This window comes from Vipera ursinii, assembly GCF_947247035.1.
Source record: "Vipera ursinii genome assembly, chromosome: 1".
Classification (NCBI taxonomy): domain Eukaryota; kingdom Metazoa; phylum Chordata; class Lepidosauria; order Squamata; family Viperidae; genus Vipera; species Vipera ursinii.
Genome location: NC_139512.1, coordinates 39,575,959 through 39,648,047, shown reverse-complemented (window position 1 = coordinate 39,648,047; position 72,089 = coordinate 39,575,959). Strand labels below are relative to the sequence as shown.

At 38.1% G+C, this 72,089-nt stretch overlaps 1 protein-coding gene across 1 annotated transcript; it reads left to right on the top strand.

The window, feature by feature from the left end:
• Window positions 1-18,681: 18,681 nt before the first annotated feature.
• TUNAR (transmembrane neural differentiation associated intracellular calcium regulator) lies at window positions 18,682-53,708 on the top strand (the record flags this gene model as incomplete). Its single annotated transcript, XM_083348627.1, has 2 exons — window positions 18,682-18,717; window positions 53,523-53,708. 2 exons carry the CDS (start codon window positions 18,682-18,684, stop codon window positions 53,706-53,708), a joined length of 222 nt encoding a protein of 73 aa, XP_083204753.1.
• Window positions 53,709-72,089: the final 18,381 nt, after the last annotated feature.

Sequence of the window (72,089 nt, the reverse complement as noted above, 5' to 3'; positions counted from 1 at the left end):
AATATTCTGTATTCTATAAGATTCAGAACTCAAGATTCATCTTGTGGCTTTTCTACAAATTCCACAGATATTTGGCATGAAGAAAAATATCCAAATTTACATTATGAGTTAAGTTTTTAAAAAATCAAATTCATCATATTGTGGATATTTGGATTTTATCTCCTGAAATTATGACATTGTTAATATTACAAACTTCTTTTCTTTTAGCTTTCTGCAGGATTGTGGTTTTAATAAAGACTTAAATTCACACTTAAAAACTTAATAGGGTGTAATCCTGAGTGGAGATTCACACTGCAATGTGGCTTCGGCCTATAGTGGACAATATTGTAGTCTTCTCCAAGAATGCCAGTACTGGTAGTTCTTGATTTATGACCAGAATTGAGCTCAGGATTTTGATCGTAAGTCAAAAGGGTTGACTTAATGTATTCCATAGGGATGGCTCAAATATGTTTACATATATACTGAACTTCAGTGCTTATATTTTCTTAAATTATCTAGAATAGCAAATTCTTAAATTGATAGGCAAAGCTGCATCAAAGGAATGCTCAAGTTCTAGTTATCAAGGCTATTGAACCTATTGCTCAGGAGAGCCAATTATCTGAAACACTTTATTTGGAAAAGAGATTGATATCAACATTGGAATTGTCCAAGATAGAAGCAATGTTGTGCCAAGAACAAGACATCCTGCACACAGTTAGGAACACATTAAAGTATTTAGAAGAATTTTATTTTTAGTCATTAATAACGAGAATCTATTCTTGAATTCAAATACTCAATTACTGTAGTTCTACTAGCTCTAGGAAAAATCCAAGGAATGTAGGTCCTCTAATAACATGTTGATAGTCAGAAGACTGAGGACAATTTTAAACCATCTATCTCTAAAGAGGTTTCCCCAGGTACATCAGAAATCACCTGCAGTTCAGCTCATGCAGTTGCTCACGTTTCCATAAGGATGTTTCATTAAGAAGAGATTGGAATTGCCTTTACATGAATGTGCACGTCCTCATTTGACTAGACACCCAAATGTCAGGATTCACATTAAATCACAACAACACTGAGAAGGGAGCTGACAGATCTGTCATTTTAGAAGAAAAAAAGTTAGGTGCTGCTCAACTAGGTCTGCAGCTCCTCTGTACAATATTCTATATTCTACAGCAAGAACTGAGCCATTCCTTTGTTATCAATATCTCTTTGGTGTGCAGGCATCCCAAATTGCTCTTCCATGTTCATTTCAGTGTGCAGAAACATGAATGAAATGTTAATCACTTCGGCTTCTCCTCCATTATAGACAGAAATGTGATAAATCCTTGAAAAACTTAATTAAGTAAATTCTGTGTTAGTTGTGCTTTTAGCTCACAAAGTAGCAATCTAAAAAGTAATTGGGACCATTATAAGTGTAGCAGGTTAAGTAGGAGTTAGAGTAACCCATTGACACAGAACTTGTATATCAAAATTATTACAGTGAATGGGCAGGAGCCAGAAAATTGACTTAATGCCATGTTTACTTAAGTTAACCAATTCACTATTTTACCACACTGCAGAAAACCTGGCCAGGAAGATGTCACCAGTAGATTGGGCCTTGGAGTAGAACATCATATAAAATAAGCTAAAATCATCATTACTTTTAGGAGACTACATCTAACAAAAAGGCTGGATCAGTTTCAGATTGTGACATGCTGGGAACACGCTATTTGGAGGGGTACATCCCACTTAATTTCTAGACTGTAGTCAAACATGGTTTGTAACTTCTAATCAGAAAGTAATTAGAAGCATTTAATGCCTTCTTGAGATAAGGCACGCTATCGGATTTCTTTTTAAGGAGCCTATATTGGATTTTTCTGAGATGGGCAGAATTAGGACAGTATATAAACTTCAGTGGTCAGACAAAGTGACCGGGAGATATTATTTCTAAATTTCAGGCAATCCTGAAAAAAAGCAAATAATGACATCAAGGATGAACACTATATGGGAATTAGTAGATTAAGTCTGACTCTGCTGTTCTTTCTGTACCCTTCAGCAACCATAAGAACTGAAGGTTTAGAATGGTTCTGTTCCTCTCTTTCAGGAATATGTCAGACCATGTCATTTGAAAGCAGCTGCTTCTCAAAACAGGATGAATTATGTAGTGCTCCTCACAGTCCCATTGTTTTTCCAGTGTTTTTCAATATCTAATGATAGTCACATAAAACATCCATAAAACTGTAGCATTTGTAGGGAAACTAGGAGCTCTTCCAGGTAATGTGGGGGAAAAACTACAGCATCCCCAAAAGATGCCCAAAAGATGCCCATTTAGTTAGTTAAGTACTTCCAAGGGACTTACTCATCACCCCCTCTCATTTTCTATCATAAAATTGCTCTAATTGTTAGCATGGAATCTGACATTTAGTATTCTGCAATTTATACCACTGGTTTTAACTCTGCTGACTTCAAGACAAAATCAAAACAGGCTTCCTCTTTTACAAAAGCAATGGTACAACTCATTTATGTTTGCAACTACAGGTAATGCTCAACTTACAATAATTTGTTTAGCAACCCTTGAAAGTTATGACCATACAGAAAAATGTGACTTATGACTGGTCCTCACACTTTACATTGGGACATCTCTGTTTAGCTTGTATTTCAGACAGCAAAGGGGCAATTTTGTAGTCTGATGTTTTCAGACTGCTAACATGAAGGTATGTAGAATTTCTTGATCAACTTCAGTCTACATCGATATTTTATTATTTATGGAACAGATAAGGCTGTATAATATAGTTTTCCATTCATGGATTCATGTACGCAGATAAAAATTATCTCTCCTGATAATTTTGTTAATTGTACCAGACAAAAATTACAAGAAAATTGTCACCTTTGAGATGTGTTTGAATATTAGTAGCTCGGTTTGATAGTTAGGCTGTTGGTTTGATCTCCAAGCTTGGCAATTTGGCTGCAAATATTTCATCTCCATTCAGGGGGGCATCTTCAGTATGCTTTGAATTGTGCTTTTCTGTCAGAGCACTGGCCTTTAAATACCTTTTTCTGTGATGTAAATTGGCATGGATGTTACTTGTCCAAATGTTTCTGAGTCATAGTCTGTTTTCAGGCTGTTTGATTAGCTGGTTGTTGTTGCTGGGCCATAGTCTTTGATGTTTAAGTATCATCTGTGTGATGCAAATGGTGTTTGTTCATTTGGTTGCCTCTGAGTCATGCTCTGGTTTTGGGTTGTTTGGCTGGCTGGCTGGCTGGTTGTTGTTGAGATATGGTCTGATTTCTTCTGGACGGATTGTGATTTTTGTTGCTGTGTGGTGGGGTGCCTATTTGTTCATTTTAAATGCTGTCTTCAAGATTGTGGTTGAAGTAGTACTTTTGTTCTCAGCGGTTGGTAGATTAGGTCGATGTCAATGTATCTGTTTATTGACTTATTAGTGGAGAACCAAACTTCAAGGAATTCTCCTTCTCCCCTTGATTTTGCTTGGGTTACAACTGTAGTCTTGGTTAGATCAAGCTTGTGTCCTTCTGAGTTTTTGTGGATGAACATGAGGGATAATGCGTCATGTCTTTTTATAGCCAGGAAATGGTTGTGCAGTCTGATAGATAGTTTTCTTCCTGTTTGGTCCATCTTTAAGTGTTTAAGAAAGAATCTTTTCAGCTGTTTTCATTGCTTTTGTAACACACCTTATAATATGTTGAAGTTCTGTTTGAATAGTATAATCATTTTCGTAGATCTGTTAGAAAACTGTAGTTTTGTAGCATTGATCAGTAGAATCCCATTAAAGCTGTTTCTGCAGAAGACTTTGTAGTGTTTGATGAGAATTGGGTTACATTCCTCCTCCTCCTCCTCCTCCTCCTCCTCCTCCTCCTCCTCCTCCTCCTCCTCCTCCTCCTCCTCCTCCTCCTCCTCCTCTCTCTATACAGAATGAAATAGTAGCCTTAGGTAAATGAACCAAAAGGATGGGAGGGGAAAATCTCTACAATTTTCTCTCCAGACCCCTGTTCAATTCAATTTTGATGAATCTGGCCTCTCCCCCCTACTACCCTCTGATATTGCAGAGGCCAATATTGAAGTAAGATTTAGAAACCAGTTTGATTGCAGTACCTCTTCCAGGTCAGCCCTGTGGCCAGAAAGGTTGTTAGCTCTAAAAAGAGAGAGAGAATGAACCATATCATTTTATCAGAAATCATAGAATGTTAATTATCTTTTGATATTTCAAAAGATCTTCTCATGAATTTGAACTGTGATGTTTACTAGTCTAATTATTTTAATGATTTCATCTCAGGATAACCCCTGTAGATCTCTCTCTCTCTCTCTCTCTCTCTCTCTCTCTCTCTCTCTCTCTCTCTGTGTGTGTGTGTGTGTGTGTGTGTGTGTGTGTGTGTATAACTCAGAGATGAATCTAGTTCTTTTTCAGTACAACTGTGAGGCTTAAACATCAGCAAAATAAAAACATATGTTGTATAAATGTGGTAGAACAATTTAGCTCATCTAATGGATTTTTTTCCCAAGACAGTTTTGCTGTATTTGAACAGGGTTTTTTTTTAAAAAAATTCCCCCCTCCCCAAAGAGTGTAATTCAAGGCAATCACAAGATGCTCAACCTCTCCTGCTGTTTCTTCTGCTGCTACTTGTTCCTTTTGCTTGTTATTCTGAAATGAATCTCCACACAGCCATGTGTATCTTTGCCTGCTTTCCTTAGTTATTCGAACCCAGGGGCTGCCTTCCAGTTTGATGAATACAAACTGTTTGATTTGGGAAATGCCCACGCCTGTGAGAGCATTTTGCATCTCTGAAGAGTTCAGATTCATTTGCTGCCTTCCTTCTCTTTCCAGGCAGCCAAGGCAGAAGCTGTATAAATAGCCAAGTCTGTGCTACCTCCAGTTTGAGATAATCCAAGCATCTCAGAAGAGAGACATACAGCAGGAAGAACATCGAGCAGCTTCCAAAATGAAAGATGATGTATATTTCAGACTCAATCTCTTGAGCAATCTTGGGAAGCTTGGATGGATTACAATAATACTTCAGCAAGGCTGCTGATATCCATAAAGAGCTGTCACTAACCAAGCGGGATAAGAGCTGGAGAGAATGTTATTCTTTCCACATCAGATTAATTTAAAGAGCTGATATCCTGGAAAAGATAAGACCTGAAAATGCTGATGGATTAAACTTTTAAAACGTTTTGTTAGTGGAATAGGTGAGTCTTAAGTCTTCTTTTAATCTGCAAGAGGAAAATGGTATGATACTAATTCTTAACAATCCACTATTATAACACTCTGGCAATTGCCAGAGTGGCACTTTTTTTGCTATTGTATCTTAGCCATGCTTAAAATCATCTATGCAAGCAAAGGTATTATTAAGCTGGATAAGTTTGGATGCTAGGATATTAGACTCTTCTCTTCTGAAATAAATCTTACTGATGTTGTACCTGTTTTTAGGTAAAAAAACATGGGATTGGTCTGCATGATTCCAAAATGCATATTTTCATTTTCTTTCTCAACCTTTGCTATACCAAAGCTTTGACGTCACTGGGTTTTCACACAAACCAGAATTCCATTCATTTTACCATTCCATTATTTTGAACGGGAATAGAAGGGGAATAGAAGCCTTAGATTAAAATGAAGTTTGTGAATAGGGTTTATAGTTAATCTGTGCTACTTGATTCATCTCTGAAACTACTGAAAGACTGAGAGTCCATACTTTAAGGGTTCACATTTTAAAACAAAAAGATCATTAGATTTTTTTTGTTAATGAAGAAATATTGCATTTGCAAGAACAACACATATTGCTTTTTAAAAGGTAGGTTGTATATACGTTGTAGTTTTGATTATGAGAGTTATTTTCAATTAAAAAAAAGAATATTTGTATTTTAATTCAATTTTCATTCAGTACCTTTTGTCATAAAATTATTATAAAACAAAGTTACAATAGGCTTACAATACCATTTTAAGACTGACTTCAGAGGAATGGCTAATAAGAGGCAATATTGAAGATAAATATTAATTGTATCTTTGTAAAACAGGAAAAAAGTATATCTGCTTATAAGAAGCAATACTTTTAAAATTAGTTTATATTTTAGTTATGAAATCTTATGAAATCTGAACACCAGCCTACCAACAGAGGAAAATTATAACTGAATTGTATGATTAGCTGTATGCTTAATTAACAGCAGACACTATTACATTTTCTCCGTTGGATGATATTTTAGCACCTTTCCTCATGCATGTTTACAATTCAAAACTAACTCATGAGCAGTCAAAGAAAGGAGGTGAGCTATTAACACATAAAGATTTAAAAGAACTTAGAACGATAGAGAGAAATAAGAATCTTGAAGTGAAAGTGTGTGTTTTTGTAAAGAACAAATAAACAAGAAATCTATAATATTGCTCTTTATCAGTAAAAAAAACCCCTACAATATGAGAATTCTGCAGGAATTTATTTGATATTAGTTCCTTTTCCTAATAGATTCTGTTGGACTCTGAGCAAAACTAATAGCATAACTAATTAAGTAAAAAAAAATCTGAATATGAAATTTGTTTAGTCCTCTCAATTTTCTAATGTATGTTTAACTGCATTTCCCTGGAAGTAAGTTCAGACACAACCAGTGGAACATACTTATTTGTTTTCAAGAGATGGTGCTTGAAGGAGTTGCATCACAGATCTGAGCATGTTTACTCTGGCATACTTAGTGTGCTTTGGCTTAAAACTTCAGCATCCTTTCTGCAAACATTATTAAGTGAATTCATACGTGTGTGTTTATTAAAAATAGGGTTGAAAATTTAATTGAAAGTGAAAAGAGCTGCATAGAAAAGACAAACCATTTAATATTATTAATGAGAGTGACTTCTTTAAAAGTAATCTTTAAAATTCAGTTTTCCACTCCTACTTTTAAAGTTCAGTCAAATAATTTCAAATATTGACAATATCTGCATTTCGAGCATTGGAAGTCTAAGTAAGATTATTTAGTATTACAAAGAGGGATCCAAAATATTTATCTCACAGTCTCAGTTTTTACAATAAATTCTGATTTTGGATGGGTGGAGGGGCACTATACAGACTGATTTCTCAATTTAAAGCACAATTTTCTTTTATTTTCTTGGAGTGATTCAATGCAGGAAAAAAATAGCCCCAATTCTTTATTGGGGATTATTGTTTCTGTCACGAGCTTCAGAAAGAGAGAAAATACAACTGTCAAATTTAGAGATAATTTGATCCACTTTGGATGTTTTTACATGGCAATCCTGCAAATTTAAGTAGATTATTCCTGCAGTTTTATATGTCTTTTTTATATAAATAAATGGATGGTGGTGGTGGTGGTGATGATGATGATGATAATGATGATGATGATACCATTTGACTGAACACTGTGATTCCATTTCAGCCCTATAACATAGTCGTTTCCTCTGCCCATTAGTAGAGGAAAGTTCTGTGCATGTAGCAGGAAAGAGGGGATATAGCAGAAGACTTGGACACCTCTAATGGCATTCAAGGAAATGGACATTTTAAAATCAAACTGATGAAAATATTACTTTTGTTTCGTTTTGCCTGTGAGAGGCTGCTATATAAAATCTAAAAAGAGCCACCCATCACTTCTGCAAGGTGTTTTGGGGCACCTTTTTGTTTTGGATGCTGCTTTAGGTAGCTGATTGCAAATGTGCCATAGCTTTTAGCTAGGCAGATTAAGAACATCATTAGTTTAGGACAAATTCCTCCACTCTGAAACCTCATCTGCAAATTTTAGGATATGATCTGAACCCCGCTTCCTGCCAATGTTGTAGGAGATCTGATAGCAGAAGTTATCTGCTTCTCTTGACTGTTATGGAATTGTCCAAGAACAGCTATCCAGTAAAAATTAAATACAGCTATATGTATATAAGGCCTGAAGTTGATTGTTTGTGATGCCAGATGAATGGGATTAATCTATTTCCCCATGTAGCTGTTCTAATATATTACACTATTGTGACACTAAAAATTGATATTTATTGCTTGAAAGGAAACTAGAGGCATCATGTTAATTTTTAATGACTTTTCCCATTTTAGGTAAATAGAAACTGTTTTTTAAGAATGAATTGGATCTGGCCATGGAAAACTAGTTTTACCAATAAACAAGTGGAGACAATCAGCTTGTGTTTATAAAAAAGAAAGAACTGCATGCCATTCAGCTTTCCTTGTGTCCTCTAGATACAAAGATGTTGCCTTATTAGGATAGTGAAGATATCTGGGATAATATTGAACCAAGATTCAACTGTCAGTCAAATCAGTTTTGTACACAGAATGGAAGAGATAGCTCCATTTTGCTACTCACATTGGAAGCATGTCTTACATTAGCCATGAATCCATACAACATTAATCTTTGTCAGTTTAATCTACTCATCTGTCAATTGCAGTAAAACATATATAATTATTTGCTTTTTTCATAGTTTATATTACATAATATTTCATAGTTTATGTAACAGTAGAACAGATGGCTTGAGAGTGGAATTTCACAAATGATACTATATATCAGTAACTTTCCTCAAAAACTGCTGGTGTATCCAAGTTCTCTCCAGAGCCAATCTCCTTCTTTCTCCTTATAGTTTTGGGAAACTGAGGTAAACTTTTTTTTTCAATAAAGCAGCCATTGAACTGTGCAGGACATTACAACATTAACTTGCTGGGAAGTACATAAATACATTTCTTACAGACAGTTATTTTTAAACTATGGGGTAATTTTCTAGTTTCTTGGAAAGTTATGCTGTCCAGAGTTGTTAGTTGGTTTGATTTTAATTAGAAAATTATAAAAGAGTTAAAATGTATAGTCTAGTTTAAATTTTTGCCATTTCTCAGAAGTTTTCTTTTTCTTTGAAAAACTCCTTTTGGGTGTTTTTTTTAATCATATTTCAAAGCACGTGAGAAATTCTTTTTCTTTTATTTATTATTTATTTATTTATTTATTTATTTATTTAATTTATATACCGCCCTTCTCCCGAAGGACTCAGGGCGGTGAACAGGGCAATACATAAAAAACAAGATACAAAAATTAAAAATTATTAAAAAGTAATTAAACAGTGCCCATAATAAATTAATACAGATTAAAAATTAAAATCCGTTTATAAAAATCCCACCCCGTCCCATCAGGCCAGGCCAGCTTGTTCAAAGAGATGGGTTTTAAGATCGCGCCGGAAGGAGCGGAGATCGGGCGCCATCCAGAGCTCGACCGGAAGATGGTTCCATAAATCTGGTGCACCCACAGAGAACGCCCTCCCCCTGGGGGCCACCAGTCGGCATTCTTTGACCGGTGGCACCCTGAGGAGGCCCTCTCTGTGGGAGCGTACTGGGCGGAGGGAAGTTGATGCCAGCCGCAGGTGCTCCCCAAGGTATTCCGGACCCATGCCATGTAGGGCTTTGTAGGTCATTACTAACATCTTGAACCTCACCCGGAAGACAGTATTTTTACCAGTATTTTTAGTTTATTTTACCATGCTATTGCTGTTCCACATTTTTCTGCTACCGTATAGTTTCTCTGACTGTCCTCAGTACTCAGTCTGGAAAATAATTCCAGGAGGAATTCCTTTAGGAAATATTTATTTAAGATTTCATTGAATTGGGAGAAGGCAGAGAGGCGTGAGCAGTAGGCGTGAGCTTAAATGGACTCCAGCAGATGGTAGAGGACAGGAAGGCCTGGAGGAACGTTGTCCATAGGGTCACAATGGGTCGGACATGACTTCGCAGCTAACAACAACAACACAGAGGATGCAAATTGCTGGAGAGATTATTATATAATTAACGACACACCATTCATATACACCCATGAGTCACCAATCATTGAAGTAAGTCCAAGATCACACTCCACTGTGAAAATTTCACAAAGAAAATTTCAAGAGCAAAGGCCTTTTAATCAGACTTAGTGAGATCTGATAGGGGAAAATGCAGCATATTTTTTTCTGCCTAGTACTAGTGAAGTCTCTTTCTACTGTAAATTTCTTTGCTTTCTCTCCTTTTTCTGGAATCCTTTCTCAGCTTTTTCCTCTTCAGACTGGCATTTGATTTTCTTCTCATAAATCTGTTCTACTGAAGTAGCACCCACTTTATATGTTTATATATACTTATCAATGTGAAGTATTCTGTAACAAATACTTTTTTGAAAATATGCAAGAATGCTCATCAGAGAAGAGGTTTCAATGCAGACTTCAGCTGAATATATACGTGGTGGCAAATCTGGTTTCATTGATATATCATCAATAAAGAACAAATATGATTCTCTCATCTCATTTTAATTTTAAAAATATATTATTTCCAAGACCTCAGATTTATCATTGTGAGGTATTTTTTCTCATTAACTGCAATATTTCTCTATATTTCTCTTCCTTCATTCATCTAGCTCAGGGGTGTCAAACTGCTGGCCCGCGGGCCGGATGCATCATAGCAAAACCGCTCCCACCCCATTGCCGGCAGTGGAAAAAAAGTCGTGATACGTCATGACACGTCATGTGATGTTGAGAGTTTGACACCCCTGATCTAGCTGATTTTCTTCTTAACTTTTTTTTAAGTATTACTTGAGAGCAATTCTCAGTTACAATAATATCAATCATCATTTCATTTTTGGAAAAAGCTTTGTGCTTGTTCTATAAAGATCAGTTAAGAATGAATCTTAGTTAAGTTTAATATTTTGAAAAATTGGCCTATGTTTTGATGGTTTGCTGTTACCAATTCTAGGAGGCATGAACATAATGAAGAATCTTATAATGGGACATAATCATATAATCCTATAAGTTGCCAAATTCAATCCTTTATCCAATAAAACAATCTACTAAATCATCCCCAGCCCCCATTTGGAAACCTCTAAATAGGGTATCCATCACGTAACACAATGAATGTCAGGAGATTCTTTTTAATGTTCAACCTCTCTTTTAATTTTAATTTATTGATTCTTTCCCCTAGAAAAACAGTTTTCCCCTTTTCCAGAGCAATAATTTAGGTTGACAAACTGAAGACATCTCCCTCTATAGTCTCCTTTTTTGCCAAATATGCACAATTCTATTGACGATTCTTCATAGGACTTCTCCTCTGATTATCCTAGCAGTAATCCTCTAAACCTGTTCCGGCTTTTTCCTTTTAAACTGTGCTCCCAAGAACTGAACACAATATTCCAAGTGCAACTAAGGTACCAAATTCTTGCTCATATCCTGCTCATGGTCTACTGGGATGTCTATATTCTTCTAAACTTGAACCTGTGTGTTTGATTTTCCCAACCTTGATATAGCTCTTTATATCTGTTATAGTTAAACATTATCCTGTTGTATTTGAACTGTCTATCAAGGTCATTTTGAATTATACTTTCATTATCTAAGATGTTAGAAAATCTCTTTACAGTAGTTTAGTGCCAATTTAACATGAATTTCTCTCCATTCAGTAAGGCATTTATAAAAATCAGAAATGATTTAACTGCACAAAATAATTTCTTAAAAGAAGGCATCAGACATTTTGATTGAAATATGATTACAAGGCTAAGACCTAAACAACACAATCTAGAGGGTGGGAAAATGGCTAATTGAACTGATTAGAATTAAAGGCTGGCTGAATAGTTGCCTAAAAGGGAAATTTAGAAGATGATTTTTGACATGCGCTTAGTTCTGGATGATTCTCTATCTTCTCCTGAAGTATCTGATTCACAATCTGAAGATAAAGATTGATCTGATTTTAAAAGTCTAAGAGATGCCATGGTATAAAACCACTTCCATTTTTTGAGACTGGCTCTTCGGTTATAACCACACTCCAAAACAGAGATAGCCTGGGGACATTTATTCTGCGCAGTGATGATAATTCAGTTCTTTGTGCAATATTAGATAATTCCTGTACACTGTATTTAGGTTTATTTTTGAAGGCTATGTTAAAACACAGCAATGTCTTCCAAGAGATTTTATGTGATTCTGAAAAATGATGCTCTTGTGTCAAAACATTGCAAAAGGGCTACATTTGTACCTTCTGTGCTTCAAAACACCATTTGGGGGGCATGAATCTGAAGCACCTTAGAAATTGCATTGATTGTTTTCATTTATATCCTGTTCTTTTCTATAAGAACCCAATATTTCCTAAAGAGACTTTCCTTTCATTTTATCTTCACTGTTTCAACCTCAAGAAATGCTTTGATTTATTAGAGACAGATTACAGCTCTATTTTTGAATTTAAAAAACGGACACATTTGTGAGAAGGCATTTAGATGCTCTTTTATATATTGCAGAGTGTGATATTTTTACAAACACAGATTCTGAGTCAGGGATACCGTGTAGGGGTAAGCTGAGAAGTTATTTTTGTAAAGAACTGCAAAGTAGGCAGTCAAATTCAATAAAGGAAAAAAGAAACATCTTGAATTGAAATTAAGACTGCAATATGTGGATGAAAACAAAACTGGATTCCTCCCCAGTCTCTCCCTCCCCCCATACCATATTTAAGATTCCTGCTAAAACAGAATGGCAGAAGTGTAGAAAATGCAGAAAGCATTTTGCTGAAACATCAGTTATAAGAGGAAGGCTAGAGGATGCTTGGTGTCAGTGTTTCCCAATAGAGCTGGCTCCAGTTTTTCAGTGAGGGCCCTGGACAAAATGCCTTCTTTAATTGGTTCCTAAAATTGTGGGGCCTGTTGGCTTGCCTGCCAGCCAGAGTACTAAAAAAAAACCTATCACGAAGTAGCACTGCAGCCTGTCCTGGGAAGCCTGCAGGTGCCATTTCAATTACCTTCCAAAATGGCAGGTTATGGCAATGCTTCAAAGCACTGTGGGAAACTAAACAGTCCTCCCCCAATGATTCATTGAGGGAAAATAATTAAAGTGGTGACTTAAAGTTGTTTGGGGCAAAGGAAGCGCTAGCTGATTAATTATTATAAATAAATAAAACTATTTTTCAGGGTTCTAGGCAGTGCTTTTTTTGTAAAAGAAAAAGGTGCCGGAACTCACACATGTTATACAACCCACCTTGCCTACCCTACAAGGTTCCATCCAAAAAAGGTGCCGGAACTCCGTTCTGAGCATTCAATGAGAAAAAAAGCCCTGGTTCTAGGAATTGTCACCTTTACAATGTTGGAGCTTGAAGTATTCTGCAACATGAGAATGTTCCTGAAAGTATGGGAATATGATATCATCAATAATTAGTGAGGCAGGATTTATAACAAGTCATTTATTTTAGGGAACACATTATAGGGATACAATCCTCAAAATGACAGAATGATCTCAGTTCGAATCCAAGGCAAACCATTCAATATCACAGTAGTCCAAGTCTATGCCCCAACCACCGGTGCTGAAGAGGATGAAATTGACCGGTTCTATGAAGCCCTACAGCACCTTATAGAACTAACACCAAAAAATGATGTCCTTATCATCATGGGGGATTGGAATGCTAAAGTAGGAAACCAAAAGATAACCGGAATAACAGGCAAGTTTGGCCTTGGAGTACAAAATGAAGCAGGGCACAGGCTGATAGAATTTTGTCAAGAGAATACGATGGTCATAGCAAACACTCTTTTCCAACAACCCAAGAGACGGCTCTACACATGGACATCACCCGACGGTCAACACAGAAATCAGATTGACTATATGCTCTGCAGCCAAAGATGGAGAAGCTCTATACAGTCAGTAAAAACAAGACCAGGAGCTGACTGTGGCTCAGACCATGAGCTTCTCATTGCAAAGTTTAGGCTTAAACTGAAGAAAGTAGGGAAAAGCACCAGGCCAGTCAGGTATGAATTAAATCATATCCCCGTTGAATATACAGTAGAGGTGACAAATAGATTTAAGGAATTAGATCTGATAGACAGAGTGCCTGAAGAACTATGGACAGAGGTTCGCAACATTGTACAAGAGGTAGCAACCAAAACCATCCCGAAGAAAAAGAAATGCAAGAAAGCAAAATGGCTGTCTGAGGAAGCTTTGCAAATAGCTGAGGAAAGGAGGGAAGCAAAAGGCAAGGGAGAAAAAGAAAGATATGCCCAATTGAATGCAGAATTCCAGAGAATAGCTAGAAGAGATAAGAATGCCTTCTTAAATGAACAGTGCAAAGAAATAGAAGAAAACAATAGAATAGGGAGGACCAGAGATCTTTTCAAGAAAATTGGAGAGATGAAGGGAACGTTCAATGCAAAAATGGGCATGATAAAGGATCAAAATGGCAGGGACCTAACAGAGGCAGAAGAGATTAAGAAGAGATGGCAAAATTACACAGAAGAACTGTACAAGAATGAGCTTAACGTCCCTGATAATCACAATGAGGTGGTCACTGACCTCGAGCCAGACATCCTAGAATGTGAAGTGAAGTGGGCCTTAGAAAAGCTGAGCAACAACAAAGCTAGTGGAGGTGACAGTATTCCAGCTGAGCTATTCAAAATCTTAAAAGACAATGCAGTAAAAGTGCTACACTCAATTTGCCAGCAAATTTGGAAAACTCAACAGTGGCCACAGGATTGGAAAAGATCAGTTTATATTCCAATTCCAAAGAAAGGCAGTGCCAAAGAATGTTCAAACTATCGCACCATTGCACTCATTTCTCATGCTAGTAAAGTTATGCTTAAAATCCTACAAGCTAGACTCCAGCAGTATGTCGATCGAGAACTACCAGAAGTACAGGCAGGATTTCGAAGAGGCAGAGGAACTAGAGATCAAATAGCCAACATACGCTGGATCATGGAGAAAGCTAGAGAGTTCCAGAAAAACATCTACTTCTGCTTCATTGACTATGCTAAAGCCTTTGATTGTGTGGATCATAACAAACTGTGGCAAGTTCTTAAAGAGATGGGAGTACCAGAACATCTTATTTGTCTCTTGAGAAACCTATATGCGGGCCAAGAAGCAACAGTGAGAACTGGACACGGAACCACTGATTGGTTCCAAATTGGGAAAGGAGTCCGGCAAGGCTGTATACTGTCGCCCTGCCTGTTTAACTTATATGCAGAGCACAACATGAGACAGGCAGGGCTAGATGAATCAAAAGTTGGAATTAAGATTGCCGGAAGAAATATCAACAACCTAAGATATGCAGATGATACCACTCTAATGGCAGAAAGTGAAGAGGAACTGAAGAGTCTCTTGTTGCGAGTGAAGATGGAGAGTGCAAAAGTTGGGTTGAAACTAAACATTAAGAAAACCAAGATCATGGCATCCGGCCCTCTCAATTCCTGGCAAATAGATGGGGAAGAAATGGAGGTAGTGACAGATTTTATTTTCCTGGGCTCCAAGATCACTGCAGATGGGGACTGTAGTCAAGAAATTAAAAGACGCTTGCTCCTCGGGAGGAAAGCCATGGCAAATCTAGACAGCACACTAAAAAGCAGAGACATCACCCTGTCAACAAAAGTGCGTATAGTCAAGGCTATGGTCTTCCCAGTTGCAATGTATGGCAGTGAAAGTTGGACCATAAGAAAGGCTGAGCGCAGAAGAATTGAAGCCTTTGAACTCTGGTGCTGGAGAAGACTCCTGCGAGTCCCTTGGACTGCAAGGCGATCAAACCGGTCAGTCCTAGAGGAGATCAACCCTGACTGCTCTTTAGAAGGCCAGATCCTGAAGCTAAAACTCAAATACTTTGGCCACCTAATGAGGAGGAAGGGCTCACTGGAGAAGAGCCTAATGCTGGGAAAGATTGAGGGCAATAGAAGAAGGGGACGACAGAGAATGAGGTGGCTGGATGGAGTCACTGAAGCAGTAGGCGTGAGTTTAGATGGACTCCAGAAGATGGTAGAGGACAGGAAAGCCTGGAGGAACATTGTCCATAGGGTCGCGATGGGTCGGACACGACTTCGCAACTAACAACAACAACAACAACAATTATAGGCAAAGTCTAGAGCCTAGGTAACTACATCCTATCAGGAGGAAAATCCAACCGTGTACTCCATTTGCTTAGGAAGTAAGGTAAAAAGAAGTAACTATGGATTAGCAATTGGCTAGACAAAGAACAGACAGCAATAAAAGGAACAAATACTTAATTCTGAATGTTTTTTCTACTGCCCCTTTGTATTTAGAAGGCTATGCCTCCATCATATCCAAGGTTTCCCTAGATTACACAATTTAGTTTCCATAAATCCCAGAGAGTCGTTATTTTAAGTTCATAGCAAGGCACAGGACATTCTAAATTCATATGTAATTGAGGGAGATGTGTACTGTAACAAATGCTAATTACTGAGCTTTTCAGCTTAGTCTATCATACAAAAACAGCACAAGAGTCCAAATACACCAGATGAAGGTATGGTTAAACAGAAAAAAGGGCAATTGCAGGCAGAAAGCAATCTAAAGGTCACCTGTCAGTGAATTATACAGACTATGAGAAAGGGAAAAGAAAATGAGGACAAAATCCTACACATCCCCAGCTAAAGGCTTTATACCAGAGATTCTAGAGAACCACACTAATGTTAGGCAGTACTCATTGAGATAAAGCATGGGTCCTGTTATATCTAAAAGTAAGTTTTTATATTGATTTTATCAAGGAAGTGGCTACATAATGGAATATGAACCTCAATTAAAAAGTTTCAGATGAACTATATCCAACCTAATACTAATATTAGTAGTTTTTCTTTACTTTTTTAAGAGAAGGACATTTCTCAACATTTTAAATGATCCATTTCTGCAGAGAACAGGAGGCTCCATTTTTAATGACAGGAACAATTTAATCATTAGAGGTTGAGAACTTCCCTCTGTAATTGTAATCCATACTCAGTTAAACATTTAAATAATGGGTCGCTATTGACAAATGCTGTGGTGAGTTAAAAGGGGAGTTCACATTTCTATGCCTAAAATGCACACTATGTCTTTGCCCGTGCAAATATTATATTGTGTTTCCCCTCTCTCACCTATCCTTCTGCACATGTTTTCTGAAATTCTTGTGTTGCTGGCTAATTTAGGATTTGCAGGATGGATACTAAGGCAGGAAAACATTAAAGTGAGTACCAGGATTGAAACAAACAGCTTCATGTTTATTTAAATTGTCCTCACCCGCTTACAGCACCAGGGGATCTTTCCCAATCTCCCATAATGAGCCCAAGTGGTGGGCCTCAGTATTTGACTGATGAAGGGGTTGATTTCACTGGGCAAGTTTTATAACCCTGCAACCTCTTTCTCCCCCTCCCCCTTAGTTGCTTAGTTTAGATCGGGGTCCCCAACCCCCAGCCCTCGGACAGGCACCAGTCTGTGACATTCCAATAACAGGGCTGTGCAAACAAGGGAAGCTCATCCACGGGATGCAGCCAGCATGCTAAACCATGCCCCCTCCAGTCCTCAGAAAAATCACAAACCCGGTCCCTGGTACCCAAAAGGTTGGGGACCACTGATTTAGACATCAGCAAGAGAAGGCTATATATTAATGAAGATTAAGTGTCTAGTTGGTATTGGGCACTTGGTACAATAAAAGAGGGAACTGGTTACAGGATCTAATTGGGACTGGAACAAAATAAATGTTATTTCACAACTTGAGAGAATAAATAGGAAGAACTAGCTTTTCTAAGCCGCCTCAAGATTCAGGTTAATCACAGGATACCACACCTATGACTCTGATGGGGTTCTAACTGTAAAATTAGAATCAACCTTATGGAAACTGATGAATACTGAAGAACTCTAGTTGAATGGCAGCAGCCTTATTATTTGCCTAACCTCACAAGGGTTTCTTAGCTGTGCCTACTGCAGGAATAATTAGATGCAAGGGATTGTGTGTGTATGTATTAAATTATGTGAATGTCAACATTCTTTCATTCTTAAGACAGGCACAGATATATACAGACACCAGGCAGAAAAGAGATTAACATTAACACATCTTTACAGTTGAAGATAGAGAAAGAAACCTCTCATATACACTTGGCATCTTCCTCTTCTTGGTGATATTCTGGCTGTGCTGGAATTAACTGCTTAGCAACCACAGTCAGCTAACAAATTCTGCAGAAAGATCTGGGAAACTCAAAGTTATTAGTAATGGGAAGAGAGCAGCTCAAAAAAGCCACCCATTTCCAGATGTCCTTCCCCCACTCCTATTTTTCACACCTAACCCTTTTGGAAATCAGAATTAGAACCTCATCCCGGGGCGGTTGAGACACGTAACTGTGGCCTTTTTTCTCTTGATAGGAAGATTTTACTGAATATTATGCCTGTTTTCCCCAAGTGCTCTCCAATGCCAATATACAATTTTGTCTGCCTAAGCTAACATGAGTTATGAAAGGTGAATAAGGGCAAGTGTAGAGATATCTTTCCTTTTCCTTGTTGATGGCTGGGAGAATATTCATTAATGATACAAAATTGATTTGTATTTGCAGAATGTGTGCCAACTGGGAATTGTGAATGTTTGTTCATTACAAAATAATTGCCTCTCTGCAGGTAAAATGGATAAAAGTGGATTGCTCGGAGTATGAAAATAGAATGCCTCTTTCCTTTTCAGAGAGCTGCCTCAATATACATTACTAAGATCTTTCTCTCTCTCTCTCTCTTACCTTTTCTCCCCCTCTCCCTATCTTTAACTGTTTCTCTTGGAGTCTCTCTGATGCCAGCAGAGGAATGAAGAACTTCTCCAGGCTGATGAGAAATTGCATTGCAAAGCTGGAGGAAATATTCCTCTCAGTGACTGAAGTAGGATGCACGCTAAGGCTTTGACTACTGGTGAAAGATTGAAGCCTAGAGAAAACCTGCCCACTTGGCAGAAAAAGATGAGCTGGATAATCTTCACACCTTCCAAAGGGAATTTAGATTCTACACTGAGTTTAATTGCTGTGGCATGCTGGCAGATTTTCTCCTCCTGATGCACTGCATGGTAAGGCCAGTTCTTTCCACACAAAGAATGTTATTTGTGGTGCACCAATTGTTGTCGTGGTTGTTGTTTCCATTTTAATTCTAAAACGTGTAAAAATGCTCTTCCTTCCATTATTCTTCTGATGAGTATCAGTGCTTAGCTTTATCAATCAAATATTTATTACACTGATTTTAAAGTAGTATCAGTGTGGTGTATTGTAGTAGTTTGAGATTTTGGGTGATGAGTTAGTGACCCTACTGTGCATATATTTATGAGTTGTTCATTGATTTCAATTACGTCTATAAATGAAAAAATGGAGCAAAGAATGTTTTTTTTAATTCTCCTGTGAGTCTAGCTTGGTACTTTCAAATAGTCTTCTGCAGTCTCACTCTTCTGCATATAATAAATGATAAGCCCACAAAATGCCCTGTGAATATAAAAATATAGATAACAAGATAAAAACTGGTCTAAAACTATAATACCTGTAAAGTTACTTCTATTTAGAAAGCACGATATAAAGAAATGTTTGACTCCGTAGGTGTGGAGAAAGAGAGGATGATTGTATTTTTTAATTCAAGACTGATTAACCACCATTGCCTCTCATTTTCTGTACATGATATCATGCATACCAATGACCACACAACAAAAGAATCCCAAAGATGCTTTTTCGCGAGGCAACTGGACTTTCTTGTTTTTCTTTGAAAACTTTTTGCTTCTCATCCAAGAAGCTTCTTCAGCTCTTGGATGAGAAGTGAAACATCTTCAAAGCAAAACAAGAGAGTCCAGTTGTCTCATGAAAAAGCATCTTTGGGATAACTATGACCTGCATGGCTGAGAATCCCCATAGACAATGAAGGAATGTGTGAGCCATCAATCATACAGATGCTGTTTTCCAGCAATTTCCACAATTGCAGCTGTAGTTTCTTATAACAGAAATCACCACAAAGCATCTTCAAGAGTTTCTGGAAAAGCCATATTTTCACCACATGTTCCGTTGTTTAGAATGGTGCATGTTAAAAAAAAAGTCACAATGAAGCAAAAGTAACTGTGGCCTGTTCTGTAGGTAAAATATGAACTTTACACTTTTTCCTCACAGCTGAGAAAAGTATAAGATTTTTCTTATCTCATACTAGAATGTTAAGCAAACCTACAGAGAGGCTAAATCCCACTGAAGTTAGATAAATTTGTTTGGAATCAAACGGAAGGTTTCCTTTTGATAAAGAAATATATCTTATGCTGTGGTAGATGACTTTGGGTCTTTGTATATTTTTGAATTAGCAAACATTGGTGACTAGATTAGTCAGATAAAAGGATGGCCAGAATATAACTTTATATAAGAAATGTGTGAATCATTCTTTAATTAAAAAGTCCTAAGTGAAGGATTTCATATTTGTAAACATATTTCCTTGATAACACTAAAGGACAGATGTTGAAAGGCATTTCATTTCTGCCACTTTTTAAAGGAATTTCAAATTTCATCCTAAGCTTAATTGAGAGGATCCATGTTAGTCAGTATAACTGATTGATTGATTGATTGATTGATTATGCACCATCAACTTGTTTTCAACTCCAACCAACCACACAGATAGATTTTCTTTTCTAATCTGGTCTTTCAAAAGTGCATTCATCATCACTGTAACAGAGTCCATCCACCTTGTTGTTGAGGGCCTTCTTCCTCTGTTTCCTTCTACTTTTCCCAGTGTTAGAGCCTTTTCAAGAGACTTTGTCTTCAGATAATGTAGGATAAATTAATCCTGGTCATTTGTCTAAAATGGTATAGGATTTCCTGCCTGAGCAGAGGGTTGGACTGGAAGACCTCCAAGGTTCCTTTCCAACTCTGTTATTCTGTTCTGTTCTGTATTATTTACTATTAATGAGGAACTACAATGTAGGCACAAGAGAGAAAGGCGCTAAATTAAAACCACAGAGTCCTCGATGCTCTCTAAGTTCAGTCGTTTTCTCACAGACATTTCATTACCAAACTAGCACTGATGTTATCCAACTGGGTAATGAAACATCTGCAAGACAACAAGCAAGCCCAGAGAGCACCAAAAGCCCCCAAAAGCTCAGTTCAACCTTGAGCTACAAGTATTTTCTTCTCTTGGTAAGTTGAAACCCTTTGAAAACCCTGAGCTTTATTCTAAGTTGAAACCCTGAAAAGGTAAGTATGAGAACAAGGTCAGAAAAGAAAACAATTCTGGATTGTTCAAAGGATGGAGGGGGAAAAAAACCTGAACAGATGACATTGAATGAGAGATTTGAACATTATAGACTTATATAAGAGACAAATTGGGAAGACATAAAACTTCAGTCAGCAAGTAGAGTCTGGGTTAACACATCACAGTGGTTGTACTTTTGCGAAATGGTCGTTAAAAATGCCACATGGTGGCCTGGTGTGCATAGCATACTAAGACAATGGCTGGATTTCCCACAACGCATACAACCACAAGCTAACCCAACCTATATTTTTTTCCAGGAAAGACAGTCCTTGTACCAGATTTCATAACAGTACTGTAAAATATTTTTGTTCTAGAAAAGCAGCACTGAGTCCATGCTCAGGACTTCAAAAGGAAGTCAAAAAGTGAAGAAAAAAAATCTTCTACATATTCCTACACACATACATACATTCTGACTGCCTTCCTTCCAGCGATGCCCTTTCTCCCCCAGTGTCCATCATACATTATCTTCCCAGCATCACTTGACAGAAGGGAGAAGATTCCCTCCCAACTCCCACCATTTGGTCAATCTTCACAAATTGGCTCCCCAGAAGAAAATTGCACCCAAGTTCCTTGCAGGAAAAGCAAGCCTTTTAATGAAGAAGACAAATAGCTGCAGAAAAGACAGACTTCCCTTTCCGTAATAAACCCCTCATAAGGTGCCAAGAAGGTAGAAAAAAGGAACACAGGCACGAGCATTTTCCTTGCACATTGAGAGAGCTGGCAAGGACTGTAAAACAAGACAGCTGACACCAGGGATGCAAACAGTGCTCCCAAATAGGAACAACAATGTTTGTTGTAGTGTCTGTCAGTATATTCAGAGCTCAGATGCAAGAAGTTCTGCCAAGACGTTTTGTTGTTTTTTTTCTCTTTTACAGTCATTTTTTGTTATAAGCACTTGCAGGAGGACTGACTTCAAGCCTAGTATGATTTAGTTGCCCCTGCAGCCAATCAGGGTTAGAAGGAAGCCGCGTTCAGTGTCTACCAGGACTGTGGCAATGAGGTCTATAACTGAGAGCCTGGCTTTTCCTATTGCTGTTTCTCTCTAATTCGTTTCTGGGCAGGCAGGCAGGCAGAGCAGGTGGTGTAAGGCAAATGTGTTATTTGCACAGGGCTATCATATGGTATTTATGCAACATGGCTGATCTGCTGAAGGTTTAGCCCAATATAAATTTGTAGCTACTTAAAGTTAAATCTTTCCCTCCCTAATTTCAGAGCCGAATGGTTTAGACATATGTCTGACGTAATCTTACCTACCTGCATGTTTTATATGAACATATCAAGTAGGTCAATGCACTAAGTGTCCTCCAGCAAAATCTTCTGGCATAACCAGCAAGAAGCAGAACAACTAGGGAAGAGACCCCAAAATTCCAGTCCACAACAGAAGTCATAAGGATATCACTCTCAGCTCCCTAGTAAAGCAAAATGATGATCTGACTCCACAAGAAAGAAAAGGGCACTTAAGGCTGATAATATCAAGTACCCAGTCTATTTCAATAATGTCTCATTTAGTCAGCTCCACAGTCTTCTGATCACCAACTCCATCTGGTTAAAATACTAAGCTCAGCCTGTGTTCCACTACATGCTGATGCCAGGAACCAGCTGGGGTAGATCTATAATTAATTACTGTAGGCAGGAAATTCTTTGCCAGCTCTGACAAGGCAACCTCAGTGTGTGAACACTGAAATCCCCCAGGCGAAGATGGGTCATTTATACCATGCCTGAGATTAATCTAACTAGCTCAGGAGACAGCTAGACAGCAGGGAGGACAATGGGGATAACTATATACCTTCTCTATCCTGGGAATTTCCTGGACAATAGCATGCACTCAAAATTTTGGAATCTATTGATTAGAGCATCTAGTTAGTGGAATTTTATGTGCCAGGACTCGCATCCCTCCTTGCCTTCCAGTTCTAAAATTCTGCACCTCAAAGTAGCCCAGAGAAGACAGTTGGGAAGAAATAAACTCCTCTCACCTCCACTTCCTCTAGTCAGATGTCTCTGATACACACCAGGATAGAATTCTCATCCAGGATGAAGTCTGAAATAAAAGATAGCAATAGTAATAGCAATTAGAATTATATACCACTTCACGGTGCTTTACAGCCCTCTCTAAACATTTCACAAAGTCAGGATATCCACCCCACCCCCAACAATCTGAATCCTCATTTTACTGACTTTGGAAGGATAGAAGGCTGAGTCAACCTTGAGCCAGTCAGAATCGAACTACTGGCAGCTGGCAGAATTAGGCTGCAATACTGTATTCTAAGGGATGCAGTGGCTCAGTGGGTTAGGTTGCTGAGCTTGTTGATCAGAAGGTCTGCAGTTTGGCGGGTCGAATCCCAAGTGCCGCGTAACAGAGTGAGCGCCTGTTACTCGTCCCAGCTTCTGCCAACCTAGCAGTTTGGAAGCACGTAATAATGCAAGTAGAAAAATAGGGACCACTACGGTGGGAAGGTAACAGCGTTCCGTGCGCCTTTGGTGTCTAGTCATGCCGGCCACATGACCACGGAGATGTCCTCGGACAAGCGCTGGCTCTTTGGCTTTGAAACGGAGATAAGCACTGGCCCCTAGAGTTGGAAACGACTAGCACACATGTGCGGGGAACCTTTACCTTTACCTTTAATGTATTCTAAGCATCGTGTCACCACAGCTCAGTCAATGGTTTATGGTTTGTCGGCAGTGGATCTGGCATTGAATTGGTTGGAAGAGCCATTTTGGTTGTCATCTTAACTCCCTTGGTTAGAAAGGAAGTAAGACTAGACAGCTTTCTGTCCTGCTTTCTCTGCAATGACTGGTTGCATCCTCCTATCATATCTCCCCCTATCCAGGAAGTTCAACACTCTTTCCCAGACATTTTTCCATACCTTACTCTCCCTTAACTTCTGACATTTCTCTTAATAGCAGGTTCCAATGAAAGCAGCAGTCCAATTTCCTCCATCAAAAACTGCACCTATTGTGATAAAGGCCAGAAGATGCAGAAATAGAATACAAAGAGTGCTTTAAGAACTAAGGCCTCCCTAAGGAGCCCTTGAAAAGTAACACACACACCCTTTGATGTCATTCAGGGCAACATTCTTTAAAATCAAAGCTCCATAAGATTGCCTAGACAACCCATGTCTCACTGAGTCATTATTAAAGAGGTAAAGGTAAAGGTTCCCCCGCACATGCGTGCTAGTCGTTTCTGACTCTAGGGGCCAGTGCTCATCTCCGTTTCAAAGCCGAAGAGACAGCGCTTGTCCGAGGACGTCTCCGTGGTCATGTGGCCGGCATGACTAGATGCCAAAGGCGCACAGAACGCTGTTACCTTCCCACCGTAGTGGTCCCTATTTTTCTACTTGCATTTTTACGTGCTTTCGAACTGCTAGGTTGGCAGAAGCTGGGACAAGTAACAGGTGCTCACTCTGTTACGTGGCACTCATAATTCGACCCGCCGACCTTCTGATCGACAAGCTCAGCGTCCTAACCCACTGAGCCACCGCGTCCCTTCATTAAAGAGTTATTTCCCTACTTAAATAGAGGGACAGAACGACCACGTGTGGGCAAAAAAAGCAGTGAGAATGGGCACCATTTCTGACTTCCTGCCAGGTTCTCCATTGGGTTTCCTTGTGGAAATCAGAAATCTTCCTTCCTTCTTCCCTTCCCTCCCTCCCATCCTTCCTTTTTTCATTCTTCCCTTCATTTTGTCCTCCCTGGTCGTCCCTCTTCCTTCCTTTTCCCCTCCCTTTCTTTTCCATCTCTGATCTATCTCTCTTCCCTTTCCACCTTCTTCCCTTCCTTTCCTCCCTCACTCCTCCTTCCTTCCCTGCCTCCTTCAGTCCTTCACACTGTCTCTCCCTCCACCTTCATTCATTCTTTCCTTTCTCCCTCTCTCCCTATTGTTCTGTCTTTTTCTTCCTCCCTCCCTCTCCCTCCCTAAAAGTCCTGCCAGCTTCTCCATTCACATTAATTGTGGGAAGCTTGCTGGGAGAAAACCAGTGGGGAAGCCAGCAAAAAAGCATCCGGTTCAAGTCCAGAAGGCTAGTAAGTATCTGCTGCTGGCTGGGGAAATAAGAAAGGAGTGTTTTTTTCAGGGGTGTGTGTATATAGATTAGGAAAGAGTATGTGAAGCTGTGTGATAGGTACCATAAGTGTTGGAAAGGAAGTTTAGATTGAACAGGTCAAGGAGGGCTTTCAGGTAAGCACAGGTTGGGAAAAATACCTGGAGCTGCTTGGGATTGCACAAGAGATGCTGTGCAGGTCAGGGACAGCGGTGTGTGTGTGTGTGTGTGTGTGTGTGTGTGTGTGACAGCCTACATTGAGAAAGGTGTATGGGGGTGCCTATACGTGGGTCATGAAAGACACAAAGGAAGGGGTGGGTTGTGGAGAGAGTGTGTGGGAGTGCACATGGCATGCTGCATGGGTAAGGGGAGATGCAGGTGTATGATGCAGGTCAGGGGAGCACACAGGGGGCAGCATTGGCTGAGAAGGATATGTGGGGCTTCCTCCCTCCCCACTAGACTTCCTCTCTGCCTTCCACCCTTCAGATTCCTTCCTCCATTCTATATTGCTTCCCCCCCTTCCCTTCCTTCCCTTCCCATCAGGCAGGTAAATTGTTATTGCTGGGGGGAGGGGGAGAAAGCAAGAGATTGCGAGAATGGCTAGGAAATGCAATATTTGAAATGAGCATCATGTGGCAGCAGCAGCAACAGCAAGCCAAGTGCAGCAGAGCTAATAGCACTAAAACAGCCACCACATCCCCAAATTTCATTCCCTTAGACGTCAAGGGTCCTGGATTTGGAACACATTGTGTAAGTTAGCCTATCTGAGGTACTTTGGTTCAAAATTTGTTGCCCTGTGATGCATTGTTTTTAACCCACTTAAAGATCATAACAATCAGAGTTTTGGTAGCATATGGATGAAGTTTTGAGCCACATCAAAGGAGAAGATAGTGCTCTGTGGAACACAGGAGTGTATTTTGAGACTACATGCAAACATTCAGATGTGCAATATTCTATTCCTCACACCCTACCCATGAAATGGCTCTCTTCTTTTCAGCCTCTGTGGAGTCTAGTGGGGATGAAATCAAGAACGGGCTTGGGCTTTGTACAGCTCTAGTCAATGACCTAAGAAGGTTTAGTACAGTAGGTTAGGCTGCTTCACAACAGAGATCCTTCCCCTCCAACAGTAAACAATATTGTATATTTTAGGTCACACAGAAACATAACTATGATTGCTTCTTTCCTTGAGTAGTTTCCATCCATTGTTTATTGTCTTGCCTTCTGGTGCTTTGGAAAATAAGTTTGTGGCAGCCCCTCAAATACTGGAACACTGCTACCATGTCACCCCAGTCCTTCTTTTCTCTAGATTGGCCTCACCCAATCCCTGCAACTTTTCTTCATATGTTTTTGTCTCCAGGCCCCTAATCATCATAGTTGTTCTTTGCACTTTTTCCAAAGTCTCAAAATCTTTTTTGTAATATGGTGACCAAAACTGGATGCAGTATTCCAGGTGTGGTCTTACTGAGGATTTATAAAGCAGTACTAATAATTCATGTGATTTTGATTCTGTGCCTCTGTTTATACAACCAAAGATTGTATTAGCTTTTTTGGCTGCTGTCACACACTGCTGGCTTATGTTTAAGTGATTGTCCACTAGGACTCCAAGGTCCCTCTCACAGTTACTGTTTTTGAGACAGGTTTCGCCTAATCTGTACTTATACCTTTGGTTTTTCCTGCCTAGGTGTAAAACCTTGCTTTTCTCCAAATTAATTTTCATATTGTTGGATAGGCCTAGTGTTCAAGTCTGCCAAGTTCTTTTTGGATCCTGAGCTTGTCTTCTGGAGTGTTGGCTATTCCTGTCAGCTTAGTGTCATCTGCAAATTTGATGAGTTCCCCTTCTATTCCCTCACCTAAATCATTTATGAAGATATTGAAGAATACTGGGCCTAAGATGGAACCTTGTGGTACCCATTTCTTACTTCCCTCCATGTAGATGTAGTACCATTAAGGACTACTCATTGAGTACAGGCAGTTATAAATCTTTCTGGTGATGATGCTGTCTATCACACATTTTTCTAGTTTACCAAGAAGTAAGTTGTGGTCTACTTTGTCGAATGCCTTGCTGAAGTCTAAGTATATTACGTCCACAGCGACTAATTGAGCCATTTTTGTCAAAGAATGAAATAAGGTTGGTTTGGCATGATCTGTTTTTAATAAACCCTGGCTGGCTACTACTTATAACTTCATTTGTTTCTATGTGTTCACATATCTGTTTTTTGATTATTTTTTCCAGTATCTTCCCAGGTATTGATGTTAGGCTGATTGGTCTGTAGTTTCCTGGGTCTGTTTTCCTTTTTTGAAGATGGGAACCACATCAGCTCTTTTCCAATCCTCTGAAGTTCCCTGCAGCTCCAGGATTTTTTAAAGATATGGTACGATGGTTCTGAGATAACATCTGCCAGCTCCTTCCGAACTCTGGGATGTAATCCATCAGGTCCCAGTGATTTATATTCATCAAGATCAGACAAATGTTCTCTTATCATTTTCTTGCTTATTTTAATTTTTATTTCTAGTCTGTCTTCTATAGATATTTTTGGTAGGTTGGGCTATAGTTTCTTTTTGTGTGAAGACTGATGCAAAGAATGAGTTAAACAGCTCTGCTTTCTCTCTACTGCCTGTTACTTCCATGCCATCTTGTCTCTTTAGTGGACCAGCTTTTTCCTTGACTTTTTTTCTTGTTATTTATATGTTGAAAGAAACTTTTTATTATCTTTGACTTTTGTTGCAAGTCTTTGTTCATTCTGAGCCTTTGGTTTCCTGACTTTATGTCAGGAAATTTCAGCCACTCATCTCTTTCCCCGTACACTGAAGAATTTATGGTCCCACAAATATATTTAGTTATTTAGTTCAAAAATCTTAGCAAAACCCCTAATATTCCAAATTCTTCTGGTCCCTTAATTTGCTTAAAATGTTTTTGAATTAAATTCATATTTAGCTTCTGGCTATTTATTCTTAAATTCTTTAAGCTATTAAGTTTTCTTCTGTATGGGATGATTTTTTTTCACCAGGTAGTTTTCAGAGTTTGTTCTTGGAAGACCTCTTTTAATGTATAATTATTTTAACTATAAATTCAAAAGTGTTTAGAAAGTGATGTTGGATGAACCCAGAGTCCTTAAATGCTCTGACATTGGTGAGAGTTTAGTGGCTTCCCTTGTCTTCCACCAACCAACCAATGTCCTGCAGTCTCCTTATGAAGAGTAGCAGTCTGAAGCACAAGTGGACAATCTCTTATCCTCTCCTTATATGGAGATGTTCCCTTGGACCAAGCTGGACACTTAGCTCAGTGACAGAGGATAATATTTGTAGCTCAAGCCTGAAATGAGGGCTTATTGGTGCTTTCAGAGCTTGGTTGTTTTCTTGAAGATGTTTCATTACCCAACTAGGTAACATCATCATCAACATCATGATAATGTTATCTAGTTTGGGTAATGAAATGTATGAAGAAAAACAACCAAGCTCAAAGAACACCAAGGACCCCTCATTTACTTCAGTCTTAGCTGTGCTGTCATCTTCACTTTTCCAGAGACACCTTAGCTCACTATGCCTCACTCAGATCTTGCCATCATTGATGGAACTATGAATTCTGAATTGTACCAGCAAATTCTACAAAAAGAAGTTTGGATGACTGTCTGTGAACTAAAACACAAAAGAAAGTGAGTCAAGAGGCAAGATAATGCAAAAAAGCAGCCAAAGAAGGGTTAAAGTAGTAGAAAGTTGATGCTTTGGAATTCTATAGAAATATTGTGGAAGAACAGTTCATGTGAGGAAGCCCACCAACATTCCTCAGCTGAAGCTGTTCTGTAAGGAGGAATGTGCTAAAATTCCTTCAAGCCAATGTGCATGACTGCTGAACAGTTAACAGAAATGTGTAGCTGTAGTTATTGCTGCCCAAGGGGCCACAACAGTTTTGCCATATACAAATATGTAGCTTTTGATAATTTCCCCCAATAAATCAACAAACAAGTATGTTTTAATTAATTGATTTAACCAGATTCTCTTTATCTATGACTTTATCTTTACTTATGACTTGTGGACAGAACAGACTACATTTTGGGTCATTTTTATGCAGAAATATTGAAAAGTAAAAAAAAGGCTCACAAACTTTTAAGCACCACTGTAGGATATGTGATCTCATAACATTTTTGTCATATACAACATATGTATTCTTCCTTCTACCTTTTTTAAATGAAATTCTTGTTGACTGACCTTAACATTGAGGCACAGTGATTTATGGCACCTATTCAAAAGAGATGAGAAGAGAAGCTAAGAAGCGAATAAAAACAACTCATGTGGATAAAAGTTTTGTCAAATCAAGCTCTTTGATTGTCATGGCAGCAGAGTTATTAAAGCTTGGGGCATAATTCTGTTTCCTCTCTCCCAAAGTAGTTCACTTTAATAACATTATTTTTGCTCATATAAATCTTATTTATTATATGATTACAATAAGCAAACTAGGTCAGTAATGGATATCTCAGTATTTTTAAGCTTCTGTAAAAAGCATTTTTAGCAGTAGTCAATTTTTATACTGAAGAGTTTGCTGTTATCACAGGATCAATGGCATATGAAAATAAATGTGTGTCAATCATAATAATTTGTATAAATGTTAATAATTCATACATCTTCAAAATAAATATATAATGACACAAAAGAAGAGGATCTAAGCTGGAATAGATTACTGTTCATTTCCCAAACTCAAAATTATCATTGCAGATCACTGTTTAATTACAGAAGAATGTTAGAAGTGTCTTGTGATTTTGTAGTGAAGCTGCTTTGCTAAGTAGAGGACTGAGCTGAGGACTCAGCAGACTTTCCAAAAGCTCCGTTCTTTCGAACATTTTGCTTGTATTATGTTATAATTTATTGTTTAGCTCTCAGTTTATTTTTTTAGGTTTTTTTAACTTTGTTTATTGTTAGATGTCTTAATTGCCCTTCTTTTGGTGCAAAAGTAAAATCTAAATTTCATTCAAAAAGAAAAAAATGTGACTTTCATTATCTTTAATATCTACTGAATGCTTCCGATGATTTTACTTCCCTTGTGCTCTCAAAATGTAATGCAGAGGGTTGAGAATTTACCTAAATCAGTGTTTCTCAACCTTGCCAACTTTAAGACGTGTGGACTTCAAGTGGCTGGCTTGGGAACTCTGGGAGCTGAAGTCCACACATCTTAAAGTTGGCAAGGTTGAGAAACAGTGTTCTAAAGGCAGGCGTAAGAAGTTGGAGATAAAGAAATAGAGGAGAAAACCCCACTGCACATGAAGTGCTAATGTGATAATGGATTTTCCCCGTACTGTGTGCAATTGTAATCATTTATTAGAATTGTCTAATCACTATTAGACAAAGTTTCTCTCCTTTTCCTCCTTTCCTCATGGTGCCAATCCTAGAAGAAGAAAAACTGATTAAAATTCTACAATGATTTAGGGAACAGGCCTTTACCAACTGCTCGTATTTTATAGATATATTTATGAGGGAAGAACTTCCCAGCTCCTGCTGGAGAAGCATCTCAGTTCCACTAGAACAAGGGTCCCAACTTGTGGGCTGTTGCCCATTACTGGGCCATGGCCTATTGGCCACCAGGCCACATGAATAGCTGGCTGGTGTGTGCGGGCTCACTTGCGGGAGCAATGCAGGCGTCCATGGCCCCACTTGTGCAAGTGTCGCCATGGGCATTCGCATGTGAGCTTCATCACGAGCAATATGGGCATTTGTGACCCCACTCGTGTGAGTGTTGCAGGTATTCATGGCCCCACTTGTGCAAGCAATGGGTGTTTGTGCACGGGCACACCCATGGGCATACATTCAGTCCCAGACACAAAACCATCCCTTCTTCACCCCCTCGCCTCACTCCAGGCTGCCAATCCTGAAAGGTTGGGGAACTCTGCACTAGAAGATTAAACCCACCTATTTTGGATGTATTATGCAATGGATTCTGCAATGGATTCTGCAATTGCCACTTTAAAAATAATGAATCTTTTTTACTTCTTTCTAACCTTCCTCCCTCCTCAAAGCTGATGTCAGATTAGTTGTAGTAAGCAGTCTTTGGCATTAATATAAATACATATCTGTTACTGATATGTATATAAATACATACTGTTACTGTTACATTGGTGCTATAAGTTTGAAGTGGATTTTTAGGAGCTTTATAGCAGGGGTCCCCAACCTGTGGGCCACGGCCGCTACTAAGCCATGGGTTATTGGCCACCAGGCCATGTGAGTGGCTGGCTGGCACATGTGGGTGTACATGCATGCATGCATCGCCCCACTCACACAAGCATCAGCACAAGCAGCCCAGGCATTCCCAGCCTCACGTGTTGGCATAAGCGCCATGGGTGTTCATGGTGAGAGCATCACAAGCTTTTGCGGCCCCACTCATGCGCGCACTCATGGCTCCACTTGCATGAGCAACGGGTGTTCATGCATGTTCACCCTCCCCCCCAAACCATCCCTTTTTCCCCCTCCCCCTACTCCAGGCTGCCAACACCAAAAGGTTGAGGAACTCTACTTTATAGCATACAAAATGAGCTTGTTTTTATTTTTTCTCATCTATTTTTCTTTTTTGCCTTATTAATTTAGGTAGGAATAGCTGAATGCAATAGATAAGGTATAAAATCATAAAATTATAGATTGTTTAGATGAAAGGACCATCTAGGTTAAGGCTCTGCTTCCTGCAGGTGATTTATGAATTCTAACAGATGGGTATCTTGCTCTCATTTGAAAATACAGGGAGGGGGTGGGGGTGGGGAAAGGAAAGGGGTAGGGAATCCAGCCAGACTTTCAGTTATTAATATAAATTCAATAAATTCTTCCTGATTCAGCGTGAATCTCCTTTCGTCACTTTATCTTGCTCTCAGTTTTAACACATATCAGAAGTATTCTCTCTTGCATGTGACTGCCTTTTAGCCATTTATTGACTGCTGTCATATTTCCCATAGTCTTCCCTTTAGCAAAACCAAACATGCCCAGATTATTTAACTGTTCCTCATAGGTCTTGGTTCCCAGTCTCCCCAGCAACTTGATAGATGTTCTCTGAAACCATCTCCTACTCTACGTCTATATGGGATCATCAGCACAAGCATAACGGAACTATTGTCTCCTGTGATAGGGATACCGTGTTAATGAAGCTCAAAATGCACCAGCCCTTCAAGATGTTGCATGACATAGCTTTCTTATGTTCAGATGGCATTCCACTAAACTCCTAGATTCTTCTCAATCACTCCCACCAAACTATCTCTCTCTGTATCTGTAATGATCAGCATCCCATTGCATTTGCCCCATTGATAAAACTGGATAGGTTATTCTGAATAAAGATTTTATTGCATAAAGTGCTGGTGAATCTGGGTGTCATCTGCAAGTCTGATAAGAATGTCTTGTAAGCACCTCCTTCTATAGAGTCTCTAGGAGATGAGCTAAATAATTTTGAATTTGACTTCCGGTGGCTCCGCGGCGCCGGAGACAGCCTTCCCGGGCTGCCCGCGGCTCAGCTGTGTGATTTTTCGCCCGAAACAGCGCCGATCAGCTGTTCGGGCGAATTTGAAGCCCCCTCCTCGGGAGAAGAGGAGGGGGTGAGCCCCCAGGTAGGGGTCGAGTTCTCCGGGGCCGCCTGAGCTTGGAGCTTGGGCGGCTGAAGGATTGAACTCCCCCGTAGCCTGGGCTGCTCCCAGCTGGCTAGCGTCTCTGCTCCGGACTTTATGGAGCAGAGCCAGGCGTCTGCGACCATCCCTGCTTGAAGGAGAGACTATGAAAGGAAAAGAGCAGGCAGAGCAGTACAAGAGGGAAAGATGAAGAGATGAAGAGGATTATTTTATTTTACTCTCAAGCTTGATGGACTTTGCTTAAAACTTAAAGTGAAAGTGCGTCACAATTGTAAGTAAAAGATGGCGGCTAAACCTCCCCCTAGAACTTTTCGGAGTGCTGGAAATTCTCCGGTGCAACAACAATCATTACTGCAGGCGTTGCATTCTCCTGATGTATTGACATCAAAGGATCTTGAAAAACATACCCAGTTAATTTTGGAGTCAATGGGTGTTAAATTTGTACAGATGGAGGAGAAATTGGAGAAATTGGAGCAGAGAATGGAAGAAAGGATGGAGCAGAAACTTAGAGAGATGAAGGTAGACATTTTGTCCTCAGTGCATAAAGTAGCTAAATGTGTGGAGGTGCTGGATGACCAAGTGGAAGACTTGACTCAAAAGAATGCTATATTAGAAGCAAAAGTATTGGAAATTGAAGATTTAAAAGACAAAATGGATAGCGAACAGAGTCTGGCTCAATTTTACCAGATGCAGTTTGCTGTTAGAATTAGAGGCCTAAAAGAGAATATTAAAGAAGATTTAAAGCAGCTGGTTTCTGAGGCTTTTGAGGGGGTATTGAACCATCCAGCATCTGAAATAAAACAAGGCATGGACAAAGTGTTTCGTGTGAATTCGTGGATTGCTAAGCAGAGAAAGTTGCCTAGAGATGTGGTGGTTTATTTTGTAAAAAGGGAAATTAGAGATGAAGTTATACAAGCTGCCTATGATACTAAAGTTGTGATTGCTGGTCAAGAAGTTTTGGTTCTAAAAGAAATTCCTCCAAAGATTTTAAAGAGAAGGAAGGACTTTATATTTCTTGTGCAAGAGCTCAAGCAAAGAGATATAAGGTTCAGATGGGAGATCCCAGCTGGGTTGAGCTTCATGTATGATGGCAAAAGGTACTGTTTGGGTACTGTGAAGCAAGCGCATGATTTTTACAACAATGTTTTAAAAGCAACCCCATCAACACTTCTGGAAGCTGCAGAGGGATCTGGAGAAGGAGAACATCAAGAGGATGAAGATGGACAGATAGACGAGAAGGGTACAGGAGGAGATCAAGCTGCAACTCTTTTGGATGATCCTAGAGAACAGAGGGTGACGCGTGCTGCCTTAAAACGCTCAAAAAAGATAAAAAAATAAGACCAGTAGAAATCTATGGAACTTCCACAATATACTTATAGTCAAGTGGTAGTTGTGTTTTTAAGAGTTTTGGGATGATATGTATGGTAACAGAATTTTTAATTTGGAATTAATGGACAATTTACTACAGAGGAAGAGGAAGAAAGCTTTGTGGGTTAATGCGGGTTAATTTGTGTAAGAACTATCTATTATAGCCTATTTTGGCTAGAGAGGTTAATAGGGATAGGTGCTTGTGATGTGTAAGTGAGAATATGTCTAGGTAATAGTGAATTGTGGAAGAACATAGATGGGAATGATGCTAGTTTTCTTTTATTTTAGTTCTTTATACATATTTAGTATTGTTAAGGATTGGTTTACTCTATATAAGCTAGAGAGTGATGGATTTTAGAGTTTATAATTGTTAGTATATGATTGTTTATGATTGCTTTTTAGATATATACCTTGTATTTTGCTCTGGGAAGTCGGGGGGGAGGGGGGGAGGAGGGGAAGTAGAGGGGGGGGAGGCAGGGGAGGGAGGAGGGAGAGGGGGAGGGGGGGAGATAGGGGGGAGGTTGGGAGGGGAGGAGGGAGGGGGAAGGGGGGTTTTTCAAAGGAAAATTGTATTTTAAAACTTTTCAATAAAAAAAATAATAATACTTTTGAATTTATGCAGGTATTCGAGAATACTAATAAATAAAGTCAATGTAATAATGAAAAACTATCCTGCTGAGAAATAACAAGGAAAAGCTATTTATTTTATAAAACTGGTACAGAATATTAATAGCATTATTTGTGCACAAACTGGAAAATGGATGGATAACTGATGTCTTTAATAAAGAGTCTAAACCTTCTGTCCCCCAAATATATATAGCAAGGTAATCTAAATAGCAAGGTAATCTAAATAGTTAACAAGCATTTAACACATATCTCCCTTGCTTCTCAGCTAACAAAGTGAGATAGAGCTTGTGGCCTAGAGGTAAAAACAACTGCCTAAAGAAACTATATAAGATTTCTCCCATATTTGGGTTGACAGGGTGCATCAACCCCCACCTGAAGGCCATCGACAGGCAGTAGTCACACCGGTGACAGCTCATATTTGTGTAAATTTTAAATTGCTAACAAAGAATTAAGGGAGACTGATATGCATTTCAAACTTATTAGTTTTCATCAGTCAGCCATACCCTTCTGAGATTCGAACCTGGGCTGATTGCACATTAGGCAGTTATTTTCACCTCTAGGCCACAGGCTCTCTCTCGCTTTGTTAGCTGAGAAGCAAGGGGAGATATGTGTTAAATGCTTGTTAACTATTTAGATTACCTTGCTAGGCCCCAAACATGGGACAAATCTTTATTTCCTGTTTCAGCCTAACCAAAGGCCATCAACAGGCAGTAGTCACAAACAGTTATTTCCACTTCAGTTTCTTAAATTTTACCCCAATATTCTTTCTAAACAGAAAACCTTTAAAAGTTTTCTCAATTCTGCACTCTGTCTTTATTGTATTTCCACTTTGGTATTATGTTCTACTTTGTTTTTGTTTCTCTGGAAGGGTGAGGGAAAAGTCCCCTTCCTTCTCGCACTTGATTTATGGGGATTTCTTGATCTATGGGAGTTTGTCTTATCCAAGTATCAAAGGAATAGAGAAAGTATTGATATTCTCACCCAATTCCACACACTTTTACTGCACTGTCTTTTAAGATTTTGAATAGCTCAGCTGGAATACTGTCACCTCCACTAGCTTTGTTGTTGCTCAGCTTTTCTAAGGCCCACTTCACTTCACATTCTAGGATGTCTGGCTCGAGGTCAGTGACCACCTCATTGTGATTATCAGGGACGTTAAGCTCAGGTATGCATAGGTATACATGTTCTGTACCAGCCTGCTACCGGCCTTGCAGAAAAGGCAACCCCTTTATAAACGGCAAGAGGCTGGAAAACGTCTGCCAAATTTATTACAAAAACAAACAAAACACATACCAAGATACAGGAGCTTTGAAACACTATCTGAGCGGTTTCTTTCAGCAAACCAGCCCTCCCCAAACATTCCCTTTATAAAGAGTTCAGGGCGTGGCCTCTCTTTGCCTCCTTCTGAGAAGCCCCACAGCCTTCCTCTGTTTGCTCCTACTTGACTGCCTCCTGCGTCGGGCGTCCTTGAACAGGGCCAGCTGTGGGTCATCTTCATCCACACTGTCAGGCTCACACAGCTGGGTCTCCATGGTGACCAAGTGGGAGGGGCCTGCCTGAGGGCTATCATCAGCAAGATCTTCAACACCCCCCTCCTCCTCTGAGTCGTCATCCGACCCAACTGCCGAACCCACAGGCTGACCCTGAATCACAACAATACATCTCAATAAATGCTAAGATGATTCTACTCACCATATTATAATACAACTGGTGAATTACAAAGCTGTTACATAATTTTGCTGTGGTACAAGAGATGATGGAAAATTTAAATTATTTCTGCAAGGGGGGTTAAGATTGTCCAGTTTTTCATTAGTCCATGTGTGAACAAAATGAATATATTTCAGAATATCTAGACATAGATGTTCAAATTCTAAAAGGATAAGTCATGTATATTAATGAATTCTTGAGTCTATGATGGGGGGGGGGGTAAATTTTATCTGGGTACAATGAGAAGGCAACAAAGAGATAAGACAGTCTTTGCTGTCCTATAATGATCTCCCTAATATTTGCAGTTCAGATAGCCTGTTAATTAATATACATTTTAAAATAGTTAGCAAGTTATCTTGGGATACAAATGGCAAATAGTACTTAAAGAAGGAAGCATGTTGGGTACCTAATTTAACCTCAATTGATACAAACCTGAGAGCTACAAACTGTGGGAATGGCCAGTTTTTGGCCTCCCAACCTTCAGCTTTCCCAAACGTTTCTTATCGGCCTCTACATGAATTACAGTGATGAGCACACTCTCCTGGTTCGCACAGGATGGCATGTGGGAGGTTTGGGAAACGCTATGATAGAGCTTTCACATATATCTTTTAGTATCTTGTTTTTGTTATGATCTCATAGGCACCTGAGTAGTTCTCACTATGTATCCAATTATCACTATGTATCCTATTTTTTTAGATTGATGGGGTTTATGTAATGTTGTATTTGGTATTCAGAAAAAGGAGGTGAATAAAAGTTCAGCAGGCAGTTGCTCAGGGTTTTTTTAGAGAGACGAGGCTGCCTGGCTGGTTCAGAGCATCTCTATCGACCCGGGTCTGAATTCTTTTCCCTACACAAACTTTAATCAGTTTAGTTGGTCAGTTAATCTTTGGAAGAATATTCCTTTCAGGGCATACTCCCCACTATGTTTAAGATTACATTTGAACATTTCAACCCTTTGTGTATTTACTTGGAATTCAAACCTATTTTAGTGAACTATATTAACCCTCAGATAAGAATATATAGAGTTATAGCCTTAATTGGTTGATGCATCTGGCTTTTTAATCTTAATCATTGCAGGTCATTATAAGGGCACATTTAAATTGCGGGATTGAGAATTAAGAGCACTCTGATATAAAAGCTATTTTGTTTCTGGCACAAACTGTGAAAGAAAAGAAAATGCTAAGATTGTTGTTTTTTAAAACAACAAATAAAGGTTTTCCTTTTCCTTTCCTTTTCCTGGTTTACCTTTTTTCATTCAAACAATGAAATATTACAAATATTTATTTTTGCTGATTCAGAAATGCAGTAGGATTGACCAGAGGTATTCACCCTGACAATTAGAACGATTAACCTGACAATTAGAACAACTAACTGGTGGAACAACCTCCAGAAATTGTGAATGCTCCACCACTGGAATTTTTAAAGAAAAGATTGGACAACCATTTGTCTGAAATCGTATAGGGTTTCCTACCTGAGCGTTGAACTAGAACTCTGTTATTCTATTCTATTCTATTCTATTCTATTCTATTCTATTCTATTCTATTCTATTCTATTCTATTCTATTCTATTCTATTCTATTCTATTCATAAACAATGCATCAATACTACCTTGGTACTATAAGTAAAATGACATTGCCATAAGTTTATACCATGGATGAGAATCCTCAAGGGGAAAACAATCCAAGAAGCTTGGGGAACTTTGAAAAGTGAGATTATAAAAGACCAGTCTGGCACAATACCAACAAAGAAGAAAAATAACAGCTCTCAAAAGACACCAGCATGGTAACATAAAGAACTCTCTGATAAATTGAAAAACAAAAACAAAAAAGACAAGTATAACAAGTGGAAAGAGAAGCACATAACTAAGGCAGAATATCAGCAAATAGCCCGAGCCTGCAAAGATGAAGTGAGGAAAGCTAAGGCTCAAAATGAACTAAGGCTTGTGACAAAAGTAAAAAATAACAAAAAAGCTTCTTTCAACATGTAAACAAAGTGAAGGAAACAATTGGTTCATTGATGGAAGAAAATGGCAAGAAGGTGACATGCAACAGGGAGAAAACAGAACTATTTAACTCGTTGTTTACATCCATCTTTACACAAAGGGAAAAACAGTCCAACCTATCAAAAACAGTACCGTAAAAAACAGATCAGGAATACAAGCTAAAATAGGCAAGAAAATGGTAAGTGAACACCTGCCCACCTTAGACAAGTTCAACTCACCAGGACCAGATGCTTTATACCCCAAGGTTCTCAAGGAACTGGCAGGTGTGATCTCAGAACCCCTGAACAATATTTTTCAAAGATCCTAACACACCGGAGAACTACCCAAGGACTGGAAAATAGCTAATGTAATTCCCATCTTCAAAAAAGGAGAAAAAAATTAGATCCAGGAAACTACAGACCTATCAGCCTCATCTCATTACCTAGGAAGATTCTGGAAAAGATAATCAAGCAACGAATCAGTGAATACCTAGAGGCAAACAAAGTCGTCACTAAAAGTCAACATGGGTTTGTCAAAAACAGATCATACCAGACAAATCTTATTACATTCTTTGACAAAGTGACAAAATTAGTGGACCAGAGGAATGCTTTAGATATAATTTACTTGGTGTTCAGTAAGACATTTGATACAATAGACCACAACCTACTACTTTAAAAGATAGAAAAATGTGAGTTAGGCAGCATTATTACCAAATGGATTCATAACTAGCACTCAACATGTAGTCCTCAATGGAACTGCATCTACATAGAGGGAGGTATGCAGTGGGGTATCCCAAGGCTCTGTTTAGGCCCAGTGCTCTTCAACATCTTCATCAATGATTTGGATGAGGGGATAGATGGGGAACTCATCAAATTTGAAGAGAAAGCCAAGCTGGCAGGAATAGCCAGCACTCCAGAATAGGCTTAAGATACAGAAGATTCTTGACAGACTTGAACATTGGGTCCTATCTAACAAAATGAAATTCAATGGTGAAAAAGTAAGGCTCTACATTTAGGCAGGAAAAAAACAAATGCACAGGTATAGTACAGGTGGTACTGGCTCAACAGTAGTAACTCTGAGAGGGATCTTAGAGTCCTAGTGGACAATCACTTCAATATGAACCAGCAGTGTGTTGTAGCTGCCCAAAAGCCAACAAAGTGCTAGGCTGCATTAACAGAGGAATAGAATCAAGATCACGTGAAGTACTAATACCACTTACAATGCCTTGGTAAAGTCACACTTGCAATACTGCATCTAATTTTGGTCACCACGATGTAAAATGATGTTGAGACATTAGAAAGAGTGCAGAGAAGAAAAACAAAGATGATTAGGGGACTGGAGGCTAAAACATTTAAGGAATGGTTGCTAAAATGAAGAGAAGGATGAGGAGTGACATGATAGCAGTGTTCCAATGTCTCAGGGGTTACCACAAAGAAGAGGGAGTCAAGCTATTCTCCAAAGCATCTGAAGGCAGGACAAGAAGTAATGGATGGACTAATCAAGGAGAAAAGTAACCAGAACTAAGGAGAAATTTCCTAGCACTTAGAACAATTAATCGGTGGAACAACCTGCCTCCAGAAGTTGTGAATGCCCCAATGCTGGAAGTTTTTAAGAAGAGATTGGACACCCATTTGTCTGAAATGGTATAGGGTTTCCTGTCTGAGCAGGGGGTTGGACTAGAAGACCTCCAAAGTCCTTTCCAACCCTGTTATTCTATTTTGTTATAATTCTGTTATCTTCAATGGTAGCTTATAATGCTTAAGAAGTTACCCCAAAAGGTAATGAAATATGTGCAAATGAAATGCCAAGCTCAGGGTATTCTAAAAGCTTGTTGTCTAAGCATGAGAGAGAGGCAAGACAAGACAAGATAGCCTTTATTGTCATTTTTACTGTGGGCACAATGACACACATCAAAAATGAAATTTAGTTGCCTGCACTCAAGGTGAACACATACATGGCACATACCTAAACCTACTATATACAACATTTACATGCTATATACAACATATGTATAGACCTACACCCCTACATATACATAACAAATGAACATTAAACACTGTCCATCTTGAATATATAATGGAAGGAGGAAGCTTGAGAGTTCACAAGGTTAATGCTGTATGGAACAAAAGTGTGGCTGAATCTTATCTATCTTATCTAACATAACTAGAAAGCCACTGACTGGAGAAAGTTAAACTAAATTCTGATTGCCAGTGGCAAATCAGCTTAATTTGTGTGCTCATGCACTAAAGAAGCCACTTTTTTAAGGGAGAAAATGCTCAAACAACAATTAAGCAACAAGTAGACAAGCCAATCTTGCTCATCCCTGCAGATAGTAGAGAGCAGATAGATCCCTGAACATAGCAGATGGTTTTAAACCTGGCCTCCTCACAGCTAGGCTGAAGTAAGTTTACAAGGTCTTTTTTCCTCCTCACTCTATGCACAGAACATATAACAAGGCACCAATCTAATTAAAGCACAGAGCGAGCTTATGCATCCCAGAAGAGACCTTCATGAAACAAAAACAATACATATTAGAGGCTTGTGAAAGGAGAGCTCATTGCTGGATTCAATAGACAGACAAATAATTAAAACTGAATTGCTCAATTCAGTGTGTGTGTATGTATATGTATATGTATATGTATATGTATATGTATTGTATATATTAAAAAAAACCCTCTTCAACCTAAATTTCAGTGCTGCTGTAATTTTATATGTTTGTTTGGCCCATGCCTTAATTTTTTTATCTAAATACTAAGTTGAGAGATTTTTCCCCTCCTCTTATATGATGCATAGTCTTTTTAATAGAGCTGCTCTGCAAATCAAGACATTTAATGCCTGAATTCGTCTGTCAGTAGGGGTTTTTCTCCTCCTTTCTCCTGTCAGAGAAAAAGCCTCCAGCCACACTGCAGTCTTATGCAGTTATATTTGGCAACAAACGCCAGTGAACTCTTGGACACTTATTTCCAAATAAAGAGAGGCAGGTTTCACTTCCACATCTTTTATACAACTTTACTTAGGAGTAAATACTAACCACAAGCCCTGAAGTCTTAATTTTTTTTTAAAAAAACTGCATTTTTAAAAAAATTGAGGAAGCAGTGGCATGAAGCCTACATTCAAGAAATCATGAAAACAGGCCAAGATAAAAAAATGCAGCACATTATAATAGCCTTCCCAATGTTTCAAAGGCCAGATATAAAGAGTTAACATTTCATGACCTGCTTAAGAGAGACTCTGAGTCACTCTATCACGCACAGGTGGCATTAAGTTGTAAATAATCTAAGGTGACAGAGACCATGCCAACCTTTCCCAAAGAAATAAATTGTGATCCTTTTCTTTTATGTATAGTCACTGCTGTAGATTTTATACTCATCAGCCTGCCAATTGCAATCAAGGGAAACTAGAGCAATTGAGTCAACCCTAAAAGGAGCATCAAATGTTAAATTGCTTATGTGAAGCCAGCATTCTACATCAAAGGTAAATTCAGTTTTTACCTCACTCAGGGCTTTTTTCCTCATAGAACGCTCACAAAGGAGTTCCGGCACCTTTTTTGGATGGAACCTTGTAGGGTAGGCAAGGCAGGTTGTATGACATGTGTGAGTTCCGGCACCTTTTTCTTTTACAAAAAAAGCACTGACCTCACTCAAGCACAAAACATTTAGTGAGACCAGGACTGTAGAAATGCTAGTAGAAGGTTTCAAAATTACTGACAGGATATGGTGCTACTGTGACCTGTGATACAGCCTATTACACGTGGTCCTCAACTTTTAACTGTGTGTTTAGTGACTGCTCAAAGCGGCACTGCAAAAAGCGACTATTTTTTCACACTTATGACCGTTGCAGCATCCCCATGATCACATGATCAAGATTAAAATGCTTGGCAACTGGTTCATATTTATGACCATTGCAGCATCCTGGGGTCATTTGATCCTCTTTTGTGACCTTCTGACAAGCAAAGTCAGTGGAAAAGCCAGATTCACTTAACAACCGTGTTATTAATTTAATAACTGCAGTGATTCACTTAACAAATGTGGCAAGAAAAGTTGTAAAGTGGGATAAAACTCATTTAGCAAATTTCTCACTTAGCAACATAAATTTGGGGCTCAATTGTCATAAGTCAAGGACTACCTACAGTATATAATCTTGAGATGACATGGTTTACATGTTGTCTTATATATTAAAATATATCATTCAGACTGAAACTCACCATTGTCTTAAATCCTTCATTATTCATTCAGAAAAGTCTTGTGACAGAGATATTTTATATGAAATCACCTTATGAAATCACAATTGCTTTCATGTCATCTATAGATTCTTTCTTCTTACTTCACAGTCCCTATTGGTCCTTTATCCACTCTGTGGCACCTAGAATTCTATATTAAAATTGCTAATCAGATATGAATGTGATTGGGCAGAACTTAGAGAGTGATTTTCATTGTATCTGTATCTCAAAGACTATGAATTTCACAAGTCCAATGAACTCTACTCAACAATGAACAATACCTGACTGAATTTGTCTGCATTGGGAAGTGAAGTGAAGCCAAGTTAGGTCTGCCCAATTGGAGTGTCACAATCCTGGCTGAAAAGCCCAACGAAGTAAACACACCAGAGACATTGAGATCTCTAATGTAATCCTTTATTAGGCAAAGCATACTGGCACAATAGAAGGAGTACCAGCTCTGGCAATATGGTGGGAAAAAGTTAATTAAAAGAGTAAAACTTTCCCTCCCCTCTCTGATAGTTCAGGTCACATTGTCCAATTAGTCTTCAAACGTTTGTTAAGAGAAGAAAGCCTCTATTCGCCAAAACATCTCTTTGATGACCTCGGCTCTCACACTGATAGCAACCACCTGTGTAATCCAAACCTTCTTCCCCTTCCCCCCCCCCCCCACGCCGGGCTGTAGGCAAGCTAAAAGCAGCATGGCAGTTCTAAATCAAGGATCTTCGCAGCTTGACAGGGAGAACTTGAGGGACTATCAGAGCTGTAGGTTAGATTGAAACTTCAACAAATATCAAGGAAGGAACAGTGGCTAACTATCCAGAATCACTGGAGTACAAATTTAGTGTACAAATTTAATACACAAGCCTTCATACTGTTGCTATCAGGTTCCCCACAACAAGGACCAACAAGGACAGGGATTCCCCAGAGACACCCAAAAAACCCAGAGTAGGCATTAAATATTTATTTTAAGTTAATAATTGTTACCATTAAAAGTAATTTATTATTACTGAATGGGGTTGGAAAACTGGTACAGAATTTATACCACTCATGTCTATGAAGTCCTTCATGCTCTTTGAATTTGGTTCTCTGCTTACAGTCATTCCATTACCTAACTAGGTAACACCATCAGTGCTAGTGAGTGTGAAGTTTGCATTCTGAAAATGGAAGTCACCCTGTCCCCCACTTGCAAGCTGTGCATTTCATTGAAAATTAACTGACTGAGCTATTTTTTTAAAAAAATGATCATAACATTATACAATCATTAGTAGAGCTTACTTTCCCAAGTTCGTAAGCATCAAGACTAAGCAGAATTTGGGATGAGGAAAGTAAGAGTTGACAAAATAAAATGGCAGGAGTTCCTAATTTTGCTACATGTTCATACAGTAGGTTAAAAACCTCATGGTCTTTTTTCACCTCCTGACTTCATTTATACACCTGGTAGCAAAAACTGCCTTCTTCAGAGATTCAGTTGTAGTTGTGGAGGGCTACAGACTGTGGGGATCACAGGGCACGCTTGTGGCTTTCATCTCTTTTTCTCCATGGCCTCCAAATATCCAGCTGCAAGTCTGAAGTAAGGCTGTATAGCATGTTCCTAATTGTCTGGAAATCTATTGATTAGGGTCTTGGATTGTGCAGAAATCTGTATTGCTGAAGAGGCATAGCATTTTCTAGAATTTGAACTATCTGTGACTATACTATGTGTGCACTATGTTGTCACTGTGTGTTGTTGCTGTTCTCTTGAAAACCTCCTTGTACATGTAAAAGCTTTATTGAAAAATATAAGTTTAGACATTGAGCCATTTATTATGAACTAATCTCCCTGTGGGAGACATTTATTTTCTAATTGTTATGCACTATTGAAAGCACAGCAGCCTGATGGTCAACAAAAACTACTAACTGCAATAAAAAAGAGGTGGGGGTGGGGGTAAGTAACAGATATCAGAGGAATAGTGAAGCCAACCAATTAAAAATGCTGTGAGTGGCCCTTGTGCCAGAAAAAAAAAATGACCGGAGGAAATGCTATTATCACCCATTAAAAGCATGACTGTAATCAGTTAATATAGAAAGCAAAGCTTTATTCAGTAAACAGAGCACAGGGCAGAAAGGATACCAACCGTGTAATATATTAGCCTTGAAATCCACAGTTTTGTTTCACTTTCTACCACTTCACTGTTATCACAGCTTATTTTCCTCATTATTTTAGATCAATGTTTCTCAACCTCAGTAATAGTAAGATGTGCAACTTCTCCTTCCAGAATTTCCCAGCTAGCAATTCTGGGAGTTGAAGTCTGCGCATCTTAATGTTGCTGAGGTTAAGAAACTCTGTTCTAGATAGCCATTTTAAATAATTAAAATATTATTTTAAAATGCATTAATATAGAAAACAAAACAGCTCCCAACACAACAAAAATAAGAAATCAAAATATTGAAAGTAATAATTGATTTAAATATCAAAGAGGATTGTGCTAATATTTGTAAGTAAGTAATTTTAATTTTGTTAAAACTGCTAGTCCTACATCAGTTTGTAGGTTCTGGGTTTTTTAAAAAAAAATGGTGCTGTGAATGTGCTCCTATGTGTTCATTTTGTAGGTAATTTTACTTAGCGCTAATATATGTATTTTATGTACATTTTCACTTATGTACACAATTTTGTGTGCAATTGTCACTGGAATATGCATTTTACACATAATTTCCCCAAATATACAAAAAAGCTTTGTACATTTTTTAATATAGATATTTTATTAAGTTTTTATAGTTACAAATCTTTAGTGCTTGATAAACAACATGTTGTCTGGGTTCACATATTTGACATTAATAGTAATATACAACTTCCATTCCTATCTACTACATTTTTCTAGCCATTTATAAAAATTTATCCCATGTTTGAAAATATTCTGTATCTTCTTTCCCTTTCATTTCCAATGTAAGACTATCCATTTCCACACGATCCAAGATTTTCCTAATTATGTCTTCTTCTGATGGTGTTTCTTCATTTTTCCAATACTGTGCAAATGTAATTCTTGCTGCTAATACATGTAATATTAATATATATATATATATATATATATATATATATATATATATATATATATATATATATATATATATATATTTGTCATAATTTTCTGTAATTTCAGTCTTATTCTGGCTTTATCCCTTGCCAGATAAATTTCAAAATCAATGCATTTAACTCATCAAAAAAGTTTCTCTAATTTTATAGGTATTGTTTGGAATAGAAAAAGTAGTTTTGGTAAAATATTCATTTTTACTGTCACTATTCTTCCCAACATTGATAATTGTAGATTTTTCCATCTTTCCAAATCTAATTTTATTTGTTTTAATAGTTTAAGATAATTATCTTCTTTTAATGTTGCACACCTTGCTGTTAAACATATCCCCAGGTATTTAACTTTCTTAATTATCTGGAGATCTGTTTTTTCTGACAGTTGGTTTTTTTGTTTATCTGTAAGGTTTTTTTACTATCACTTTAGTCTTATCTCTGTTTATTTTCAATCCTGCTACTTCTCCAAATTCTTCAATCTTTGTCAATAATTTAGGGCTTTTCTCCAAGGGATCTTCTAGTATAAATACCAAATCATACAGAAATGCTTGTAATTTATATTTTTCATCTTTTATCTCCATACCTTTAATTTCTGGGTCCTGTCTTACATTTCTATTCAGCACTTCCAGAGTTAAAATAAATGATCATGGAGATAGTGGACACTCTTTTCTTGTGCCTTTTTAAATACTAAAATTCTCTGTAAAATCTACATTTACAAATACTTTAGCTGTTTGTCTATGATAAATTGTTTTGATTATATTTATAAATTTTTCTCCAAAATCCATGTAGTTTAATTGTTGTAGCATAAATTGCCAGTTAACATTATCAAAAGCTTTTTGAGCTTCTAAGAAAATTAATGCCATTTGTTTCCCTGGATGCATTTTGTAATAATCCAGAGTATCTAAAATCATTCTTAGGTTGTTCTTTATTTGTCTCTTGGTAAAAATCCATTTTGGTCTAGATGTATAAATTGAATCAAAAATCTCTTCAGTCTTTCTACTATTATTGAAGCAAAAAGTTTACAATCCACATTTAATAGAGCTATTGGTCTATAATTCTTTATCTGAGTCAAATCTGAATCTTCTCTTGGTATTAAAGTAATATTGGCTTCTGTCCATGTATTTGGTAGTTTGACCTCTATTAATACTTATTACATACTTTTTGCATTAATGAGCTTAGTATATCTTGCATTTTATACATAATTTCCCCAAATATACAAAAAAAGCTTTGTACGTCTTTTTAAATTGGATAATTCCATTGCCACATTTTCAGAACTGCAAAAACATTAAAGGACAATTGCATTTTCATTCACATTTTAGTTCAAGAATTATGAGTTTTATTAAAATGCAAACAAAATCAATTGAAAAACTACCCAGTATAAGTCTAGTTCTCTTTTCTAAGCTTAGATTTTTTGTATGAGAGAAAGAGGGTGAGGACAGTCCCTCCTTAATAGTTCCCAGAGTATATTATTGATGCAGATAGTAGAGTTCTCAGTCTGGAAGTTTTTGTCTATAGACGTGAAACACTAGAACCCTCAGCTTGAAAGAATTGCCCCAGGTCATTGTTGGTTTTGTGGCTGAAGTTAGGGGCTTGAAGTTGCTAACTAATAGTTGTTTCTAGACAGCAAACTGGGCAGGTACATAGCTTACTCAGCCACAATTGTATTGATGGGGAGATGCATTATTTTTTACCTAAATTATAGTAATCTTTTTCCAGTGTCCATCACAACATGCAAATTAATTTGGGCAATTCAAATTGGTATCCTCCTTTCTCATAGTTTTGGTAATGAGGCAGTGTGTTATTGCCTGACAGATTAACAAAGAAGAAATACAGAGCTGATATAAGAGAAGAAGTGAAAATTGTCACAAATCCAAGATCTTCAATTCTGAACGTGGACAATTTTCCCACACAGGCATCCTTTACCAACCCTCATGTTATTCATTCTGGTTGGTTGCTATTAATATTCCTCCCTCCCTTACAAATTTGATGTTGTTCCCTTATAATGTTTCTTATTTCACACCTGCCCCCAACGCCACCCTCTCTTTAAAAAAAGGATGCCTGGAAATTCTTTTTATCAGTTGACCTGTTCTGAGGAATTATTCTAATTTGGTGTTATTTGAGAATTTCTAAGTAATAAAAGGTTGAATCATACTCAGACCGAGAGCTCAAAAAGCAAAGCTGTGGGGGTGTTTGAAACCTTCCAGAAAATAAACTGTGGGTTTCAAATGATCTCTGCCCAAACCAAAGCATGCATTTTTCAGATGTTTGGTCTGGAAATAGATCGAAACAGAACTGGATGGTTTTAGATATGATCTGAAATATGGATATTCCAGATAAAAGTGCATTGGACGTTTTGGTTCTAAGAGCTGTGGTGCTACAGTGGTTAGAATGCAATATTGCAGGCTAACTCTGCCTTTCACTGCCAGGAGTTCAATCCTGATGGGGCTCAAGGTTGACTCAGCCTTTCATCCTTTCAAGGTCAGTAAAATGAAGACCCAGATTGTTCTCTGGCTAGCAAACCACAGAGCCCAGCCAGAAGAAAATAGAAGACATTTTTTTTGTCACTCATTGTGTCACTTTCTTTCTAGCTAAAAAGTAAATTACTGCTGTGAATTGGAAACTTGGGAATCTTTTGTGAAGATTCCAAGGGGAAAACAGAAGTTTTCAAAAGAAAAGTATCAAGACTATTGCAGGTGGCATTTAAAGGGTATGCATTTGTGCTTATTTCACACACAAATGATACAACTGCAGAAAGTAATAATACACTTTGATTTTGTTAATCAGTTACTTACGACCATTCTGTGCAATAATGTGATTTTTTTAAAAAAAAATTGAGTTTCAGGATGCTTTCATATAAGCAGTGATTGTGCCATGTGTCATTCTCAAAGGCACTCTGAAAGCTCCACAGTCAAGAGGAAAAAGAACATAAGCTGTAACTCAGGAAACCGTCATATCCCCCATCCAGCTCCCAAATATTATAGTGATGGCTTGTTTTGATTTGATTGACTCTTTCAGAATTCTTAACTTTTGTGTTCATTCTTACCCTCTGTGTTTCACCCTGTTTTACCAGGTTTGTTGTAGAGACCTCAGAGTACAATTAAAAATGCAAAATATGACACACTGGTTGCCTGCTAGACTTAAATATAGGAGTGTGCACTCTATTCACACCTTGGTATACTGTGTATGTAGTTGATAGTGTATTTTGCTGCAAAACTCTAACTGAAGTTAGTTTAGCTTATTTATTGTCATTTTTCAAGTTTAAAAGAATTTGCAAAGCAAGGTTGAATGAAGGATTCATAATAACTCTTTTGTTCTATGTACTACTGAGTTCTGAAGATATTAAAGCCATTGACACTTAAGATGCAAATAATGACAGCCAGGCGAAAGGGAATTTTTGTATTTCTCTTCTTGACAGCAGCATTCCTGCCTGCCTCCCTGCCAATAAATAAATATAAATCTTCAATTGAACTTAAATATTGGGTTGGTGATAGATGTTACATGTTCCTATCTGCATTTAATAAACAGTGAAATGAAATGAAATAAAATGAAATAATGAAATGAAATGAAATGATTACGTTTTGTCAAGATGTCCTTCTTTGAGGAAGGTGATTTTCTGGAAGGTTTGTGTATCAAATCAAAAATATAGAATTAGCTTCTCTGTCCTCACATTCCTTTCAGTTAAAATACCAATAAAACTAGGGCGAATGGTTGCTTTATATTTAGCAAAGATTATATTAAGGCTACTGGATCTATAAGAGTTTTTGGCATTTTGCAACCCAAGACCCTTGTTCTGAATTCCACTGTTTCTGTCAGCCCAAATATCTCAATCTATTTTAAGTTTTGATTTCACTAAGATTAAAAACAGAATAACATAGTTGGAAGGGACCTTGGAGGTCTTCTAGTCCAACCCTCTGCTCAAGCAGGAAGCCCTACACCATTTCAGACAAATGGTTGCCCAGTCTCTTCTTAAAAACTTCCAGTGTTGGAGCATTCACAACTTCTGGAAGCAGGTTGTTCCACTGATTAATTGCTCTAATTGTCAGAAAATTTCTCCTTAGTTCTAGGTTGCTTTTCTCCTTGATTAGTTTCCATCCATTGCTTCTTGTCTTGCCTTCAGATTCTTTGGAAAATAGGTTTACCCCCTCTTCCTTGTGACAGTCCAAACTATATTTCAACCTTTGTTTCTGTTAAGCCATAGCCAGCATAAAAGTTTTGGAATGAAAACCTTTGCTTTGAGTTTGAATCAAAACACTTTTTTTTTTCATTTTGCATAAACTTGTACTTGTTTATTCTTAGTGCACAGGTATTGTATACGAATGTTCTCATTGTGATTTTTTTAAAAAACATGGCAATATGTCTAATATTATTATATCTACTTTTATTCCTTTGACAGTGTGGAGTTCAGCTTTAGCAAGGGTGGTATTTTCAATACTTGATTTAGTTCCAGATGTACTTGTGAACATACTTAGGACATAATTAGGAAACATCTAGAATCTATTGCTTTTCTATTAGTTATTTTGGGAGACCGCCAAAATGTGGTTGATTTACACAGTGAACAGCAAAGAGATGGACCAGATGCCTCCAAAGACCATCCTAATTCTATGATTTCATAAAATAAATATAACAATTACATAGAAAATATCTACAAGAAGTAGCCAAGTCCTGATTTCAATAATTATTAGTTCTCTGGCTGAGGCTAAGTATTTTGCTGTGACAAAATCTGGCATCCTAGCACCGTGTCACAATAAATATTTAACCTAGTACATTGGGATGTAGGCTGAATGTCTGCATTTCAAATACCCATTGCTGGTTATATGATAAAGCTTCCTTTTACTGTGATCAAACGAATTTCCTGAAAACAATGACTTCTTGCCATTTATCAAACTGTCACATGTTTCACTTTATATTCAGGATAGATAATAAAAGATAAAATCAGTTAATGGTCGTGTGTGTGTTTGTGTGTGTGTGTGTGTGTGTGTAATTCTGATGTGAAATTCATGCTCTGTCCAACGAATGGTTTGCCACAGTTACTTTCCAGGCATACATGATTAGTTTTGGAGTTGAATGTGTGCTAGATACAGCTTATGACTTAGGAAGTAGGGCAAGGTTTGTGGGAGTAAGAACAGGTAATGATTATTGTAACGAGCAGAGGGAGAAATGATGAGAATCTGGAGGCAGACCACTCATGGAGCAGATAAAACTTATTTTTGAGACTGATTTCATCTGTTAGCTCTCAGTAAATGCATTTGGTCACTGGATCCTCAGTTGTCCTAGTCTTCAGTTGTTGATAAAACACCAGATCAGTTTATAGAAGACTCTTTTCATCTGTCTTACTAACTGCATGGCAGTGCCTCTGAAAGGGCACTCAGAAACACTGGGGGATTCCTTCTTGGAAAACACTGAAAGAGCACTGTTTCCTTCTGAGATTGTCGACCGGAGTTTCAAGTATGGCACTAGCCATTTCCTTAGGATGATGGTGTGTGACATTTGTCACCTGAGAGGATTTAATGATTTTCAGAGTTACAGTGCAGATAGTAAGTCAATTGCTGGGTTTGAAGGAGCAGATAAGACTGGTTGCTATTATGCCCATCTGTGTGTCAGCCTGTGTTTTATGTCAAGGAGTTGGTTGGTAATGAACTGTTAATTCTGGAGGAGTTCGACCTGCCCTTTGGGTCTGACTCTGTTTAGGAATTCCTGACTATCAATGTGACTATCAACATTTCCCAGATCATCAGGGACCTGATTCACATATACTAACTAGATCTACTAAGACAACTGAAATGCAGTTTAAAGATGGACGACATCAACAACAGTCCTTTGGTCATTGTCAGACAATCAATTGCTTTTTGACTTGCTGGTAAGATAGGACCTATTGGCTCAGAAGTCTGCTGAGTTTCAGAAGCAATTTGTTGATTCCCTTCGTGCCGCCCCCCCAGTTGGGGTTAATTGGACAGTTCAACTTAGTTTCCACCTGGAATGACCAGGTTAATCTGACCTTAGATTGGATTGCTCCTATGCAGTTTTTTGCTGTGCAAAGCATGCTTATTCTGCCCTTATTGCATCTGCTGTTAACAGCCTTTCTTAGGTGTCCCCTTTCTCCTGTAGTATGTACCCATCCTATAAGATTTAACAGAGTTCACATAATTTGAGTCCCATCTATCAAGCAGCAGCTGTTGATTGGACTGAGGAGGCATGCCTTCTCTTTCATGGCATCTGCCCTCTGGAACTGCATCCTCCAAGATATCCAAAGAGCCGCAATTGCACTTCTTTTTAGATGAGCACCTGTTTCTCGTCCCAGCTTCTGCCAACCTAGCAGTTCGAAAGCACGTAAAAATGCAAGTAGAAAAATAGGGACCAATACGGTGGGAAGGTAACAGCGTTCCGTGCGCCTTTGGCATCTAGTCATGCCGGCCACATGATCACGGAGACGTCCTCGGACAAGCGCTGGCTCTTCGGCTTTGAAACGGAGATGAGCACCGGCCCCTAGAGTTGGAAACGACTAGCATGCGTGTGCAGGGGAACCTTTACCTTTTAAAGGCATTTTATGAGTTTTGCTTTCGTTGTGTTTGTTGTTTGTTCAGCTATTTTTTATTTTATAGTTTTGATTGTAGTTTCAGTTTCTTATGTTTTTTATGTCTCTGCCTCTCAGTGGGCATAAATGAGAAACTATTTTTTCCAAGTTTACAGCTCTGAAAATTTTGGTCAGAAAATACTGTCTAAAGAATAATCATGTCTGTCCCACCTTTTTGTCTAACAGAGTTCTGTATATGCACTCCCTTTGTGTAGATGCTTCCAACACTGAAGCAAAATCAGTTATTGAGGAATATGGGTTATACCTCATCCTTTGTTGATTATGCCATGATGAATCTCCATAAGACAAAGCATCTCATTGAAACAAATCCTAGCCAGTTTGCTTAGACCTAATATTGACAACGCTCGTGACAACATTGCCTCACAAACTACATCCATGGTTCTATCTATGGGCTCTGAGACAAGAATTTGTAACCCTGTTTTATAAAGTATGGTTCTGAGAAAATAGACTATCTCGATTAACAATGTGCTTCTCTAGGGAGATGCTAACAGAATAGTGGGTTGTTTCCTGAAAGTCCCCAGGAACTTTTCCTGTTTGCAAAGTCTAGCTGTTTGGCTTGTGGATTTGACTTCCTATTTATTGTTTGTCTCTTTCTGAAGCTTCTATTTTAATTTTTTTCCTGTAAAAAAGTTTTTCTTTGTATCTATCATCCCTGGACCAATGTATCCATGGATTGATGTCTTCAAGGAGATTTAAAAACGTAATATGCCAGCTACAGCCACACAACTGAACACTTTCCTCTTTTTATGGGCATCAATTGTTCTGGTATTGTCTTGATTACTCAGTATCATTCTGATATCTATAACTATGCAAAAAGAGGACAAACCATTTTAAAAACAATTAGCTTGCAAGTCTAACAGAAGAAATAAGCCAAACAATGATTAACCCATTTTTTCTTTGCTGAAGGCAAGCCTCTATAGTGGGAGAACAAGCCTCCAAGATTGTTTGTTTTTAGGAGGTATCCGCCACCTATTCCATTAGTGTTTTATAGGGTACACATTTTTGAAATTAAAAAGTAGAGCTGGATTTGATAAGCATTTGGAAATGGCAGCTGATATAAAAAATAGCAGTTCAGTTATCTGACCAGAGGTGGCTGAGGTTTCAACTGAGCTTTCACTCAAAAGGCTTAGTATTCATATTTAAAACAGGGGCAGATAACCTGAGCTTCTCTTCTGTTTCAAGCATCCCTGAGTATAATTTCTGCCTCCTCCATGCATTTAGGTCTAATCTATAGCAAGAACAGTTTGTTGCTTACTCAGATGAGCAGTAAGTAATACTTTTATTCTGGGTGCAGAAGATAGTCAGAACTGAAAGTTTGATCCTAGTTTGTCTGGAAAGCACCAGGGTGGGGAAATGTGTTGTAATCCTATCGTAAATTCTGATTGCAAATGGTCAATTATCCTTCACTCTCTTTCTTTAAACTGTAGGTTACTCTGAGAAGAACGTTTGAGAAACTGGCAAACAAGATGGTAATTACTAATGGAAATGAAGAAGAAAAAGGAAATCAAGAGAAGGAGAGCAAGGAAGAATCCATTCTCGCTTTGCTGGGGATTATTGGGACAATTCTAAACCTTATTGTAATCATTTTTGTGTACATCTATACAACATTGTGAGTTGCTGAGGCAACCCGCCGATGACATCTGAGAAGAGACCCTGGCGAACCGCTTAATGAGAACTGACTCTTTAGTATATGAAATGGTCGCTAAAGGATTGCTTGCAAATGGTGCAGGCTGACGCATATTAACTGGGCCAGGTTTTTGCTCCCTGTAGTTACAAGGAAATTTACTTTTTTCTCTTTCTCTGTTTTCATTCATTCCAGAGAAATGGCTGCAAATATGTAAATATCTGATTTGGGAAACAGCATTTCAATTCAGCCAAAGACTGGACACTATGATAATAGTGACAAATGTATAGCATTTCTATGTCAAAATGTGTACCAAGGATAGCTAGATAGCTTTCTTTCATATTTCATTAGGTCTTAACATTTCTTTGGGGTTCAAGTTAGGTTATGGCAAGTGGGCTTTTTAGCTTCAAGTGAACTTGCACAGTGTAGTCACAAATGAGAAACGAGGGAAAGATGGATTCTGATGAGTTACCTGAGCAAACAAAAGATAAAACTTTGAACAAAGTAAGTAGCATCACTTCTTTTTCATTTTATCTTATTATCTTGTCATTGGTATCCATTCATACTAATGTTTATAAATATATATTTTTAATAAATGTGCTATATTTTTAGCATGAAGTAAACTCTTTGGCCATGCTTACATTATTTGATCAACCTAAATCTCTCCCATGAAATAACTGCCATCCCTCCCACCACACATCTTTCAAAACTGCATGTTGTAATGTCCTTATCTAATGTTTATGGAAGTCAAGGAGCACAGTGAAAAATTAATTTAATATGCTGTAGATTAGCATTCTATTGAGTAGCCATGAAGGCCTGGCAGAAGATATTCAGATGCCATGGTGGGCCTATACATACGTACAAAGATCAGAACTGCGCGAGCAGTGATGTTCCCTGTGGCATTCTATGGAAGCAAAAAAATGGAAAGCATATTGATATCTTTGAACTTTAGCATAGGAGAGGATTCCTGACAATACCATGGATTTTGTACTAACATATTTATGTTTTTATTTATATTTTTAGTTTTATATAGGTTTTTTTTCATGACTGTAAGCCACCCAGAGTTACCTTCAGGTAAAAGGGGCAATCTAGAAATGTTATAAATAAATAAATAAATAAAATGGTAGCCAAGGAAACAAATGGACCCTAGAACAGATCAGAATTCTCATTTGAGGAAAATCACGTTCAAATTATCATATTTTGGGCCCATTATGCAAAGCCCTTGTTCGTTTGAGAGGGTCAGTTGAGCATTCACAGATTGTTGAAGTTCAGTTCTCATCAACCTTCACCAGCATAACTAATGGTGAGAAATTAGGAAGAAATTCTGTCCAATCTTTTCAGTTGTTTTCATCTCAGAATCTTTTTTCAGTACTATTGTTTCCAAATGATCATAGCTTTTCAGAGACTGAAAAGGACAAATTTACCAACCTTTGCTATCTACAGTAAGTCTGTACACTAGAGCTTTTTGTTATCATGGTCAGTTTTAGTCAGATGAAACCCATATAACTATACATTTGAAATAGCAAATTTATATTACTGAGCCCTAGCCGATGATGTCCACAGAGTACGGAAATCAGATAAGAAATATGTTAGCTGTGGAATTGTGCTCCAATTGTGCTTACTGTTTTTCTGGGTGCTGATAACCTGCACATTCAAAAGGGGTTGGGTTTGGATCTGAACACCACATCCTCCTCTTGCCTATTTTGACCTCATCTTGAAAACACTGCTGATTATATCACCTGCTTATTCAACATCCCAGCAGATGGGTCTCTATCCATTGCTTGAACAAATTTAATGAGCAAGAAAACACCGTGACCCTTATTAATAGGATCCTCTGTCAAACATAATAATAATAATAATAATAATAATAATAATAATAATAATAATAATAATAATAATAATAATAATAATAATAATAAAGTTGGAAGGGACCTTGGAGGTCATCTAGTCCAACCCCCTGCTCAGGCAGGAAACCTTATACCATTTCAGGCAAATGGCTGTCCAGTCTCTTCTTAAAAACCTCCAGTGTTGGGGCATTTACCACCTCTGGAGGCAGGTTGTTCCACAGGTTAATTGTTCTAACTGTCAGGAAGTTTCTCCCTAGTTCTAGGTTGCTTCTCTCCTTGACTAGTTTCCATCCGTTGCTTCTTGTCCTGCTTTCAGGTGCTTTGGAGAATAGCTTGACTCCCTCTTCTTTGTGGTAGCCCCTGAGATATTGGAACACTGCTATCATGTCACCCCTCACCCTTCTCTTCATTAAACTAGACATACCCAATTCCAGCAACCGTTCCCGATATGTTTTAGCCTCCAGTCCCCCAATCATCTTTGTTGAAATATATCTCCTGACCGTGATATTCCTGGTTTCTTGGTGATGCCCATATATGCTAAAAACTTGCGCAAAGGAAATAAATCCTTGAGGCCCCAAAACTGGATTGACAAAGTCCATAATTCTAACAGTATTTATTATTCTAAAATAATGCAATAGAATATATACTATTTTAAGTAACTTACTATTGTTAATAATTAATCATACTATTAAAGAGTCCACTAGAATTATGTAGCCAATACATTTAATTGGGACTTTTGGATACAAACAGACACCTGGCCCACAACATGCATGACATCACTTTTGTGGAAAAGAAAAAAGCCTGGTTCATTGATATTGCAATACCAATGCAAGAATTGTGGAGAAAGAGCTAGAAAAAATAATAAAATGTCGTGATTTGCAAATTAAAGTTGAGTGATTATGGAGGAAGAAATCAATGGTTGTACCAATAATAATGTGCCCTTGGGCTGCCTAGATACATGGACTTTTTGAACTTATTAGACTTGAATATCTTGACTTTGCAAAAAAAAAAACACCATCCTACTCAGAACTGTCTATATACTTAGATGCTACCTTAACAGCTCTTAGATCCTTGGTTAGGACTTGAACTCTTAAGATTTTACCAGTCCCAGAATTGAAGATTAACCATAATAATAGTAGTAGTAGTAGTAGCTTACATCCTACAATAGCTTTAAAACATCAAATAACAACATTTGCCTATCAGTTATGGAAGGTAGAATGAAGATAAATTCATAGTACTTATCTCAAGTAGAGTTGAGTCTGGCCTGCAAAAACCTTGGGAAGAAGATTATTAAAATGTTCAAACACTTGCTGCCTTAATGAATTTACTAATGAATGAATACCAAAGAATCCTACTACAGTTTCCAAAATTCTGTACTCTACAATTTTTACATTAAAACACACCTCATCAAATTCTTTGTATTAGTTGCTTCTTGATCATGCCACACTGTGAAGGGCTTTACACTTTGACATGTACTGTTGAGCCTGAAATAGGGCTATCACATGTGTGCTACAAAACTCTGCAAACAGAAGAATTGGCCCTGTCTGTATCTATTTACTTTCTTCTCATGACTGTCTGAGTCTGAGAGCCCTAAATGAAGCATAGAACAAGAGTTAAAAGCTTCTACCAAGAAAGAACACATTTCAACTTTATTCCTTGTGTCAAGTCAAGGAAAATAGAAAAATCCCCCTATTCCAGTTAATGGATGAGGTTCTGAACATGTTCTTCTGTACATGACCCTTACTCCAATTCAAGAGCACAAAGTATTTTGAGAGTATTAATTTTCAAAGCAGAGCCTCCATGTTATTGTCAGCCCACTGCTGAGACAAGGTGAAGGGAGGTCAAGGTGACCTGGCCAGAATTAGGAGCTTTTCATGTGAAAATAGAGAAAAACCTATGAAAAGATTGGCTGTTAAGCTGAAGGGCTCTAACTGACCTGCTAGAGGACCTTTCCCTTCTATTTGTTTACTAGCTTTTATTTTCTGTTTTGACTGAGGAACACTGCATAACCTCTCTGAGCAACTATTTTCTTTGGTAATATTCCCATTGGTATATTTCATTATTGGAGAAACCATGCCTATAATGTACTGTACAGTACTCTGTCATCTGGCATAAAATTGTGTCAAACTAGGAATCATACTGCTTCCCTGCCTTCAGAAACTACTTTGAAAGGACATCCTAAAATTTGGCTTCCAGGTGAGAATCTATAGCTGACTATACATCCCTGAAGGAGCAGTGATGGCATTGTGGCAGAGATCAGTGACCAGATGGCAAATTCAGGCCAGCACAGTATTTTAGGATAAAGAAGAGATTGTGAGATCACCCACTTGTGCTCAAGCCAAAAGCCACTCATGAGAAGACTGCAGGAACTGCAGTTTTTGTAGTTGACTTGTGAGTTGAGTGGCTGAGAATTGAAGGATTTCAGTCAATTTTACAGATGTAGTGCAACCTATATCAATGCAAGGTTCACACAAATGTTCCTTTCTTAAAAGCTTTTGAATGCAATTAAATTACAGCTAAAGAGAGATTTTTCTGAGCAGAAGGATAAAAGATTTCCACTTGGTAAGTGAAAGGAAAAAAGGTTTAAAGGTTTAAATTTGGGGCAAAAAGCTTAAGAAGTAGATGGAAGAAGTTTAAAATGGATAAAGGTGATAATTATTCTGAAACTTTTTTAAAAAATATGCTTTCTATTGGAATTAAAATAGAGAAATGAACCTGACCTTTGTGGGAATGTTTTCTGTTTATTTTAAAGAATGCAGACATTTGGTGGATTTTACAAAACAAAAAGTAAAGATAATGTGAGCCAGACTGTGATGCTGATTATAAGTACAGTGTGCCATTTGAGATGAAAGCATTAAGGAGACAGGAAGACAAAACAGAGGGAGGGGGAGAAACAAATTGTTGATAAAGTGGAAATTTTGGAGAGTAAGACAGAAGTTATGGACAGAGAAATAGATAATTTGTCAGCACTGGGATTGAAAAAGAAGGAATTTTTGTTTGAGATTTAGAGCAATTCCATGAGATTCTGGTGAAGATATTACAGAAACAGTTGTTAAAGCTTTGGCAAATTATATGGCTTGGGATGAGAAGAGTATAGAAGCAGAAATAAATAAGGTATACAGAATAAATAGAACATTTGCAAAAATAAGAAATGCTTTTTTTAATTTGATGGACAGTTTATGGATTATAGACATATAAAGATGAGCAAATGGAAATTCAAGAGAGTACACCTACTTTTCTGAAAGACACAGTTCCTTTTCAAAAATAGACATAATATGGGCTTTGAAGAATTTGGCTACTGAGATTTCTAAAAAAGAGATTACCAAAAATATTTCAGATCATAATTTTGTAGATTTGGTTTATAGAAGAAAATCCAGTTCTTTCAGAGACTAAAGGAAATGTTGTTACAGAAAGAAGCAATAGTAAATAATGTAAAAAGAAATTAAAATACTTTTTGAAAATAATTTAAATAAAGTTTAAGAATTGTTTGGAACTCAAGTACAGCATTTATTAAAAGTTATTTTATATAATACAATTTATACAATATAAAAGTGAACTCAAAAAGAAGAGTCAAGAGAAGATGCTAAAGAGAAAGATTTTGAAAGAGAAAAGATTAAAGACATTTCCAGAGAAGATAAGTATTTCTCAATAAATTAAGCTTTTACAACAGTTGTCTATGCTGACAGTAAGAAAAATGGAAATAAAAATGAACCATGTCAAGCAAAAACATTTGAAGTTGCAAACAAACAAGGGAAATGATTGCCATATGAATTATGAAAAGAAAAGAAAATGATATTGAAGCTACAAGAGGGAGATACTGTATTAATGGGTACAAAAAGCATTTCATCATTATTATTCTAACTGGTATAAAGCAAAATGGCTAAGTTATCATGAGATTCTAGAATTTTCTTAAGTGGGATACAAAATTAAATCAAAGGAAGAACTGGTGGGCAGAGGGGCATAACTACCAATGGTTTTCTTATTCATAATTATTAAAAAGATTTAAAGTAGAGAAAGGCTTTCATGGTTTTGAAATTTAAGACTGAGTTTGGAATGGAATTATGTAGAAAAGATGAACATGTAGTTGTTAATATATAATATATAAACCTCTACTGAAATGTGAAACAGAAAATGAACAAGTGAAAAAATATAGGATAAGGAGGGTTCAAATGTTGTTTATAATTACAGATGGAACAATGGGAAAATATGTGGCTGAAAGGACTGAATTTGTACTATGATATAATTTTAAAGAGAATTTTTACAAAATGATTGGTACAGTATGTCAACCAGAGACATTGTTTAGAATGTATATAGGTGCTTCAAATTCATGTGGTGTATTTGAAGGGACATTTTATCATGTGTGGTAGACATGTAAGAAAGCTAGAAAATTTTAGATTCAAATACATACACTGAATCAAAGCATTTTGCAGATTAATCTACAATTGAGGTCAGAGATCTTTCTATTGGGACTTATAGACAAACAGGTGAAAAAAGGCATGGAATTTTGTTTTTGTATGCACAACAATGGAAAGATTCAGCAGTTCCTCCTATGTTGAGTTCTTTGATTAGAGAAAAAACAATATCTATGTTTTCTGCTGACTGGAAGCCCCTTATGGACTTTTTGTGGAAAACTTAATCATTGATTTATGGTTTTGATGATTAAACACAATAGATTATAGAAAGAAGAGGGGCATGTTATAACCATTAAAAAGAGGTAAATTTATAATTGTATTTATAATGACAGTAAAGAAGATTGGAATCCACTTCTTTATATCTTTTTTTCTTTCTTTTTTCTTTTTCTTTTATTTTTTCCCTCTCTTGAACTTTGAGCTTTCTGTTTTCTTTATTCATTTTTCTTTCCTTCTTACTTTATTTTTGTTTATAAATATAAACAAATGTTTTTGTCTTCTGTTTTAAAAAATGTGTAATAAATTTTTAAAAAAAGAAAATGAAAGGATTTCCCAAAAATCCTTTCTTAAGTACTTTGGAGACCTCTGTTTCCCATAGAGTTGGTGCAAATAAACAGCATCCATGACAGAAATGCAAACTGTGTTGACTCAGATGTTTGGCAATCAATTCTGGCTCATAGAGAAAAGTTGTGAGAAGAATATGAGCTCCAGTCAAGCTCTATGGCTTTCCAGATGCTGTGTTTGCTTGCTCCAAAGCAGAGGTCACACGCATGGGGGCAAAGAAAGGGATATATAGGTTTTTGCCCAATTGTCAAGAAGTAGAATTCTGCCAGCAGAATTGTGGGGAATTGTGGGGAAGAGGACAAACAAAGCTACCTGTATTTTTTTTTGTCCATATAATAGGTCTTCAAGGTATAGGAGATGACCAGGCTGAACCCAAGGGAGAGGTCAAATACGTCATCGGTCCCTTAGTGCTCACAGTGATCTAACTTCAGCCCACCTTGAATGCCTGCTACTCTTATCTCCTGCTAATTTCCCTTGGCCATTAGTAGTTCAGATTCTTGTAGAGAGCTCAAGCTTACAATAAATCTTTACATCCATTTGAACTGTCTGGACTTCCTGATCTCCCTGGTGCTTGACACAAGGCAGCCACACTTATAAAGATGTAAAACAGACCTCCCCTTTGCATTTTTGTGGACTAAAAGTGCCTTCTTTCACTGTTTTGCTCCTGTCACTGATGGGGAGACAGTTTCTGGAAACAAATATCCAAATAGCAAAAGACAGTTAATTCAAAGTTAATCAGGACAGGGCATTTTCAGTGTTGTGCCTTAAATCAGGGCTTAATGTGGATATCCCTGTTGTGGGGGGAGGGGGGAGGAAGTGTAGGAGTTTTCTTCAATTGGAGCTGCTTTTTGGAGAACCCCCAACTGCCCTGAAAGTAATTCATGTTATTCTCTGTGCAGATAGGAACACCACCAGCATCTCCTAGCCAAAAGTAAAGCACCTCAATATGGACGTGTGAATGAGTTCCAGTTCTCTTATTCTGTCTCCTAATTATAAATCAGGTGTGTTGTTGTCAGCTTTACCAGGTTGACCAGACAGGAAACACAAGCAGATGAGCTATTGTTAGATAAGATAAGCTATTGTCAATGTGTTGTTGTAAACCTGAAACTTGCAAGTTTGAAAGTGCAATTCTCCTGCCATCAGCTTTACAGCCCAATAACTTTGGGAGGTTCCCTTGTGGACCTCTTGATCCACCCAGTTTGCACTACAGGCTATGGTGTCTCTTGTTTGATTGTTGCCTAGGCAGCATCTTTTCACCTGGTCTCGTAAGGTTACTTCCAGATAACATTTCAATTTGTCAAAGTTCATATCTATGGAAAATATTCTGCTAATTTGAGACAATTAATTGTTTTGGAACATGTCCCTATGACAGGTACAAACTTGGGTTCCATTTTAGAGCTGAGAAGCGATAACAAAAATATTATAGTTTAGTTTGTGTTTACCTTTTGTTGCCAGCATGCCAAGGGAAAGACAGTTAACCTCGCTTCACTTTGAATAAGAATGTATCTTTTTCTCAGTGGGGTGATAAGAAGTTTAAAGTTGAAAAAGCACTTTGCTATGGGGGAGCTATCAAAGGATACAATCTGATGACTGTGTGGCTTTGTTTGCTATTTTGTGATTCAAAGCTAGCTGCAATGCAAAATGCACAATGTAACAAAGGAAGGCTATCTTAGCCAGCCCAGATTCTCCCACACGTAATACAAAAGAAACTAGTCTGCGCCACACAAGCACTAGCACTGGCACATTCATCATGGGATGGCTGTATTGTCACACACTGAATGGACTAGTATTACAGTTATAGCCCCACAAGCAGATAAGCAAGGGAGGGCAGGCTGGCTCCTTCATACAGAAAAAGCTTCCCAGTGCTAATAATGCACTGTTTGGTGACGGCTCTCTGAATTTAGCATGGTCAGGTAAATGATTTTAAAGGCCAAATTAGATAATGTTGCAAATTTCCCCACTTATTTTGAATGAAAAAAACAACAACATATGAATAAAGAATGGGGGGAGGGAAGAGTCTTCCATTGTCTATTTATTTGTCAAAAAAAAACCATACAAAGTTTGTCAGTAATTTACTCTTCAGAGACTATCGAATATATATATATATATATATATATATATATATATATATATATATATATATATATATATATATATATAAATTAAGTTTGAAATGCATATAAGTTTGAAATGCATATCAGTCTCCCTTTAATTCTTTGTTAGCAATCTAAAATTTACACACACACACACACACACACACACACACACACACACACACACACACATATATATATATATATATATATATATATATATATATATATATATATATATATATATATATATATATATATATATATATATATATATATATGTTTTCTGAGGTTTTCGCGGGTGCCTGTATGTGGATCCTTGGTTTTTCGGGTTTTTCCCCGCGTAGAACTAGAGGTGTAGGCGTAACGTTTCGACGGAATCCCATCCGTCATCATCAGGCTTTAGCTTCCTTCTTCTGGGAGAAGCATGTGGCTGTTTGTTCCTCTTTTTTAAACTGCCAGAGGGGGTGTGTTCTGTGGAGGTGTGCTCTGATTGGGTAGGGGACCAAGTGTGTTCTGATTGGGTGGGAGTGTGTTTTGAATGGTGGGTGTGTTCTGATTGGGTGGGGGGGTGTTCTGAGTGGATGGGCTGGTCTCAGCTGCCAGCTCCAGACCTGAGCTGGTGAGTTGTGCTGCTTTTGTTCGGCTTCGTGTTTGTGGTGGTGCCATGTTTTTATAGTGGGTGTCAGTTTGCTTATTGTGTGGTTTGGAGGGGTTTAAAGTGGCTGATGTTGCAGCTGTAGTTAGGTTTCTGTTTTGTGGTTGTGTGTCTTTATCGTTGTGGGTTCGGATTTGCTTTTTGAATGGTTGTGTGGTGGTGATGTCATGTGATGTTATCATGAGTTTGAGTCTGGTATCATTCTTGGTGGTTGGGCCTCGTCTGTCAATCAAGGCGGGTTTCCAAATGGCTGGTAGACGAGAGGTATCATCTCGTTTATTCATGCTGTGGGGGCCAAAACTATCGCCAAAATTGAACATTTTAACAACAGAATAATCAGAGAAGCCATTGAGATAGAAAAACGCCCCCACAGCCATAACATCACATGACATCACCACCACACAACCATTCAAAAAGCAAATCCGAACCCACAACGATAAAGACACACAACCACAAAACAGAAACCTAACTACAGCTGCAACATCAGCCACTTTAAACCCCTCCAAACCACACAATAAGCAAACTGACACCCACTATAAAAACATGGCACCACCACAAACACGAAGCCGAACAAAAGCAGCACAACTCACCAGCTCAGGTCTGGAGCTAGCAGCTGAGACCAGCCCATCCACTCAGAACACCCCCCCACCCAATCAGAACACACCCACCATTCAAAACACACTCCCACCCAATCAGAACACACTTGGTCCCCTACCCAATCAGAGCACACCTCCACAGAACACACCCCCTCTGGCAGTTTAAAAAAGAGGAACAAACAGCCACATGCTTCTCCCAGAAGAAGGAAGCTAAAGCCTGATGATGACGGATGGGATTCCGTCGAAACGTTGCGCCTACACCTCTAGTTCTACGCGGGGAAAAACCCGAAAAACCAAGGATCCATATATATATATATATATATATATATATATATATATATATATATATATATATACATACATATATATATATATATATATATATATATATTAAAACTCAAATACTTTGGCCACCTAATGAGAAGGAAAGACTCACTGGAGAAGAGCCTAATGCTGGGAAAGATCGAGGGCAATAGAAGAAGGGGACGACAGAGAATGAGGTGGCTGGATGGAGTCACTGAAGCAGTAGGCGTGAGCTTAAATGGACTCCAGAAGATGGTAGAGGACAGGAAGGCCTGGAGGAACATTGTCCATAGGGTCGCGATGGGTCGGACACGACTTCGCAGCTAACAACAAAAATATATATATATATATATATATATATATATATATATATATATATATATATATATATATATATATATATATATATATATATATATATATATATATGAATGATAGTTGCAATGGGAAATGGGATCTGAACCGTGAGATTTATTTATTTATTTATTTATTTATTTGTTTGTTTGTTTGTTTGTTTGTTTGTTTGTTTGTTTATTTATTATTGGGACTTATATGCCGCCCTATCTCCCGAAGGACTCAGGGCGGCTAACAACAATAACATACGATAAATAAAATTAAAGGCCCCTGTACAATAAATTAAAATTAAAATAAATTAAAAATTAGAGTTAAAAAATTAAAAACATAAATTAAAATCCCTCTCAGTCCAGTCCAGATACTAATATTGTACTGTTTGTTCAAAGACAACTAGTAAAATTCACCAACAAAACAGGTCAAGTGACACCAATAGATTTTATTTCGTTAGTTTCCTTGAGATTTTGTAAAAACTCAGGATGCTCAGGGAGAAAAGGACGTTTGCAATTTTATGTAGCTTCATCATCACTTTGTACTATTTGGACTGAGGACCATCTCTAGGCATAGAATGTTGAAAAGAAACCTCCTTGTGATGTTTTCCTTTGGGGAATCACCCTGAAATGTTTTATATATAGAAAATGCTGTGGAAAAAGCCCAGTGGGAGAAGTTCTCTCTTGATGTCTTTCTTTTGAGGTTTTAGGAAAATGCAGAAAGCCAGGGAAACTTCATGCTGCTATAGAGATGATCATGTGACTTTGGGCCAGTCACTCTTTCCCAGCCCAACTCACCTCACAGGGTTGTTGTTGTGGGGAAAATAAAAGGAGGAAGTTGTGTTAGCTATGTTTGGTGCCTTGAATTATTTGTAAAAATAATAAAGGTAGGATACAAACAAACAAACAAAGAACAACAATATGCTGAAGGAAAGATACTCCTTGGTCACCTCATCACATACTAAGGATAACCATGCAATACTTTATCCATATTAATTTTATTAAAATTCTCTTATATTTTGAAAGAAATTCCAAAAACAAAGTCTGATTTAGCAAATTGAATGAAATCTGGTAGAAGAGAAATGTAAGAGAATTTCTCGGTGTGCCACTAATTCTCTCATCCAACATGTCTGACCTCCAGCTGAGATCTTACCAATGTTTGCCACAATATAGCATATTACTCCTTCTGTACTTCCTGATATCAATTTTTATTCTTCATTATAAGAGGCAGGCTAGGGATCTGTGTACATTTGCATCTCATCTATTTATAAATTATTTTATTGGAAGAAAATAGCCTTGCTTCTTCAGCCAGGAGAACAAATTAAAATGCTGCTGTGGTGAATAGAGACTGCTGGAAAGGAAATCCCTTTATTCAAGTTCAGAAGTGCAGTGACACAGCAATTGGTTCTGGGACAGCTGACAAAGTGGTCTGGAGTTTTTATATGACTTTGAGGCTTTTTGATTTAAATGTCCAGGTTCCTCGCAAAATGCACTTTGATTTGTACAAGAGCGTGTTTTTTTTTAATATTCTAATTGTTGTTGCCTGACTCCTATTGAGGCTGAGAGGTCATGCTCTGTCTTTGGAGCTGGATGGAGAAGGTAGATTTTAGGTGTCTTTGTCTTTTAATCCATCAGTTCCAGCCTTCTGTGGAAGCTGTAGCTGAAGGCATTTTGTTTATGAATGGAATAGTTTGTGTTGGTGAATGGAAGCTAAATATCCATTCACAGGGGGTCAGCCACTTGAGTGAAGTGCTCAGGTCTCCTGAATGGATTCAAAGTATTTCATTCATAAACCTAGCCTCTAGGGCAGTGATGGCGAACCTTTTAGAGACCGAGTGCCCAAACTGCAACCCAAAACCCACTTATGTATCGTCGGGTGCTGGGCGGGCATGGCCCATTGGGTGGGCATGGCTGCAGTGGTAACGGCAGACTGGGTGGGACTAAAAAGTTCAATCAATCAATTCCAACTTTGCGAGATCTTTTTTTTTCCCGCTAGAAGTTGAAATTGATTGATTGATTGAACCTTTTTTTTTTCTTGCACACGGCGGCAGAGGCCTAAATTGAAAAGGTTTTATAAAACCCAGCTGAAGGCCTAGGACTGGGGCGACGGCGCACGTGCCCACAGAGAGGGCTCTGCGTGCCACCTGTGGCATGCATGCCATAGGTTTGCCACCACGGCTCTAGGGAGACTTGCTTGGAGTGCTTTTCTATGGTGAAGAGATGTGAGTGGTTTCTCTTCAGGCGGGGAGATTTCTTTGCTAATATGGGACTTAGATTAAAGGAGGAGGTAGAGGGTTCTCCCTACAATTGTTACTAAATAAGTTCAAGGAAAAAACAAATCAGTCTCAAAATGCACCACTTGAATACTAATCCTAGTGTCTTTTAATTTTTCTTTTATATTTTAAAGCTGAGATTAGTGTGAAACATCTATTTTTCTTCTGAAATAAGAAACGCTTTTCCACCATTTTTGTGAGTTCATTCGTGCTTGTAGTTGCTGTGATTTGTGTATGCTTATGCGTACAGGCTTCTGCGTGTGTCTGTCTAGCAGGAGGCAGAGGAAGAAATTGAAAACACACAGAATGAAAGAACGAGCCTGAGGCTGAAAAATCAAATCAAGACTTCTTATAAACTGGGATGGAATTTTGAGCATATAATTGGCAAGTGTGCTGTAACAAATGATCCCACCCAGATGGGTGGAGAATTGAATACTTTGCAGTAAATTGAAATCTTTGAAATATAGATCCCTAAAACCTGGCTTCCCACCCCATATTTCAATATTAAAATGTGATTTATTTATTTGGAAGCCCGAAGCAGATAGAAGAGTCTAGATTCCGTTTAAACTTACAGTCAGGTTGCATTGTATCACTCCTATCTTGCATAAAGCCCCAAGCAAATATCTATGCTGTTGTTGAAATCTTCGAGGGCTGCCATTCGTAGGGTAGTCTAGTCTGTGATTAATCAGACCTGTCCAACATATAGGGTCACTATGTTGAAAATGGCTGAGAACTAAATTTTAATGTATGGAAACTATGGTAAGTCTTTCCCAAGATGACACTCTCCTAATGTATTTTATTTATTTTTATTTTTAATTCCATTTATATCCCGCCCTTCTCCGAAGACTCAGGGCGGCTTACAAGCTTAGCAGTAGCCTTCATTCTATGTATATGCCTGCTTATTAGGGCTTTCACACACACCCCAAGCGGCATTATTACAAAGTCAGCTTAATTGCCCCCAACAATCTGGGTCCTCATTTTACCTACCTCGGAAGGATGGAAGGCTGAGTCAACCTTGAATTAGGGTTAGACACATTTTATCCTCACGTGTGGAATTTAATTAAAAAAAACCAGTTATCTGATTGATTGATTGATTGATTGATTGATTGATTGATTGATTGATTGACTGACTGGTTGATTCAGCCACCCCCTTTAATACTGGCTCTGGGGAGTATCCAGATTAAAAACAAGAATAGCATAATAGTAACTAATTGGAGAGGGGTGGGAGGGGGCAAGCACACCTTAACCAAAGTATACACACTCTGGATCAACTCATTCCAGAATTTGATGGGGAGGAAATTCAAAACTAATTTAAAAGTGTGCAAGAACGTGCGAGCTAGAACTCTTAGATGATGTTATTCCAAGCAGCTGATACCATGACAGAGAAAATATATTTTGTAGGTCCTGTCAGATGTCATTATTTAATGAATGGAACATAAAACACACCCACACTGTTGGATCTTATGGGATGGTCTGAAATGATGGAAAAGAAGTGATCCCACAGCTAGCCAGGCCCTGCGCCATGAAGGGCTTTATAGCAGATACCAACAACTTGAAGGTCACTAATAACAGTGAAGTTCTCATACCAAAAATAATGCCTCGGCATAGCAAGATGTGCCCATAACTGCTTGTGCTGGTACATCATGTAGCTTTTGAATGGCCCTCAAAGGCAGCCCCTTATAAAGTACATTGCAGTAATCCACAAAAACCATCTTATTACTAAATCACCTTTGAGAATTGAACATTTCAACCCAATCATAATAAAACCTCCCCACTCAAAGAAGCCTTTTGCAGATGCCAGGTTCCAATTTGGTTCTATTCTTCATATATTAGTTTCCCCTCCAGCACCATTCATGATATGTCACTTTTTATCAGGCTTTTCGATCTTATTGCCAGACTTTGCTCCCTATTTTTCTGGATTCTGCTAGGCTTTGCCTTTTCCCAGAGCCTCAGTAGGTTCAAACGTTGTTTTCAAAAAGCAATCCTCCCAAATTAGATCCATACCTACTAAATACTGTACGTTTAAAGTTGCCTGGTTTTTCTCTCTTGACAAATAGTGGAACAGAATGACAGTAGCTTCCCTGGATCAGACCAAAGTTCCAGCACTTCGATCATAGCAAATCTAAATAAATAAGTGACACGAACTAAAAAGTAGTATTAGATGGAGATAATTATATTCGTTATTTGTCAACAATCTCCGATAATTAATCTTTCTCTGGATTTATTTTCATCTAATAATACATTCTTTGTCAGACATGTCAAACACAAGGCCCGGGGGCCGGATCCGGCCCGCGAAGTGGTTTCATGTGGCCTGCGAAGCCATCCTGGAAACAGTGAGGGAACGGCCTCCACTGCCTTGGCCCTGGCCCAGAGACCCTCCTTCTGCCAGAGACCCTCAGATCTGTCCCACTCCTGCCCAGGCCCCCATAGGCACCCTTGATGCGAACGATGTAGAGCTGGCCACGCCCACCCAGTAGGCCATACTCACTCTAGCAACGCCCACCCAGTAGGCCACGCCCCACCCTGGCCATACCCACCCGGCCCCCTGAGGGCAACTGCAATGCTGATGCGGCCCTCAATGAAATTGAGTTTGACACCCCTGTTCTTTGTTGATAGCACAATTTAATGTGAGGATATCTACATAGGTCAAGCAGTAATACTCTCAGCCTTGCAAGGTAGTCCAGACAAGACGAACAAATTGTAGTTCATTGTAACATTAGCGTAACTGAATCTTGCAAGACTGAAAGTACATTTCTCCCCTGTCACCTTTATAGCCAAAGAAACTAGGGGGGGGGCTCCCTTCTGAGATATCTAATAGCCACAAACTCACCCACTATTTTTTTCCTTATCCAAAACATTATTTCATTTTTAAAAAAAAAATAAAAATAAATATGCGATTGAGGAGGGGGAACAAAAGACTTCAAATCAGTAATTAGGTAATATTTTAAGCAATTGATTTTTTTTAAAAAAAATTATTATATTTTATATTCAAACCTACCTACATTAAGTGGCAGGGGGAGGGAAGATGAAAAGAAATAATGACTTATTAATCACAGTAAAAATAGTGGGAAGCCAAATCTAAATGAAGTCCCAGGTCTGCTGAGCAAGCTTCTCATTATACACCCAGAAGCCTAGCTCAGATGAACTTAGATGCAACGTCTCTTCCTAGCAAAAATCAGATGCAATTTCAGTTCTTCCACATGCCCACATACCAGCTTGTCAGCCTCTAGAAGATTCACTCGTGCTTTTGTTCAGTTTCAGAATTTTACAACTCACTGGAAACAATTAATCCTAGTGCTGGGATTCCACTGCCTAGAAACTAATTAAAGAAACAATCAATAAGCAAGTATTTTTCCATCACTCAGCTGTAAGATGACTGAGATTTGAGATGTGTGTAACCATAAAAACACTAGTTCTGAAATGTTACACATTTATTTATAGCTTTTGTTTCTCAAAATGCAAGGCACGTTGTTCCCCCTCATTATCTTAACCCCCATCCTGGCATTTCCCTCAAGCCCTGCATATTAAAATATAATAGGGTTGAAGCAAAGCAACAGAAGAAATTACAAGTAAATCAGGGGTGTCCAACCTTGGCAAGTTTAATTTTCTAGATTTCAACTCCCAGAATTCCCCAGCCAGCCTGACTGGCTGGGGAATTCTGGAAATTGAAGTCTGGAAATTTTAAAGTTGCCAAGGTTGGACACCTCTGAAGCAGTGGTGGGATTCAGCCGGTTCGCACCAGTTCGGCAGAACCAGTAGCTAATTCTTTGTTGCCCAGGCCCAGAACAGACTTCCAGAAGTGGCATCCACACAGACAACCAGTTGCTCACATATTTGAATCCCACCACTGCTCTGAAGTAAGTGACAAATTCATTTTTGATTACTTTTTTATTTTCCCAGATAGCTAGAAGTAACTGGCAGCCTGGATCCAAGGGCTATAACCCAAGGGCTGCTTCAGTGGAGTCTCTCTCTATAGTTTTAGTTGAGATACTCCAGACTTAGGGAGATCAGTGCTACCATAGGTTTCACCTTGCATCACAAAAAGGCTTCCTCTGGTCCCTACTTCTCAAGAATTGTGCTGCAAGATGAAATGTCTGGGACTATTCAAGCAAATGGGAGCAGAACAACCATAACACAATTCATGGAGACAATCCAGGAGGATGCCATAGTGGTTATTTTTATCAAAAGCTGCTGAGAAATCAAGCAGAATCAAAATAGTTACATTTCCATTGCTTCTCTCCTGCAGCAGGTTATTCATCAAAATGACTTTTCCTCTTTCTGTCCCAAAGTTAGGCAAAAATCCAGGCTGAAAAAATAGAAAATTGATCTCCTCCATGAAGATCTGCAGTTGGATCAACAATATCTTCTCAAGCATCTTTTTGATTACACAGTATTTGCAATTATTTAAGTCTTCTGGTTTTAGGGAGGGTTTGTTCAGGAGTGGGCAGATCATTTCCCTTCAGGCCAGTGGTACCTTTCCATCATACAAAAATGTGTTTACCTCATCATAGATTCACTGAATCCATCCCCATTGGCTAACTCAAAAAAGCCAAGATGAGCAGGGATCAGGATAGCATGTAATAGACTAGACAGCTACATGTATCAGAAATTCATATTCCCAAAACTGAAAGCAACAATTAGAGTAAATACTGCATTAGATATCTTAGTATGCATTTTATCAATATTTGGTTCAAATCATCAAAATGATGGACAATTTTACCTTCTAAGTGCATCACAAATCTGCTATTACAGGGCATATAGTGACAAAAGCAGTAACCAATCTGTAGGGCCTGAATGTGAATAGGAGATGTCTTTACTATCAAATCTGTAGGCAGCTACTAACAGCTCATGCAGACAAAATCCACAGTCATCTTTCTGACAATAAACATTGGATATATATCTATTTTCAAGAGCATCTTTGTCTCACTCACAGTTTACAAATTTACATTTAGAAATGTTCCCTTCAAAAAAAAAAAACTCAGGAGGAGGAGGAGGAAATTTAATGGATAGTGTGCTATTATCCAGGTTCTTTTCTCTATTCCTTCCATAGCAACATCTCAGATCATAGAGCACAATTCAGGAATCTCAGACAAAAAGCTGAAAGATTGCCTTGAATGTTTTTCATTTGCTTTCCTTTGTGCACTAGAGATTTTTTCCTTCTCTATTGTTATCTTTGTTTTACAGTGTACCTTATTTATTTATTTTATTTTAATTCCATTTATATCCCGCCCTTCTCCGAAGACTCAGGGCGGCTTACAAGCTTAGCAGTAGCCTTCATTCTATGTA